Raw genomic sequence first — 72089 nt, 5'->3', positions numbered from 1 at the left:
AAACTGACACTTGGGTTGTAATTTTAAGATTTGTACACCAGCCCCCTGTATCAATATCAGTCCCTTAAAAAATATGGAAATTTCCTTTTAATCCAACGTCCACTGCGGGTATCCCTATATATTCGAGCTTGCTTCCTCCACCCCATATTTCTAAGTTTAGAATCCTTGTTGCTGTAATATGTAGATACTACGGTTCTGGACCGAGAACCCAGCCTTCAGAACAAGCCCCATGATTGAAGAAACCGTATAATTTAAAACTCAAAACTCCTAGTTCGGACCCATTCCAAACTTGACTACCTTCTACCATGAGAACATATAGAGAACTCATATATTCTTGCTCCTATAAACCTCCTTAATTCAAGTTGGAAACCCAAAAGCAAAATCCACTGATGCATTTTTTGAAACCTGGGGAGGCATAAAAATCAATCCATGACCCTCCTAAAAAATCCATAAAATTCACCTAAATGTACAAAATGAAAAGGGAACAACTTGAAAGAATCTCACAAACTCTCTTGCTAGATGATCTCCATTTTATAACAAAAAAATCTAGAAGAACTTTTCTGTCTGCTGATTCTACTATTTATGCTTCATATTAAGCTTTAGGTTACCACAAGAAAACAGCACGAGCTATGCACGGATGTATTTCATGCGAATGATTTGTGCTTTTTTAAAATAAAAAATATGTAAAAGATATGTGCTTTTGTCACAAAGTGTTTATGAGGCTGTTATAGATATGGGTAAGAATCATGACCTTAGATTCATGAGTAATGGCGGGAGCCTCGTGCACCGGGCCACCCTTTTAAGAATCGTGACCTTAGATTCATGAGTTCACTACCCAAATGATTCTTGTTAAGATATGGTCTTAATGATCAACCTTTGGGTGTCACATAGCATAATGTATGATCAGGACCATTAGTTTGGTGGATCCACATAAGGTGATCTACATGATCCCAGTCCCATGCCACCTGGATGCCCCATCTGTAAGATCAATGCCAAGATAGAATCAACGGTTTTAGCTTCTTTTGGCGGGCTCTTGAAGACTCCTTATTGATCAAGATTCTAAGATCGCCCAATTATGTGGGTCCAGTTGCAATGGACTCGACTTGTGGTTGCCCACCAGTGCAAATGATTCGATCATGTAAATGTGACATGCATGGGATCTTGAGCAGGACCTTGAACCAACTTTCTTCGTTTCTGTCTTTCTTTTGCAGTATTTAGGGTTTCCAATTTTCTTCTTACATAGCTTACGTTTTCTGCCATTTAGGCATTTTGTTGCTATGTGTAGAAGATTTGCATATATTTAAACGTCATTATAATATTTATAATATATAACATCATACAATTTCTTTCAGTGTAGTAGTTGTTTGTTATGTAAGGTATTTAGTAGCTGCAATGAAATTTACATTTATAAGGTACATAATGGAGATACTTCATAACTTGGTACACTCCAGTATTGTGGCTTATGATGCTTTTTTATTTGAGATCTGAGCGTCGTTAGAATTTGATGGGTGTGTTGTTTGGTGGCTAAATTATTTGATTGTCTTTCGGCTATGATTTTGGAACTTCCACACAGTATGCCCTTTCTTAACTTGTAATTTCATCAAATGGATGCCATTACAAATCCAAATGCTGCTTTTGTTATTAGTACAAATGCTTTCAGAGATCTTATTGGCAGTTGTCTGTAAAAATAGGAGGCTTTGAAGTGGGTGACGGATCAGCCTGCCTGGAAGCGATCTGAAGGAAGGGACCATATACTTCCAGTTCATCACCCTTGGTCTTTCAAGTCTGTTCGTAGATTCATGAAAAAGGCTATTTGGCTTCTACCTGATATGGACTCCACGGGGAACTGGTTATAATCTAACCTGCTATTTCTTGAGTTGTAACATATGATCCATCTCATTTGAGTGCAAAATTAATGCTAGCAGTTGGAATTGATTATTTTGGGAATATGCAGGTACAAGCCCGGGGAAGTTTGGTTGGAAAAAGACCTTATTCTTCCTTACGTACCAAATGTCAAATTTTGCGATGCCAAATGTTTGTTGGAAAGTCGCTCTCAGAGAGAGACATTGCTGTTCTTTCGTGGGAGGCTTAAGAGAAATGCTGTAAGATAATTGTTGATGTTTTTTTTTTTTTTTGAATGGTTGTAAGATAATTGCCGTTGTTGCTGTTTCTTGATCTGGTTATTATATGTTAGAAGCTGCAACTTTATGAAGAAAAAGTTTTCAAAAGCATTTTCCTGCACCACTCCAACTTAATTATGTGGTGTTTGGACCTTTTGGTAATTGACTTGAAGCCAAGGTTGAGTGTGTTCTGGACCCCAGTGCCTTTTTTTGCATGATACTGTACATAGTATATCAAGAGAATGGGTACCCATAACATGGTTGTATTACTAGATGGAAATTGTCTTTTCTCTCTACAGAATTTCCTTTTGCCGTGCATAGGTGCATGCACAAATACCACCTACATTATGTATGTTGCGGACCTTATAAATTTCAGAGATATTGTTCCAGATAAACCAGAAACTGCTTTATCCATACGTAAGTCGGAAGTGATGAGTCATTTACGGGAACCTATGGCTGGGGATTTGGGAAATAAAAAAGTTACGCCCTGCAGATTCGTCTCCTCAGGTCCCTTAGATGATAGAGATATGGAATGTTAGTGATAGATACTGATTGGAAAGAATGATATGCAGACTCAATAACTCTGTTTAAATTGCTCTATAATGTGATCCTTGCTGGTTGAGTTCTTTCCTCCAGAACCTTCTTGACATCTATGCCACAAAAATCATTCTCGAGAATTTCTTGACTAGGGAAAATCTCTGGATATAATTATTTTTTTATTTTTTTTGGTTTTATATCGAGAAAGGAACAATAGAAATAAAATTATTTAAAAAAAAATATAAAAATATAAAAATTAAAAAAAATATATAAAATATAAATGTAATTAAAATGTCAGGATATTATCTCGTCATTTTATTGTAAAAATGAAAATATCGCTATATTTTTAAAATCTCGGGATTATTTTGGGATTTTGTCGTTTTATCAAAACGTCGCTATAGAAACGCAATATTTTGAAAATATCAGAGATATTTGTGACATATCTTGACATAAAGGTTTCTGTGTTGTTCATTCTGTCCGACAGTTCCTTTGTGGTTCAAGGCTTGTAATTTCTAATATTTTATTTAGTTTCAAGTAATTCTTTTGTTGATTTATGTATATATATTCCATGTGGTAATCTGTTGGGCAGCTCCTCAAATTTTGTAGTGCATCTGCTAATTTTACGGTATTGTGCTGCCAGGGAGGAAAGATCCGTAGTAAACTTGTGTCAGAACTACATGATGCTGAAGGTGTTGTTATAGAAGAGGGATCTGCCGGAGACGCTGGAAAAGAAGCTGCTCAGAATGGCATGCGCAAGTAAAATATGATTACATATTTTTGTCACTTTTCTCTATTAGTTTTTGGTAGATCACTTCATGAATATGGTTGTCATTGTTTCTTTGTACTTCAGATCCATTTTTTGTCTAAGCCCGGCGGGAGACACTCCATCATCTGCTAGATTGTTCGATGCCATTGTCAGTGGATGTATCCCTGTTATAGTTAGTGATGAACTGGAGATTCCTTTTGAAGGAATAATTGATTATCGAAAGGTATGTTCTTAACATTTCACTTAAAGTTTCTCGCCTTGATTCATATCTTAATGGAACAAGAGCATATTTACATCCTGTCTATTTGGGTAGATAGAACGAGAAGCTGGCCTCATGAACCTTTTGTGCCAGTGATGTGCATGGGCATTTTTTTTTCTTTCTTTTTGACGCTGTGAATGAGGCAAGTGATTTCTGATGGTGAATAACTGAAAATGACCCCTGGATGTACACAGTAATCCTCCATGGAAAGTTGGTTCTATCGTTGGCTTTACTCTGACGGTGCTGTTTTGTTATTATACCTAAAGCTTTTAAAATTCCCCCTTTACTGCACCAACTGCATTGCTTCCCAACTTATATGGCCTCTGACACTCATGTTTATTGCCATTGCCTTGCTAAACTTGTTCTGATTTAAATACTCAATTAATGAAATGGCTTCTACTATTTAGGCATCCTAAACCCACCTGCCTACAAGGAATGGACAGAAGAACTAATTGTGCCCTACCTTCAATACGGACGACTTTTTATCTGCAGGATAATGCGTCTGGCCATTTCTTTGCTAGTCCTCACTTCCTTCGCTCCCCATATTAATAAATGAAAAAGAAAGGAACAAGAAGTGTATGATGCTATGAGAAAGAAATAAGATATAGAATTTATAATGGAATCCACTCATGGTATCTAGGAATCCACCTAGAAGAGAAAATACCATTTACCAAAGGAATCCACCTAGAAGGGAAAACAGTCAAAACACCATGAATATACATGGAAAGAGGGGTTGTAAGCTCGCCAAAACATTATAAGCCAAACCAACCTTTTCATGAAACTAACGAAAAGAAAGAGTAACCCAGTGGGACTTGGATTCCTAATTGAAGCTAACAACTAGCAGTCTAGCACCACCTTCTATTCTGTTTGTAGAAAATTAGGATACTATTGTTTACTTACATGAATGGCTAAATCCTCCTAATCACAATAAAAATTAAACCCCCACATGACAAATATACCCCTACAAAATTAAATAACAATTATACCCCTACAAATAAAAGATAAACCTAAGGCATTCCTAGTGGATCCTTCTTCTTTCTCGATTGATTGTATCCCATCCGTAGGCTGTTGAGATTGGACTTTACACTGCAATCTTAAGGGTTAGGAGCTCGTGTCTTTGTTAGAGTTACTTGGATGTCTTGAAGGGAAGTTCCTATCCACCTTTTTAGGTGATCATAGGATTGAAGTACCATATGCAATTCTTTTATTGCTTTATACTGGGAGATACTCCTTTTTTTGGAGTCACTTGTGGAAATCATAATTTCTTTCTGGAGTGCAAAATTTTTGTTGGACAGTGGTGCTACCCAAAGTTAACTCCATCAATCCGTTAAAGATGAAGTGGCGCCAAATGGTTAATCGGTGTGTGATGTGCTAGGATACTGAAGAATCAATTAATCATCTTCTTATACATTGTTCGATGGAGGTAAATGTGGAAGGGGATTCTTGTTTGGGTTGGCATTTATTGGGTCCTTTGAGTGGAGTTGTCATCACTTGGGTGAGAAAGGTCGCATCATTTGGTTTATGGTTCTGCATGTGATGACTTGACGGAATGGAAGGAAGGAATTAGACAACTTTTGAAGATAGGAGAGAGAGATAATTGGTGACGTTTTATGCCACGTTCTAATGTTTATGGATTGAGAGAATTCTCATTGGATAGATGACAAAGTCCCAATCCATGCAGTCATAACTTAGCCTTTTGCATATTGATCTTACATGGAGGCTACTTTTAGATCTTGTAGGATACATTTAGTTGCATAACTTTGAATTGAACCTTCAGTACGGAGTGTGTTCTATAACATAAGCTTGAAAGTGAATAAATTATTTTGACTTGTGTTGCCATTGTCTGAGCCAAGCAGAGGTTTGCCATTCACATCTTTCAAATTTGGAATGACATGTTTTTATTTGATTTTTATCGATTCCTATTTTCAGTCTATTGTGTAATCGTTTGGATGAAAGATGGATAGACAGCAACTTGTGGTGGCTGAGACTTCCATTTCCCTATGCGCAGATAGCTTTATTTGTTTCTTCGAATGATGCTGTACAACCTGGCTGGCTTATAACATACCTCAAGAGTCTCAGTCCCGGACGAATTAGTGAAATGCGTGCCAACCTTGCGAAGGTTTCTGACTCACACTTCTCTTTGCTTTTTCTACTTGGTCCGGCAGACAAAAATGATGGCTTTCAATTCAGTACAAATCATGCATAAATATACCTACAAATGACTCGTCCTTTTTGTATTTTTATGTTACAGTACTCAAGGCATTTTCTATATTCGAGCCCATCCCAACCCTTCGGTCCAGAGGATTTGACTTGGAGAATGGTTTGTGATTCTCTTCTTTATGTTTAGTTGAAAAGACAGGCTTCAATAATGTAGTAGTGGCTAAATTGGTTTGCTATATTTATTTCACATATTTCATTTTTTTGTGCATGGATTCCTTCAAAGCTTTCTTCTACTACAAGAATGCACCTTTTCTGCTTCCAGAATTTCCTATCCTGTCGTATCAAATTAATGCAGACCTGCAGCTTGTATTAAAAACCCACAGTTTCTGTTGCCCAGAGTTTGAGAATTTCATAATTATCGTTATTATAGCATCAAGAATTGCATGTTATTCGCAGGTTCGATCCCAGCTTACCTACCAAAAGAAAAAATGAATTGCATTTTATTAGAAATCAAAATCCACTCTTACATGGCATTTTTTTTTTCAGAAGTGATTTGAGGTGATTTGTTTCCTAGATTTTTTTTCTGTTCCGAGTATTCTTCCTGTTCTGCTGAAGGGGACTGATATCCGCACACATATTTTTTTTTAAATGGCAGTACTCACCTTGTTTTACTGGATGTTGATAGCATTTTGAGTATTGCAACAGTTGTGAAGTGCTAGTTTAAAAGTTTAAAATAGAGTAGTACCATTATCAAAATATGGTAGCGTGGATTTCAGCCACCCTTGAGGCATTATCTGGTGTAATATCTTAAAGCAAGTCCTTCGCGTGACTGTGTCAGTAAACAACTGTTTGCTTGTTGGATGATTTGTTATGTTTGGAGACCACCATCCACAAGGTTATTCGGTCCGCAAGTGATCAGTTTTCAGGTTATGGTCGGACTCTTCTAAACTATCACTTGGGACACCTCTCTGATGATGCTGAAATATAAACTGACTGAAATCATATGTTTTGCTATTCTATAACCCAAGTTACCTTGTGAAGCGCAGATGGGACCTTGATTTTCAATTTTCCATTTTGGATGGAACAGATTGCCGGTAAACTGTCAAACATCAAGCTGCATATCCATAGGTCACAGCGGGTGGTGAATGGATCGAAGAGCTTGTGCACATGTGACTGTAAGCTTACTAACCTCACAAGAGTACCTTGATTGTTCCCTCTTGTTTGTATCTCTGCAAGCACATTCTATTTGCTAATTTTATTGTGATTTAGTAATTGTCAAATATCATTGATTGATTTATCATGCTCTTTGATGGATAGGACTAGCCATTAGTATAAGCAGATCTGCTACTTGGGGCTATTAAGGGTATGTTTAGTGAGAAGATGCTAAAGAAGTAAGGGGCTATTAAACTCCTTCCTAAAAGACATTTATTGGTGTAGTAAGCAAACCTGACTGTTGATTTTGAGTCTCTTTATCTGCTGAACTTATTCACGGGCTAAACCATAGAAATGCCTCCCTTGTGGATGATCAAATTCTTAGATTTTTTGGAGAGATTTTTGCTTCAGTGTGGGTTGTGAAGGCTTGGATTTCCAATGGATAAGATTTTTATGATGTGCAAGCAGATGATGAGTCGTGGATCGTTGATACCTGCTACGGCAAAATAGTCACTGCGATGCAACGTAAAAACCTCTAGTTTACATCTTTCCTTAGGCTCTGTTTCGGTCGATGTGAGATGCAGAGACTTTACATCCATTTTTCTACAAATTTTACGCCCATTTTCCTTGAAAATGGGCGTAAAATTTGTTCTATGCTCATTTTACAATCAAAAGCAGTCTAATGGGCGTTTCAATAATTAAGTAATTTAAAGTGCTCTCAATAGAGAGAAGGCTAGTGATACTGGCGCTACTATGTTCGCTAATGAGAAGAACGCACATTGTTTTATTATAAAAATGTGAGCCTATGTGGGGGCTCTCTCATGCAACAGTCGTCCGTGAAATGCCTTCTGCGATTGTCCCTGGCAAATCCCATGTGATGTAATATTGTGAGTGTCGCATACGCATGGGCTTAGGTGGATGATCATCAAAACTTGATGCATAAAATGCTGAACCTCATCTTATGCACGAGTTTGGATGGAGATGGTGGGCCCCACTTATAGATGTAAAATGCTGAACCTGATCTTATGCATGAGTTTGGATGAAGATGGTGGGCCCCACTTATAGATGTAAAATAGTGAGCCTCACCTTACGGGTGGGTGTAAAATGGAGGGCATGTCTATCAAAAGCCTCACACCATGGTCACTGTTAGTTTAAGATTTTGACAACCGATTGTGAGTGCCAATTCACCGACTATTGGATTCAAAATTACATTTAAATTTGAGTCCAATAATCTGTTTAGCACTCACAATCGGTTCTCATAGTCTTCAACGAACAGGGCCTATGCATGGGTTTAGATCACATGATTGTGTGATCTAGACCACTGGATCTTGATTTGCTAATCTCTCGTCTCACCCATAGACAGGGGAAACTAGCGTGTAGCATTAGAAAGACTTGGGTCGAGAGAGATTTTCCATTCCATTCAAGCAAAAAATCAAGCTTCACCACGGTCAGTCTTTGGTTCTTTGCCCTGCGTGTTGGGTTTTCAAAGTCTAGACAAGACCCAGTTTAATCTAAGTCTCAAGTCAAAAATTCTCCTTGTAAGGAATGCTGAAACAAAAGCCACCTATAGATATATATCCCAACACATTCATCTTCCATAACCAGAATTTGAAATCCCCATATTCTCTGCATAATTCTCCATATAAAAAAAATAGATTCTTCCTTCACAAAAATGGATTATTGTTGTAGAAATCTCCCTCTGATAATATTCATCGTCTTCATTCTAAGTTTCGGGCCTCTCAATGCAACAAGGCCTATAGAAGGAGATCCATGGTTGAACAAGCATGTTCTCGCATTTGGGTCCCTCCAAAGAGGGGTCCCCCAAACACTTTCCGGACCTTCATGTGGCACAAATGTGCCTAAAAACGGATGCCCACCTAGCGAAAGGAACTTTGCTGTCCAAATTCCTACTATGGCGTCCCGTCTTTACCGTACCATCAACCGTTTCGGCACAGCCACCATTGATAACTAAATTAGCGGCCAAGATTAGTGCGAAGATCGAAGAAATCGCCTTCTTTAACATGAACACTATGATTTTCGTTGCATGGGATTGTAAACCCGTGCAATTAAAGTAGTTTATTTTGTTAATTTTTCAAAAGAAGTGAACATTGTTTGCAATAATGTAGATGCTAGTTTCAAAAAATAATATATGTTATTAGCCTTTGTATTTTTATTTCCTTGTGGTTACTTTTGATTGTGTGTTAGATTTATAAGATTAGTTTTGGCCCCGCAAATGGGACCCATGAATTAGACTTTCCTAATTATCCTATCAGTGGACTAAATAACGTAGACTTAAACAAAAGTTGTCAATTGTGAGGGATCCTTTAATTAATAGCAAAGGTTGTCCGATTAGTTTAATTTTTGGGCTATGATCAATTACTAGTCAGGCATATCGAAGAAAACATGCCATCGAGTTGAGTCAATTCGAGTGAGTAACTAGGTGACTCATTAAAATTTTGAGTATATTTTTTCGATTAATATATGCTTATAGAGTGGAACCTAACAAATCCCAACATCATACGTTTATGTTATGGTGAACGGGAGGACTTGCAAGGTGGTTATTGTAGGGATTTGCATTTTAAGTTTGTGGGTATGTGGTTTAGAGTCATGGGTGTTAGTTTTTATTATGTGTCATGTTAGTGGTAAGTGGGTTGATGATGTTGCACCCTGTAATGATGTGGATTCAATGGAGCAACAATGGGTACCGGGGAGATTTGGGTTTGAAAGATTAGTTGACACGGTTTGAAATAAATGAAACCCTATGGAGTTACTGTCTTAATGTAAATGTAATCTTATATCCCTCATTTTATTTCGAACGCTCAGGAACTAAGCCCATTGCACTAGAGATAGCTGGGAGGTGACAAAACCTTTTGCTTTTTATTCGTCAAGAGAATCCTACGAGGGAAATTCTTTGGGTTAATTTCTGGTGGAAGGAACATGTTAGTTCCTGCTCGATACAGTACAAAACTACTCACTACCCTAGGAAAGGACCCTCGAATTTTTTGGGCTGGGCCATGTTGTAGATAGTCTGTAGGATGATCCTAATCCTTCTATTTGTGGCCCCCATATTTGGATGAGGATGATCTTAATCCTTTGATTTCTCGGCTTCATTTTTGGACGGCATGGAAATGGGAAATCCACAAATTGTAGGGTTTCGGATCATTCTCAACTGCCCTTATTTTTGTGACACAGGCTTATCTATGTTGTGTCCAATAATTAACGGTTTAGATCATCCACTAATGTGGGACCCACTTCCATTTCGGGCTGCGTGGGCGTTTCAATAATCCTACTGCAAGTAATTTAAAGTTCTCTCAATAGAGAGAAGGCTAGTGATACTGGCGCTACTATGTTCGCTAATGAGCAGAACTCACATTGTTTTATTATAAAAACTAGTTGCAAACCCGTGCGTTGCACGGGGCGAGAGAAAAAAACTTACATAGAAAATGACTTCCAAGGCTGCCTTAATGTTTCTTTAACAAAGCAGTAAGTTTTTAAAAAGATCACCGCTTCAATGTTAATTTAGATCGAAAACAAACAAAAAAGTGAAAAAAAAAAAGATTGCAATAAGTTACTGAATTACAATTCTTCCATATATGAAAAAGATTAATAAAAAATCCATAAATACAAATATAATACTCATTTACTTAAAACACAAAAAATAAATCCATAGCAAAAGAACCAACGAAATTGAGCAAACCATAGAAGTTTTGAGATTTTATGTTCTTGCGCAACCCAAAACGTATCTTCTTGTGCAATCCAAACCATTTCCTGGATCTGTCAAAACAAAATATAATCAGAAAAGATTTTTGTTAGCAACAACCGATGGCGGATAAAAAACAACTAAGAAATTGTAGCACACCAAATCAAAGAAAGAATTGAACCCTAAGATTAATTTTTGTGTTTTATTCAAAATCAAGAATGTTACAACCATATATTTGTGATGGGAATTACCATAGGATATTGAAACCAGCCAAGCAATGGAAGGGCCATGCCAACTTTACAAAATTCCTCCTAAATTCATGTGTTGTTAAGGTGAAGAAAGAATTTACACCACTCAGGAGACCCAAAACCACCATTACATCAAATGAACACAAAAAGAGACCCAAACAGATTAAATATGTATATCAGAACCCATAAGTAGCTACAAAAAATAGAAAAATAAAATGAAATAAGTAATAAAAAGGTGCAAATAACTCTACAAAGTAGAAATGGAACACGTCACAAACATGGTCCATCTATCCAATTGATCACTCATTAGATGATTAAATAATCGTAATCTTGGAAGTAGAAACAAAATATTGGAAAGAGAGAAAAATTGCAGAACTGTAAAATTGCAATTACTTGAGATAAAGATAAAACGTGAAAGCTGTTCACTTTATTTATATTCGACTGTTTAAATACATGCGTGAAAGCTGTTCACTTTATTTATATTCGACTATTTAAATACATGAAGTTGCTTGTTCGGTTCAAATAACCACAACCTACTCTACATAAAGTAGAACTCTTCCTTAATACTAATCACCTAGAGTCCTAGGATATTCAAACTCTGTCCCAACGTAAGATCTATCCACACACTTCTTTAGATAATAGGAAACTCAAACTATAGTTATCTAACGGTAAACTAAAAACAAAAAGGACTCTTAAACAAAAATGATTGACCAAAGCTTTCCTTTTTTTTCATAAATTTCTAATTTTTTCCAACCTTTAAATTTGGACTGCAAAATGAGATTTGTAAAGTGAGATTTAGAGATAGAGAATTGGAAAGGATTGCAAAGTGAGAGAGAATTTAGGAGCCGGTTAAATTGAGAGAGAGGGTGAGAGAGATTTTAGGAGGCTAGCTTCCACCTATGATCATCAAGTTAATTACTTAAAATCTCTCTTGTAGATAATGGTAATTGCAGAAAATCAGGGAGATTTTTTAGCAAATACAACGTGTGATTGACATCCATAATCACGATTTAGAAAGTCCCGAAGTGATAGGCATTAACATTCATAATCTCCTTTAGGAAATTAAAAATCAAAATCTCCTTAACGCATAGGGCGAGAGAGTTAACGTTTCTAATTACTTCTCTTCTATATACAAAAGTTCGGTGTATATTACCCTTTCTCTTAAAAGGGGCTATATACGCAGAAGTTACGTGTTTAGGAGGGTGCCACGTGGCAGCACCACGTTGTGCGACATTCAGCTTTACTTATATATAATTAGAAATTTGATTAGATGTGAGCCTATGTGGGTGCTCTCTCATGCAACAGTCGAGCCAGTGAAATGCCTTCTGTGATTGTCCCTAGCAAATCCCATGTGGTGTACTATTGTGAGTGTCGCATACGCATGCGATTAAGTGGATCATCAAAACCTGATGTATAAAATGCTGAACCTCGTCTTATGCACGACTTTGGATGGAGATGGGGGCCCACTTATAGATGTAAAATGGTGAACCTCATCTTATTCATGAGTTTGGATGGAGATTGTGAGGGCATGTCTATCAAAAGCCTCACACCATGATCACTGTTAGTTTAAGATTTTGACAACCGATTGTGAGTGCCAAACCGACTGTTGGATTCAAAATTACATTTAAATTTGAGTCCAATAATCGGTTCAGCACTCACAATCGGTTGCCATAGTCTTAAACGAACAGGGCCTATGCATGGGTTTAGATCACATGATTGTGTGATCTAGACCACTGGATCACGACCAGATGCGTAATTGATAGGGATGCAACTCGGGTCGATTTTGGGGATTTGGGTTGAGCTCTTACGGCAAAATTGGGTCCGGACGTTGATTCTAATTCATTTCTTTGGCGAAGCTCAACCCGACCCGACTCAAGTTAGACCCCTACTTGATTTGCTAATCTCTCGACTCACCCATAGACAGGGGAAACTAGCGTGTAGCATTAGCAAGACTTGGGTCGAGAGAGGTTTTCCATTCCATTCAAGCAAAAAATCAAGCTTCACTACGGTCAGTCTTTGGTTCTTTGCCCTGCGTGTTGGGTTTTCAAAGTCTAGACAAGACCCAGTTTAATCTAAGTCAGTTAAAAATTCTCCATGTAAGGAATGCTCAAACAAAAGCCACCTATAAATCTATATCCCAACACATTCATCTTTCATAACCAGAATTTGAAATCCCCAAATTCTCTGCATAATTCTCCATATAAAAAAAATTGATTCTTCCTTCACAAAAATGGATTATTGTTGTAGAAATCTCCCTCTGATAATATTCATCGTCTTCATTCTAAGTTTCGGGCCTCTCAATGCAACAAGGCCTATAGAAGGAGATCCATGGTTGAACAAACATGTTCTAGCATTTGGGTCCCTCCAAAGAGGGGTCCCCGAAACACCTTCCGGACCTTCATGTGGCACAAATGTGCCTAAGAACGGAAGCCCACTTAGCGAAAGGAACTTTGCTGTCCAAATTCCTACTATGGCGTCCCGTCTTTACAGTACCATCAACCGTTTCGGCACAGCCACCATTGATAACTAAATTAGCGGCCAAGATTAGTGCGAAGATCGAAGAAATCGCCTTCTTTAACATGAACACAATGATTTTCGTTGCATGGGATTGTAAACCCGTGCAATTAAAGTAGTTTATTTTGTTAATTTTTCAAAAGAAGTGAACATATATTGTTTGCAATAATGTAGATGCTAGTTTCACAAAATCATCTATGTTATTAGCCTTTGTATTTTTATTTCCTTGCCGTTACTTTTGATTGTGTGTTAGATTTATAAGATTAATTTTGGCCCCGCAAATGGGACCCATGAATTAGACCTTCCTAATTATCCTATCTGTGGACTAAATAACGTAGACTTAAACAAAAGTTGTCAATTGTGAGGGATCCTTTAATTAATAGCAAAGGTTTTTAATTAATAGTAAAGGTTGTCCGATTAGTTTAACTTTTGGGCTATGATCAATTACTAGTCAGGCATATCGAAGAAAACATGCCATCGAGTTGAGTCAACTCGAGTGAGTAACTAGGTGACTCATTAAAATTTTGAGTATATTTTTTCGATTAATATGTGCTTATAGAGTGGAACCTAACAAATCCCCACATCACACGTATATGTTATGGTGTACGGGAGGACTTGCAAGGAGGTTATTATAGGGATTTAAATTTTACGTTTGTGAGTATGTGGTTTAGAGTCGTGAGTGTTAGTTTTTATTATGTGTCATGTTAGTGGTAAGTGGGTTGATGATGTTGCACCCTGTAATGAAGTGGATTCAATGGAGCAACAATGGGTACCGGAGAGATTTGGGTTTGAAAGATTAGTTGACACGGTTTGAGATAAATGAAACCCTATGGAGTTACTGTCTTAATGTAAATGTAATCTTATATCCGTCATTTTATTTCGAATGCTCAGGAACTAAGCCCATTGCACTAGAGATAGCTGGGAGGTGACAAAACCTTTCGCTTTTTATTCGTCAAGAGATTCCTACGAGGGAAATTCTTTGGGTTAATTTCTGGTGGAAGGAACATGTTAGTTCCTGCTCGATACAGTACAAAACTACTCACTACCCTTGGAAAGGACCCTCGAATTTTTTGGGCTGGGCCATGTTGTAGATAGTCTGTAGGATGATCCTAAACCTTCTATTTGTGGCCCCCATATTTGGATGAGGATGATCTTAATCCTTTGATTTCTCGGCTTCATTTTTGGACGGCATGGAAATGGGAAATCCACAAATTGTAGGGTTTCGGATCATTCTCAACTGCCCTTATTTTTGTGACACAGGCTTATCTATGTTGTGTGCAATAATTAACGGTTTAGATCACCCACTAATGTGGGACCCACTTCCATTTCGGGCTGTATGGGCGTTTCAATAATCCTACCGCAAGTAATTTAAAGTTCTCTCAATAGAGAGAAGGCTAGTGATACTGGCACTACTTTGTTCGCTAATGAGAAGAACTCACATTGTTTATTATAAAAACTAGTTGCAAACCCGTGCGTTGCACGGGGCGAGAGAAAAAAACTTACATAGATAATGACTTCCAAGGCTGCCTTAATGTTTCTTTAACAAAGCAGTGAGTTGTTAAAAAGATCACCGCTTCAATGTTAATTTAGATCGAAAACAAACAAAAAAGTGAAAAAATAAAGAGTGCAATAAGTTACTGAATTACAATTCTTCCATATATGAAAAAGAGTAATAAAAAATCCATAAATACAAATATAATACACATTTACTTACAACACAAAAAATAAATTCATAGCAAAAGAACCAACGAAATTGAGCAAACCATAGTAGTTTTGAGATTTTATGTTCTTGCGCAACCCAAAACGTATCTTCTTGTGCAATCCAAACCATTTCCTGGATCTGTCAAAACAAAATATAATCAGAAAAGATTTTTGTTAGCAACAACCGATGGCGGATAAAAAAACAACTAAGAAATTGTAGCACACCAAATCAAAGAAAGAATTGAACCCTAAGATTAATTTTTGTGTTTTATTCAAAATCAAGAATGTTACAACCATATATTTGTGATGGGAATTACCAAAGGGTATTGAAACCACCCAAGCAATGGAAGGGCCATGCCAACTTTACAAAATTCCTCCTAAATTCATGTGTTGTTAAGGTGAAGGAAGAATTTACACCACTCAGGAGACCCAAAACCACCATTACATCAAATGAACATATTTGCAGGATTTAAATCAAATGAACACAAAAAGAGACCCAAACAGATTAAATATGTATATCAGAACCCATAAGTAGCTACAAAAAATAGAAAAATAAAATGTAATGAGTAATAAAAACGTGCAAATAACTCTACAAAGTAGAAATGGAACACGTCACAAACATGGTCCATCTATCCAAATGATCACTCATTTGATGATTAAATAATCGTAATCTTGGAAGTAGAAACAAAATATTGGAAAGATAGAAAAATTGCAGAACTGTAAAATTGCAATTACTTGAGATAAAGATAAAACGTGAAAGCTGTTCACTTTATTTATATTCGACTGTTTAAATACATGCGTGAAAGCTGTTCACTTTATTTATATTCGACTGTTTAAATACATGAAGTTGCTTGTTCGGTTCAAATAACCACAACCTACTCTACATAAAGTACAACTCTTCCTTAATACTAATCAGCTAGAGTCCTAGGATATACAAACTCTGTCCCAACGTAAGATCTATCCACACACTTCTTTAGATAATAGGAAACTCAAACTATAGTTATCTAACGGTAAACTAAAAACAAAAAGGACTCTTAAACAAAAATGATTGACCAAAGCTTTCCTTTTTTTTCATAAATTTCTAATTTTTTCCAACCTTTAAATTTGGACTGCAAAATGAGATTTGTAAAGTGAGATTTAGAGATAGAGAATTGGAAAGGATTGCAAAGTGAGAGAGAATTTAGGAGCCGGTTAAATTGAGAGAGAAGGTGAGAGAGATTTTAGGAGGCTAGCTTCCACATAGGATCATCAAGTTAATTACTTAAAATCTCTCTTGTAGATAATGGTAATTGCAGAAAATCAGGGAGATTTTTAGCAAATTCAACGTGTGATTGACATCCATAATCACGATTTAGAAAGTCCCGAAGTGATAGGCATTAACATTCATAATCTCCTTTAGGAAATTAAAAATCAAAATCTCCTTAACGCATAGGGCGAGAGAGTTAACGTTTCTAATTACTTCTCTTCTATATACAAAAGTTCGGTGTATATTACCCTTTCTCTTAAAAGGGGCTATATACGCAGAAGTTACGTGTTTAGGAGGGTGCCACATGGCAGCACCACGTTGTGCGACATTCAGCTTTACTTATATATAATTAGAAATTAGATTAGATGTGAGCCTATGTGGGGGCTCTCTCATGCAACAGTCGAGCCAGTGAAATGCCTTCTGTGATTGTCCCTAGCAAATCCCATGTGGTGTACTATTGTGAGTGTCGCATACGCATGGGTTTAAGTGGATCATCAAAACCTGATGTATAAAATGCTGAACCTTGTCTTATGCACGACTTTGGATGGAGATGGGGGCCCACTTATAGATGTAAAATGGTGAACCTCATCTTATTCATGAGTTTGGATGGAGATTGTGAGGGCATGTCTATCAAAAGCCTCACACCATGGTCACTGTTTGTTTAAGATTTTGACAACCGATTGTGAGTGCCAAACCGACTGTTGGATTCAAAATTACATTTAAATTTGAGTCCAATAATCGGTTCAGCACTCACAATCGGTTGTCATAGTCTTAAACGAACAGGGCCTATGCATGGGTTTAGATCACATGATTGTGTGATCTAGACCACTGGATCACGACCAGATGCGTAATTGATAGGGATGCAACTCGGGTCGATTTTGGGGATTTGGGTTGAGCTCTTACGGCAAAATTGGGTCAGGACGTTGATTCTAATTCATTTCTTTGGCGAAGCTCAACCCGACCCTACTCAAGTTAGACCCCTACTTGATTTGCTAATCTCTCGACTCACCAATAGACAGGGGAAACTAGCGTGTACCATTAGAAAGACTTGGGTCGAGAAAGGTTTTCCATTCCATTCAAGCAAAAAATCAAGCTTCACCACAGTCAGTCTTTGGTTCTTTGCCCTGCGTGTTGGGTTTTCAAAGTCTAGACAAGACCCAGTTTAATCTAAGTCTCAGTAAAAAATTCTGCTTGTAAGGAATGCTCAAACAAAAGCCACCTATAAATCTATATCCCAACACATTCATCTTTCATAACCAGAATTTGAAATCCCCAAATTCTCCGCATAATTCTCCATATCAAAAAAATTGATCTTCCTTCACAAAAATGGATTATTATTGTAGAAATCTCCCTCTGATAATATTCATCATCTTCATCGTCTTCATTCTAAGTTTCGGGCCTCTCAATGCAACAAGGCCTATAGAAGGAGATCCATGGTTGAACAAACATTTTCTCGCATTTGGGTCCCTCCAAAGAGGGGTCCCCCAAACACTTTCCGGACCTTCATGTGGCACAAATGTGCCTAAAAACGGATGCCCACCTAGCGAAAGGAACTTTGCTGTCCAAATTCCTACTATGGCGTCCCGTCTTTACAGTACCATCAACCGTTTCGGCACAGCCACCATTGATAACTAAATTTGCGGCCAAGATTAGTGCGAAGATCGAAGAAATCGCCTTCTTTAACAGGAACACTATGATTTTCGTTGCATGGGATTGTAAACCCGTGCAATTAAAGTAGTTTATTTTGTTAATTTTTCAAAAGAAGTGAACATATATTGTTTGCAATAATGTAGATGCTAGTTTCACAAAATCATATATGTTATTAGCCTTTGTATTTTTATTTCCTTGTCGTTACTTTTGATTGTGTGTTAGATTTATAAGATTAATTTTGGCCCCGCAAATGGGACCCATGAATTATACCTTCCTAATTATCCTATCAGTGGACTAAATAACGTAGACTTAAACAAAAGTTGTCAATTGTGAGGAATCGTTTAATTAATAGCAAAGGTTGTCCGATTAGTTTAATTTTTGGGCTATGATCAATTACTAGTCAGGCATATCGAAGAAAACATGCCATCGAGTTGAGTCAATTCGAGTGAGTAACTAGGTGACTCATTAAAATTTTGAGTATATTTTTTCGATTAATATATGCTTATAGAGTGGAACCTAACAAATCCCCACATCATACGTATATGTTATGGTGTACGGGAGGACTTGCAAGGTGGTTATTGTAGGGATTTGCATTTTATGTTTGTGGGTATGTGATTTAGAGTCATGGGTGTTGGTTTTTATTACGTGTCATGTTAGTGGTAAGTGGGTTGATGATGTTGCACCCTGTAATGAAGTGGATTCAATGGGGCAACAATGGGTACCGTAGAGATTTGGGTTTGAAAGATTAGTTGACACGGTTTGAGATAAATGAAACCCTATGGAGTTACTGTCTTAATGTAAATGTAATCTTATATCCCTCATTTTATTTCGAACGCTCAGGAACTAAGCCCATTGCACTAGAGATAGCTGGGAGGTGACAAAACCTTTTGCTTTTTATTCGTCAAGAGAATCCTACGAGGGAAATTCTTTGGGTTAATTTCTGGTGGAAGGAACATGTTAGTTCCTGCTCGATACAGTACAAAACTACTCACTACCCTAGGAAAGGACCCTCGAATTTTTTGGGCTGGGCCATGTTGTAGATAGTCTGTAGGATGATCCTAATCCTTCTATTTGTGGCCCCCATATTTGGATGAGGATGATCTTAATCCTTTGATTTCTCGGCTTCATTTTTGGACGGCATGGAAATGGGAAATCCACAAATTGTAGGGTTTCGGATCATTCTCAACTGCCCTTATTTTTGTGACACAGGCTTATCTATGTTGTGTCCAATAATTAACGGTTTAGATCATCCACTAATGTGGGACCCACTTCCATTTCGGGCTGCGTGGGCGTTTCAATAATCCTACTGCAAGTAATTTAAAGTTCTCTCAATAGAGAGAAGGCTAGTGATACTGGCGCTACTATGTTCGCTAATGAGCAGAACTCACATTGTTTTATTATAAAAACTAGTTGCAAACCCGTGCGTTGCACGGGGCGAGAGAAAAAAACTTACATTGATAATGACTTCCAAGGCTGCCTTAATGTTTCTTTAACAAAGCAGTGAGTTGTCAAAAAGATCACCGCTTCAATGTTAATTTAGATCGAAAACATACAAAAAAGTGAAAAAATAAAGAGTGCAATAAGTTACTGAATTACAATTCTTCCATATATGAAAAAGATTAATAAAAAATCCATAAATACAAATATAATACTCATTTACTTACAACACAAAAAATAAATCCATATCAAAAGAACCAATGAAATTGAGCAAACCATAGAAGTTTTGAGATTTTATGTTCTTGCGCAACCCAAAACGTATCTTCTTGTGCAATCCAAACCATTTCCTGGATCTGTCAAAACAAAATATAATCAGAAAAGATTTTTGTTAGCAACAACCGATGGCGGATAAAAAACAACTAAGAAATTGTAGCACACCAAATCAAAGAAAGAATTGAACCCTAAGATTAATTTTTGTGTTTTATTCAAAATGAAGAATGTTACAACCATATATTTGTGATGGGAATTACCATAGGGTATTGAAACCAGCCAAGCAATGGAAGGGCCACGCCAACTTTACAAAATTCCTCCTAAATTCATGTGTTGTTAAGGTGAAGGAAGAATTTACACCACTCTCCCAAAACCACCATTACATCAAATGAACATATATGCAGGATTTAAATCAAATGAACACAAAAAGAGACCAAACAGATTAAATATGTATATCAGAACCCATAAGTAGCTACAAAAAATAGAAAAATAAATTGTAATAAGTAATAAAAAGGTGCAAATAACTCTACAAAGTAGAAATGGAACACGTCACAAACATGGTCCATCTATCCTAATGATCACTCATTAGATGATTAAATAATTGTAATCGTGGAAGTAGAAACAAAATATTGGAAAGAGAGAAAAATTGCAGAACTGTAAAATTGCAATTACTTGAGATAAAGATAAAACGTGAAAGCTGTTCACTTTATTTATATTCGACTGTTTAAATACATGCGTGAAAGCTGTTCACTTTATTTATATTCGACTATTTAAATACATGAAGTTGCTTGTTCGGTTCAAATAACCACAACCTACTCTACATAAAGTAGAACTCTTCCTTAATACTAATCACCTAGAGTCCTAGGATATTCAAACTCTGTCCCAACGTAAGATCTATCCACACACTTCTTTAGATAATAGGAAACTCAAACTATAGTTATCTAACGGTAAACTAAAAACAAAAAGGACTCTTAAACAAAAATGATTGACCAAAGCTTTCCTTTTTTTTCATAAATTTCTAATTTTTTCCAACCTTTAAATTTGGACTGCAAAATGAGATTTGTAAAGTGAGATTTAGAGATAGAGAATTGGAAAGGATTGCAAAGTGAGAGAGAATTTAGGAGCCGGTTAAATTGAGAGAGAGGGTGAGAGAGATTTTAGGAGGCTAGCTTCCACCTATGATCATCAAGTTAATTACTTAAAATCTCTCTTGTAGATAATGGTAATTGCAGAAAATCAGGGAGATTTTTTAGCAAATACAACGTGTGATTGACATCCATAATCACGATTTAGAAAGTCCCGAAGTGATAGACATTAACATTCATAATCCCATTTTTGGAAATTAAAAATTAAAATCACCTTAACGCATAGGGCGAGGGAGTTAACGTTTCTAATTACTTCTCTTCTATATACAAAAGTTCGGTGTATATTACCCTTTCTCTTAAAAGGGGCTATACGCAGAAGTTACGTGTTTAGGAGGGTGCCACGTGGTAGCACCACGTTGTGCGACATTCAGCTTTACTTATATATAATTAGAAATTAGATTAGATGTAAGCCAATGTGGGGGCTCTCTCATGCAACAGTCGAGCCAGTGAAATGCCTTCTGTGATTGTCCCTAGCAAATCCCATGTGGTGTACTATTGTGAGTGTCGCATACGCATGGGTTTAGGTGGATCATCAAAACCTGATGTATAAAATGCTGAACCTCGTCTTATGCACGAGTTTGGATGGAGATGGGGGCCCCACTTATAGATGTAAAATGCTGAACCTCATCTTATGCATGAGTTTGGATGGAGATTGTGAGGGCATGTCTATCAAAAGCCTCACACCATGGTCACTGTTAGTTTAAGATTTTGACAACCGATTGTGAGTGCCAAACCGACTATTGGATTCAAAATTACATTTAAATTTGAGTCCACTAATCGGTTCAGCACTCACAATCGGTTGTCATAGTCTTAAACGAACAGGGCCTATGCATGGGTTTAGATCACATGATTGTGTGATCTAGACCACTGGATCACGACCAGATGCGTAATTGATAGGGATGCAACTCGGGTCGATTTTGGGGATTTGGGTTGAGCTCTTACGGCAAAATTGGGTCAGGACGTTGATTCTAATTCCTTTCTTTGGCGAAGCTCAACCCGACCCGACTCAAGTTAGACCCCTACTTGATTTGCTAATCTCTCGACTCACCCATAGACAGGGGAAACTAGCGTGTAGCATTAGAAAGACTTGGGTCGAGAGAGGTTTTCCATTCCATTCAAGCAAAAAATCAAGCTTCACCACGGTCAGTCTTTGGTTCTTTGCCCTGCGTGTTGGGTTTTCAAAGTCTAGACAAGACCCAGTTTAATCTAAGTCTCAGTAAAAAATTCTGCTTGTAAGGAATGCTCAAACAAAAGCCACCTATAAATCTATATCCCAACACATTCATCTTTCATAACCAGAATTTGAAATCCCCAAATTCTCTGCATAATTCTCCATATCAAAAAAATTGATTCTTCCTTCACAAAAATGGATTATTATTGTAGAAATCTCCCTCTGATAATATTCATCATCTTCATCGTCTTCATTCTAAGTTTCGGGCCTCTCAATGCAACAAGGCCTATAGAAGGAGATCCATGGTTGAACAAACATGTTCTCGCATTTGGGTCCCTCCAAAGAGGGGTCCCCCAAACACTTTCCGGACCTTCATGTGGCACAAATGTGCCTAAAAACGGATGCCCACCTAGCGAAAGGAACTTTGCTGTCCAAATTCCTACTACGGCGTCCCGTCTTTACAGTACCATCAACCGTTTCGGCACAGCCACCATTGATAACTAAATTTGCGGCCAAGATTAGTGCGAAGATCGAAGAAATCGCCTTCTTTAACATGAACACTATGATTTTCGTTGCATGGGATTGTAAACCCGTGCAATTAAAGTAGTTTATTTTGTTAATTTTTCAAAAGAAGTGAACATATATTGTTTGCAATAATGTAGATGCTAGTTTCACAAAATCATATATGTTATTAGCCTTTGTATTTTTATTTCCTTGTGGTTACTTTTGATTGTGTGTTAGATTTATAAGATAAATTTTGGCCCCGCAAATGGGACCCATGAATTAGACCTTCCTAATTATCCTATCAGTGGACTAAATAACGTAGACTTAAACAAAAGTTGTCAATTGTGAGGGATCCTTTAATTAATAGCAAAGGTTTTTAATTAATAGTAAAGGTTGTCTGATTAGTTTAATTTTTGGGCTATGATCAATTACTAGTCAGGCATATATCGAAGAAAACATGCCATCGAGCTGAGTCAATTCGAGTGAGTAACTAGGTGACTCATTAAAATTTTGAGTATATTTTTTCGATTAATATATGCTTATAGAGTGGAACCTAACAAATCCCCACATCATACGTATATGTTATGGTGTACGGGAGGACTTGCAAGTTGGTTAATGTAGGGATTTGCATTTTATGTTTGTGGGTATTTGGTTTAGAGTCATGGGTGTTAGTTTTTATTATGTGTCATGTTAGTGGTAAGTGGGTTGATGATGTTGCACCCTGTAATGAAGTGGATTCAATGGAGCAACAATGGGTACCGGAGAGATTTGGGTTTGAAAGATTAGTTGACACGGTTTGAGATAAATGAAACCCTATGGAGTTACTGTCTTAATGTAAATGTAATCTTATTTCCCTCATTTTATTTCGAACGCTCAGGAACTAAGCCCATTGCACTAGAGATAGCTGGGAGGTGACAAAACCTTTCGCTTTTTATTCGTCAAGAGAATCCTACGAGGGAAATTCTTTGGGTTAATTTCTGGTGGAAGGAACATGTTAGTTCCTGCTCGATACAGTACAAAACTACTCACTACCCTCGGAAAGGACCCTCGAATTTTTCGGGCTGGGCCCTGTTGTAGATAGTCTGTAGGATGATCGTAATTGCAGAAAATCAGGGAGATTTTTTAGCAAATTCAACGTGTGATTGACATCCATAATCACGATTTAGAAAGTCCCGAAGTGATAGACATTAACATTCATAATCCCGTTTTAGGAAATTAAAAATTAAAATCTCCTTAACGCGCATAGGGCGAGAGAGTTAACGTTTCTAATTACTTCTCTTCTATATACAAAAGTTCGGTGTATATTACCCTTTCTCTTAAAAGGGGCTATACGCAGAAGTTATGGGTTTAGGAGGGTGCCACGTGGCAGCACCACGTTGTGCGACATTCAGCTTTACTTATATATAATTAGAAATTAGATTAGATGTGAGCCTATGTGGGGGCTCTCTCATGCAACAGTCGAGCCAGTGAAATGCCTTCTGTGATTGTCCCTAGCAAATCCCATGTGGTGTACTATTGTGAGTGTCGCATACGCATGGGTTTAGGTGGATCATCAAAATCTTTTTTTGTTTATGAGTAAGCAGGGGTTAGGCAGGACCCCAACCAGCCATTAAGAAAGAGAAAAGGTTACAACTAAAGGGGCTGAAACGCCAACCAAAAGGGAACAAGCTCCCAACAACAGAAAATCCAAAAAACAGACTTACAAAGCATGGAGGAATTACAATCTGCAGTACTCATTTCCTGGCCTATCAGAATCCAGGAGGTGAAGGAGAGCCGGGGGAGACAGAAAAGGAGGGATGTCTGTCCCTTTGCAAGGGCATTTCCGTTTGGAGAGAAAATCTACAACACTGTTTCCTTCTCGCCAAATGTGAGTAATCCTCCAGTTTTGGAAATGGGATAAGAGCTGGTGAATTACCTGAATACGATTGAAGCATCTCCAAGGAATTTTAGATTTTCCATTGATTACATCGGCTGCAATTTTAGAATCTACTTCCATCCAAATACTAACAAGACCCAAAGATGAGGCCATCTGCAATCCCACAAGAACAGCACGGATTTCCAGGGCAAGAATCTCCTCCCGCTCCACATTAACAGAGAACATAGAAACAAGGAATCCATTGTTATCCCGAATTGCTCCGCCAATACCTCCTCCTTCAGCATCAAAAGAAGCATTAGAGTTGATTTTAAAAGTCCCTTAACCGGCTTTAGCCAGGAACAAAACTGGGGAGGACGGAATTTGGGGCTTAAGGTACAGCCAAAGTTAGAGGCTATGGCCCTATTGCTTGGATTGTCCTCCTCCTCAATCTTCATACCCAGGACCTTTGATCTTACCAGGATTAGAATTTCAGACAGCAGCGCAGAGTTGGGGAGGGAACATTTGTGGAAAACACGATTATTCCGTTCAATCCAGATGATGTAGATGGCTGCTTCGAAAGCAATGTAAGCCAATTTTGATGATTGACCTGCACCTTTGAAATTGTTGGCAAGCCACAACTCTTCCTGTAGTAAGTCTGGGTATGGATTGCGCCTGTGCCCAAGCTTCCCAAGAATAATATTCCAGATCCATTTCGAATAGTTACATTGAAAGAAGAGATGGTTAACAGATTCCAGATCAGAATTACATAAAATACAGCTCCTGTTTACAGAGGGGTTCAGGAATGGGAGGTTATTAGTGGTGCTTAGGCCATTTTTGAGAGCTTTCCAAGAAACAAGAGCATGCCTTGGAATATGACAGCTGAACCAAATTCTTGAGGCCCAGCCAGGTTTAACAAATTTCTGTCTTGTGACTTCCCACCCACTTTTGGCGGTGAAAAGGCCATTACTGTTTGGTTTCCAAATAGGGAGGTTTCTAGCTGTATCATTGAAAAGGACTTCGGAAAGAAGGGTTTTTTCTCGGGTGAGAGATCCGATGTCCAGAATTGGATTCCAGGGTCCATCAAGATGAATTTGGCCTAGGGAAGTCAAGGATGAAAGGGAGGAGACAGTATTATGCCTGGGAATGAGGGATGATAAAACCCCCCGCGGATGCCATGGCTGGTTCCAAAAGTCGATGTCGGCTTCATTTCCCACCAAGTAGCAGATATGGGGCTTAGCCAAATCTCTGCTCCTAAAGATACTCCTAATCCCCCAGGATGGCTTAGAAGGTTGGTTAATGGTCCAGAAATTATTTTTTTTGATGTATTTCAGAGAGAACCATCTGTTCCAGAGGCTGCTCGTGCCAGAAATGATAGACCATACCTGCTTGATTCTGAGAGATACATTGATGTCCCTGATGAGCCTAAGGCCAGTACCTCCCTCCCTTAAAGGTTTGCACAATTCATTCCACGAAACTGAATGGTGGGCTTTTTTGCCTTCAGAGCCTCCCCAGATGTAAGATCTGAAAACTTTCTCTATCGTGTCCATGGCACCCTTGGGGATATCAAAAGCAGATGACCAATAGATCATGAAACTGTTTAGCACCGTCTTAACTAATTCAATTCTGCTAGCTTGGCTAAGGCATTTGCTAGACCAACTGGCAATGCGCTTACGGACTTTGGTGATCAAAGGAGCACAATCAGAAACAGTGAGTCTCGAAGTATACAACGGGAGACCAAGGTACCTAATGGGGAGGACTCCTTCATTAAACCCCAGGATTCCAAGGATCGCCTGCTTATCCTTGAGCACAGAACCACGAAAAAAGATTTCAGATTTTGAGGGATTGGCCTCTAGCCCAGTGACACTCTTGAAATGCTTAAGACAGGAAGAGAGAACAGATGCATTTTCGGTAGATCCCTTGGCAAATATCATAAGATCATCTGCGAATAGCAGATGAGAAATAGATAAAGGACCTTGAACGAAGGGAGTAGAAAGAGCATTAGAAGAAATGGCATTTTCCAGAAGCACCGAAAGCATTTCCATAGAGATAGAAAAGAGGAGGGGGGAGAGAGGGTCTCCTTGGCGAAGACCATTAGAGGAAGAGAAGAAACCTTGGGGAGAGCCATTCAGAAGGATAGAAAAAGAAGGATTCCTAATGCATTCCTCAATCCAGCCTAGCCAAATAGAATCAAACCCTTGTTTACCCATAAAAGATAACAGAGCTTGACGATTAATGTTGTCAAAAGCTTTCGCTAGATCAATTTTCAGGCACATGATAGGGGAGGGGGAGGGGAGATGAAAGTTGTGAAGAAGATCATGGGTGAGAAGGATATTATCTTGAATTTGACGACCTCTAATAAAAGCAGATTGGGATGGGCTAATAAGGTTGGATATAACAGTCCTAAGACGGTTAGCCAGGATTTTGGTTATAGTTTTGTACAGGAAGTTGCAAAGAGAGATAGGGCGGTACTGGGAAGGGGAGGAGGCATCAGGACCTTTCGGAATGAGGGAAATGAAAGTGGCATTTACGGATTTTAGGAGCTTACCAGATTTGAAAAAATTTTGGATAGCAGCAATGAACTCATCTCCAAGAAGGTACCAGAAGGCATGAAAAAAGGAGGCATTAAATCCGTTAGGACCCGGAGCTTTGTCACCATTAGCTTTCCAAACAGCTTCTTTGATCTCATCCGAGGAGATAGGCTTAGATAATGAGGCAGCATCCCCATCATTCAGCTTTTTGAGAGGGTCGGGAGTTGCTTCACTCTGAATCTTTCCATTGTTAAGAATCTTGTGGAAGTGGCTGATCAGGATGGAGGAGATATCATGAGGATCTGTAGCTTGAGTGCCATCTTCTCTCTTCAGAGCAAGGATATTATTTTTATTTTGCCTAACTTTCAAATGGGAATAGAAGAATTTTGAGTTTGAGTCTCCCAATTGAAGCCATTGGGCTCTAGATTTCTGCTTAAGCAATGATTCTTCAAGGGAAGAGCATCTGATAAGATCCTCTCTAAGAATTGCTTCCTTTTCAAGGAGATGATTGCTGGTTGGATCTTTCTCGATTTTTTCTTGAACCTGTAACAACGACTTTCTGATGAGAGGCACTTTGATGTCAATTCTACCGAATACCTCTCTGTTCCAAGTTTTGATATGATTTTTGACCATTTTCAGTTTTTGGACAAAGGAATACATGGGGTTCCCTTTTACTCTAAGATTCCAAGCTCTTTCCACAATAGGGTAAAGGGACTGGTCATCCAGCCACATATCCATGAACTTGAAGGGTCTAGGCCCAAGAGATTGGTGGTTAGTGCAGGACACAATGAAAGGGCTGTGATCAGAAATTCCAGGAGCTATGAATTCAGTAAAGGAATTCGGGAAGGAGTGAAGCCATTCTTCGTTGACGAGGGATCTGTCAAGCTTAGCCATTTTCAGGTTTCCCAGCTTTCCTTTGTTGTTCCAAGTAAGATTCAGACCCACAGAACGAAGGTCAGTTAGAGCACTGTTGGTAAGACATGAATTAAACTCTTCCATTTGAGCTATATTTGGGGGGTACCCATACCTTTCCTCCTGGCTACGAACAGCATTAAAGTCTCCAAGCACTAACCATGGAGCCTGATTTGATGAGGCAATATTTTCCAGCTTGGACCATAGATCTCTCCTAGAAATATAATAATTATGGGCATAAACTGAAGTCAAAATGAAGGCCATACCAGTCTGGATGACTTACACATCACAGTGAATGTGCTGGCTAGATTCATCAACAATCTTCAGGTTAATCCTGGCTTTGTCCCAGAGAATCCAAATTCTTCCTTTAAGAACGCAAGAGTAGTTACCATGGCCTTCCCAACCTTCACAACAGTCATTAACATAGTCTTTCATCTTGTTACACGAAGCCTTGGTTTCCAGTAAACAGCAGATTGAGGTGTTAGAGCTATTTAGAAAACTTCTGATTTCTCTACGTTTTGTACGGGAGCAGAGACCCCGAGTGTTCCAAACTGAGATTAGCTTCATTGAGAATCCAGAGCGGGTGGATTCGCGGCTCCACAGGAGGCAGAAAGGGAGGGAGGGGTGCCATTCAGAAGGGGACTAGCAGTGTCAGGGTCGAATGATGTTGAAGTGAGGAGTTCTGGAGAAAGGGGAGATGGCAAGAGCAGAACAGAAGAATCAGGCACTGCTTAGTCTGAGAATCTACACAATGATCAAGGATAATGCTGAAGGGATCAAGGTTAGTGGGATCGAGGCTGGGTTCAGGAGGGGTAATGGAGGTGGGTTCCGAACAGGGAATTGGGATGATGGAAGATGATCTGGTCTCAACAGGGCTTTCTAGATCCAAGGATTCTAAAATGCTGAATTCATTGTGAGTACTGACTTTTAGCGGAGTGCAAGAAGCCTGGGTACCTGGATTCGAAAGAGGGAAGGTGTTCTGATTTTTGCTTCTATTATTTTGGGCAACAGGAGGGGTATTGACTAAGGCTTTTGATGCTTTCTTTATCCATTCCTGTTTAGGCTTAGGATTTGGCAGAGGAGTGGTGCGACAATGATCAACAGAGTGGCTAAAATCTCGGCAAGTGGGGCAGGCTTTGGGCTTCCAATCATACTCCACAGGTTGGAATATAGTGCCTTAGGGGGTTTCAATTTCAATGGAGTCAAGAAGGTCATCCTTAGGGGTGACTTCAACACACACTCGGGCAAAGTTCAGATGAGTGCCTTCAGCAGTGATGGTATCCATGAAGAGGGGATGACCGATAGTGCTAGCTAACTTACCAAGGCCACTGGGAGTCCAAAACTTAAGGTGGAGTTCTGGGAACCTAATCCAAACAGGGATGGAAGAAAGCTTTCTTCTCTCCAGGGAACACTCTGGGGACCATTTTTGAATAATAAGAGGCCTCCCACCGTAGGTTGTGATTGGCGCTTCCAGGACCTTAATAGAATCTTCTTCAAGAGAGAATTTGAATAGGATGAAGTTTTTTGGAAGAGGAGAGAGAAGAAAGTCTCCCTTTAGCTTCCATTTTCTCTGGAGGTGCTGTTTAAGAGTGGAGAAGAAAGGCCTTCTACCAAGAAAGAAACCCAGGAGGCAATGTTTCCATTTTTCCTTAGCCTCTAAATAATCCTCTTCTTCAAATTTTGCTTTTTTCTTGCCCTTTTCCGAGACGATTGGAGTGAAGAAGGGAATATTGGTTTCTACCAGAGGAGGGGAAGGGGTAGAGAGCAATTTTGCCCAGGAGGTAGGCTTGGGGTCAGGGAGCAAAGGGGGCCTAGGATCTGCTAGCATTTCGGTGGAGCTATCTTCCAAAGAGAGAGAAGAGGGAGGCAGGAAATTAGAGGAATTCAAAATCTGAGCGGGGGGGGGGATTTAGAGTCTCGCAGGTCCCTATCAGAAAAAGGTAGGCCAGGGATTTTGAGGAACACATTTTGCATGTGAGATTCAGATTCAAATTTTCCTGCCTTGGCAAGTTTTGAATATTTTGGTGGGCTAGCTGTTTGGGGGGAAACTTGCATCGGGATCTGGGGGGAATTAAGATCGACGGATGAGGGAAAGTCATGGGATTTCAGAGGCCAGTCAAGGACAAACAGATAGGACAGAGGGTGGTTGGGGTGCATGGAAGCAACCGCTGGGTCGTTGCCTATTATGGCAATGGGAACTTGCTTTGATTTCAACTTACCATTTGTGGAAATCGTCTTCAACCCCTGGCCAGAATCCATGGAGAAAAGGGGCTTGGGCTGAAGAATTCACCAAGGGTATGGTTCTGGGGGGCTCCCAAATTGGAGTTATCAGATGGGTGGGCAAGAGCAGGCTTAGGAGTCTCCTTTTTGTCTCTAGTGGAGGGGGGAACTGGGCAAGGATCTGGAAGGCTTTGTGAAGATTTTATGGAGTCTAGTTCCTTTCCTCCAGTGAGTGCTAGGGTCGTAGTCAAGATGAAGGGGTGAGATTCCAGAGGACTTTCCGAGTTCTTCCAAAGATGAGGAGCTGAAGGAATTTTTGCTTGAAGGAGAGACACGAGGTTCCGGAAGGTTGAGGTGCCCAGAAGGCCAATATTCCTCCTCGCAGGCTTTAGCTTTCTGAAGCTTATCCAAGAAACTTGGATTTGGGTTAGGTAGCGATTTCCATCCCTCATTTTTCAGGAAAGTGCTTGGGCCAGCATGACCAAACTTAGCAAGAAGATTTCTGTTCTCTAGATCACGAGATAGCAGAGAGGAAGGCGAGGTTATCCCTAGATTCCCACTGCCGGAAAAACCAAATAACGGAACAGATTTGGGGGGAGGAGAAACCAGACTCCCTTCAGAACAAGAAGCAGGACGAAGGTCGATGGATTTAAGCTTTCCCGGATCAGGGGGAATGGACTCCATGGCAGGAGGAGCTTGAAGAAGCAAGGATTCCGCCGGCGAAGGCCGGAGGAAGAAGAAGAAGAGTAGAAGCTTCTCTCAAGAATCAGAGCTTCTCACAAGCTTTTAATGGATCATCAAAACCTGATATATAAAATGCTGAACCTCGTCTTATGCACGAGTTTGGATGGAGATGGGGGCCCCACTTATAGATGTAAAATGCTGAACCTCATCTTATGCATGAGTTTGGATGGAGATGGTGAGGGCATGTCTATCAAAAGCCTCACACCATGGTCACTGTTAGTTTAAGATTTGACAACCGATTGTGAGTGCCAAACCCACTATTGGATTCAAAATTACATTTAAATTTGAGTCTGATAATCGGTTTAGCACTCACAATCGGTTGTCATAGTCTTAAACAAACAGGGCCTATGCATGGGTTTAGATCACGTGATTGTGTGATCTAGACCACGGGATCACGACCAGATGCGTAATTGATAGGGATGCAACTCGGATCGATTTTGGGGATTTGGGTTGAGCTCTTACGGCAAAATTGGGTCAGGACGTTGATTCTAATTCATTTCTTTGGCGAAGCTCAACCCGACCCGGCTCAAGTTAGACCCTACTTGATTTGCTAATCTCTCGACTCACCCATAGACAGGGGAGACTAGCGTGTAGCATTAGAAAGACTTGGGTCGAGAGAGGTTTTCCATTCCATTCAAGCAAAAAATCAAGCTTCACCACGGTCAGTCTTTGGTTCTTTGCCCTGCGTTTTGGGTTTTCAAAGTCTAGACAAGACCCCAGTTTAATCTAAGTCTCAGTCAAAAATTCTCCGTGTAAGGAATGCTGAAACAAAAGCCACCTATAAATATATATCCCAACACATTCATCTTTCATAACCAGAATTTGAAATCCCCATATTCTCTGCACAATTCTCCATATAAAAAAAATTGATTCTTCCTTCACAAAAATGGATTATTGTTGTAGAAATCTCCTTCTGATAATATTCATCATCTTCATCGTCTTCATTCTAAGTTTCGGGCCTCTCAATGCAACAAGGCCTATAGAAGGAGATCCATGGTTGAACAAACATGTTCTAGCATTTGGGTCCCTCCAAAGAGGGGTCCCCGAAACACCTTCCGGACCGTCATGTGGCACAAATGTGCCTAAGAACGGATGCCCACTTAGCGAAAGGAACTTTGCTGTCCAAATTCCTACTATGGCGTCCCGTCTTTACACTACCATCAACCGTTTCGGCACAGCCACCATTGATAACTAAATTAGCGGCCAAGATTAGTGCGAAGATCGAAGAAATCGCCTTCTTTAACATGAACACTATGATTTTCGTTGCATGGGATTGTAAACCCGTGCAATTAAAGTAGTTTATTTTGTTAATCTTTCAAAAGAAGTGAACATTGTTTGCAATAATGTAGATGCTAGTTTCACAAAGTCATATATGTTATTATCCTTTGTATTTTTATTTCCTTGTGGTTACTTTTTATTGTGTGTTAGATTTATAAGATTAATTTGGCCCACAAAATCCATTCGAGTGAGTAACTAGGTAACTCATTAAAAATTTGAGTATGTTTTCTCGATTAATATATGTTTATAGAGTGGAACCTAACAAATCCCCGCATGCCCCATGGCATGGGAGCCGTAGTTCTACTATTTTCTTGTAGAAAAGGCCAAAAATCGAAGGGAAAGATAGCTATTGTGTAAAAAGGCTACTTGTTTGGTTCCACTCTTGGTCCCCAAACCGGTTTACCATATCATTATTCTTATTTTGAGTGCTGTTATGGAGACCGAGAGTGGAGCCTAACAAATCCGCACATGCCACATGGCATGGGAGGGTAGTGTTACCATTTTCATAGAGAAAAAGCCAAAAATTAAGGGAAAACACATTTACATATTCTCGTTAGTTCACATGAGCCTGAGATTTTATATGTGCCCGCGGGAAGTAAATGCTTTCTTCTTTGACCCAGAAGAAAGTGTATTGGTAAGTCTATAAAGGAGAAATTCGTTTATAACACAATATGAAAATACAGTGTGCCATCGCGGATTTTAGAATCCAGGTTTTTAGTTTGAAAACAGTGTAAAAGAGGGCTCATGATCTGGCTGCTGTATGCTGTCCTAGCAGTGTTTCTTGGATTTTAAATAAGAAAACTAAGTTTTAGAAATCTCATGCTGGGGAGAGGTTTCTAAAACCTGGTTTTCTTACTTAAAATTCAAGAAACGCGGCCAGGACAGCATGCAGCAGCTTGATCATGAACCATCTTTTACACTGTTTTCAGACTAAAAACCTGGATTCAAAAATCCGATTATCCAAACGGCCACTTAGTATTTGCCAAACACTTGGAACTTATTAGCATATAATCAAATTAGATACTTCATAATTGGACGCTAATTCAGATATTCTAACAATGTTTATTTTCTCCTAGAGTCTAATTCAACACATCTTAGATTTCACCCAAGAGCTAGTAACAAGTATGAAAAATCAATATTCCCTTTGATTGCAATTAAGTTCATCAACAAGACTAGGCCTATTGGAAGAAAAACAGGAAATATAAAAATTCATGCAATTGAAACAGGGCCTAAGACTAATCCAAGCCGATTAGAAGCAAGTTGATCATTTTATCCCAAAATTTTTAGGGCCCAATCTAATAACGAGCTGAAGTTTAAAGGGCTCCTTGTATACCTCTAAAATTATTTGCACATAATATTATATGCAAATGGTTTTGAATTTAAGCATGATTAATTGCAAACAGTGGTTATATTCATTTTAATGGCTTCCAAAGCCTTATTGTCACATTATGCAAATAATTGTTAGAGGTATCTAAAGAGGCCCTATATCATTTCTAAAACAATTATAATCATTATTTTTAGAGGTATAAACAATATTTAAAGGTATTTATTTAACTTCAAAATCATTTGTATATAAAATTATATGCTAATGATTTTTATAGGCATCCAAAGAGGCCCTACATGGTCTATACCATCTTGAGCACAAGCTAACTATTAACCTTTCCTGCTTGGCAACCATTTCCTGAATTTTTTTTCCTTCTAAAAACACTTTTTCCAACCTTTGTTAATGACTTAAAGTAAAAAAAATTTAACAATAACTTTTCCAGCAAAAAGATTTAGAAATTTTTACCTAAAATAGTTTTTAACTGAAAAAATGGGTTAATAAATCGAGAAAATTTTCATGGTTGCCAAACATGCACAATGTATTGGAAAAAAAAAACAACACCCAAAGGGGAAATCCCACTTTGCTGTGAAAACGATACGAAGGATGTGCCATAATCAAACCAAATATAGATAAAGATGATTTCCAAAATAAAATCCCAAGTCCTTAAAATTAAAATAAAAACTATGGTGTACATAAAACTGAACATGGGAAACCTGAGATAGTCCATGTACAGTCATAACTGCTAACTACAAAATCTCAAGTCATTAAATTAACAAAGCCATGGTGTAAATAAAAACTGAACATGGGAAACCTGAGATAGTCAATGTACAGTCATAACTGCTAACTACTTGCATATCCGGAGAGGGTATATCTACCCATTTTGATACCTGTAAAAGCTAAATTGAGACGAAGACGCATTCCGCTCCAAGATATCTTCGCCTGCCATTTGACACATTTACAGAAGAAAAAACTGAAAAAAGAGATAAGGGGTGTCAGTAAGAACACCATTATTTGCATATAATCTTATACACAAGTAGTTTTGAAATTAAATATGATTATTTGCAAATAATGGTTAAAATAGTCTTAGAAATGATACAAGTTAATGGCCTCCAAATGTCCCATTTGCAGATAAGATTAAATTAAAATTATCATCAGCCTGATAGAATTTGAAAATGAAACAATATGGATGTGGATAAGGCCCTGAAAATGGACTGGCATGTGCTGGAAACACCCATCATCGCTAATGAAAAGCAATAAATAAACCCAGAGAAAGGAAAGAAGGTTTTTTGAAAGTGCACTTGAAGCAACCACAGAGGGGATCCTTATTTGGGGACATCCAAACAGGTTTTCTCCATAACACTTGAAAGTTCACCAATTTGAAAATGTCCTCATCCACTCAAAAGCATGCGGATAAAGGGGGGGATGGGAAGATCTAGTTTTATTTCAAAGTTTCAAAATAATAGTAGAGGTAATGGGTACAAGATTAGAAGTAGAGTTTTATCTTTTGTGTCTTGGTGTTAGGTTATCAAGACAAAAAGATAAAACTCCTATAACAATAAAACTCTATTTAACTATTCCAAAAAATAAAAATAAAAAATAGAACTCCATTTAATAAGAAAAAACTGCCAGCTCTCGGATAAAGAGCAAGTTAGAACTCCCAGTGGCTAAACAAGTCAGAGACCTGCAGTAGCCAGTCATGATGGGTCGAACCCTAGCTGAATAAGTGAGTGAAAAGAAGAATAACCTAGAGTTTTCTATTTCTAAGTCTTCCAATGATGTGACTGGCCTTGGTAGGTCTCTCTCCTGCGTCACATATTCATCTCCTTATATGCCATCTTCTTGGAATATTGGTACTGATATCATAGATCACATTCCCATTAAAAAAAAGATATAATAGATCACATTGGGTGTTGATTATACTACAATGTTAGCATTTGCTCCTTCCCTCTTCTTCTTCTTAGGTCTGGGGTCAAACTATTCCATGGATCACTTCTACAGTATTTGGAGTAGAAACTGCAATAGTTTCTCATTTCTTGTACCTACTCCGCTAAGACAAGGATTGGTCGTGGTTGTCAAGCCAGTGGGCTATACCTACTCATTTAAGACAAGGATTCAGCAGAGCTTACTCTTTGGCATTTCATATTAGGACATTCCTGTAGCTTGCTTTAGGCAGCCAGAAGCACGCAAATAAGAAAAGGAGAAAAAAAAAACCTAGTCTGGTTCGTCTCCTTCAAAACCCAAGCTCTACGACTTCACAAAACTAAATATTCCGTGTAGCTTACTTGATGCAGCCAGTAGCAAGCAAATAAGAGGAAGAAAACCTAGTTGGTTCGTCTACTTCAAAACCTAAACTCCACGACTTTCAAAACTAAATATAAACTCCCAAAGCTGATCCCTCTTAACCCCCTTTTACAATAATTAGTGAAATCCCAATAAAACCCCACTCATTAGACACTAACTTAAGATAAAAACACCAATATGACCCCCAAACATCATCAACTGACAATAAACTAATAAAAAGGATGCAGAAAACTCCTGATCCACAGCTGCAACATTACATCCATCTACTATGTCCCCACTATCTCAAGAATTTTCAGTGTAAATTTCAATTTAATAGGATATCGTCATCATGTTGTTCCTTCAAACTGCATTTCTTTTGGCTCACTTACTGGTGGAGTGAGTCCTGTACCAATTACCTCTATTTCTACTCACTTATTGGCAATTATTTTTGAGTGACACTGTTATATTATGATTTGTGGACACAGATACGAGTGTCGCATGTCGACACTAACATGGAGTGTCGGACACGGCAAACCTCCAAAATTTAGAAACGAGGACACGGCTAACATAGAAAGTATATATAATCATAATTTGTCGATATGGATTCGTGTGTCGAGTTTCCACACGGATATGAGTTGCCTGACATGGCAACATCTAAAAATCTAGAAATGGTGACACATACATGCACAAAATTATTGATTATTATACAAATACCTTTCTAACACTCCTAGCAACACATTTAAAAGTGTCCAAAGGAGTGTCGACACGTGTGGACATGTGTGTTGTGTCCGACACGGCAGGACACGTGTGTCAGCAATAAATTGAAAGTGTCGGCTAAATCATAGCTGTCACAAGAAATAATAGAATGAGACAGCCAAAATACCAGCACCTGATCTAATCGTGGGGATTAGGTCAAGTCCAAACAATTAGTTGGGTTGGGAAAGCTTCGAAAACAGTCCAATATCACTTAGTAAATCAAACTGGAAATCAATGGAAGTTCAATATTTGAATAAAAGAGAGAAATTGACAATTTAACAAGAGCTTAAAATAAATTTTGATAGAAGAAGAGGCATAGATCACCAAAGGCATCACACCAATGATTTTCCTAGGGCATCACACCATAGGGATGTCATTGCAATCACACCAAGATAAGAGGATATCACATCCAAGGGTTGCAAATAGCAAGCATAATTTTATTCAATTCATTGTATTTGATTAAGCGCATTAAGGTAGATTGTCACCATACACACCAATGTTATGCTCGTGGTTGGATCTCCTTCCATACGTTAATTCTTCAAATCAACAGGTGGATATATCTTTACAAAGGCTACGACTCATGCACATTATAACTTTTTAGTTCGCAAATTGATGTTATCCAATCTTGAGCATCAATTTGAGAGAGAGAGAGAGAGAGGGGTTAAAATATAGTTGATCTAGTATTAAGTTATTTGTCAATATCTCTTAAATTAGGATGTTTCCTTAGCCTTTGTTTCTTCATGCATGGAGTCCCTATTGTTTCTCCCTCTCTTAAAAGATCTTGACCCCATCGACTGAGGGTTAGAAATCTTCTTCATCACAACCCTGGGTTCTCGGAACAAATGTCATAGAAAGTACTTCACATTGATCTGCTGGTGTCAGGGTTTTTAAATGTCCACCGAAATCAACATGAAACGACAGAAATGTTTACGTTTGCATCCCCGCTGAAACGCATACTGAAACTGAAATACCTCCAATCCCTTAAGAACCATTCCCCCTTAAGGTGATGTGGCTCCTACAATCCAAAATAGCATACGACAAGAGGAATCAATAGATATTTGCTGGTGCTAACTTGGATCTCGGGTGACGGAACAAGGTGGCCAGAAGCAATGCATACCTAAACAAAAACTGTAAGTGTATACACCACTAGTATGTGTTACATAATTATATTTATATAAATTGCATGTGAGATGTGGCGCATGTATTATGTATACATATTTATATGAATTACATGTGAAAGGTTAGAAGGATTTTGGCCATACGTATTCCTTGTGATTCGGACGACTTGTATGAACTTAGAAACTATATAAAACATACGTTTGGATAGATGAACCTCGAGTAAACCATATGTCACTTGACTGACGTTGAAATAGCCCTTCCAAATGAGGTTGACCATTGGTTGTACCAAAAGATAAAATACATCTTGCCAATCATTCTCTCATACAATAGCATCTTGATCTACTCCAGCCCTAATAGAACAAATTCGTCTACGACACCTCCCTCTTTCAAGTAACCTAGTTGTTCTTCTGAACTGTCTAATTGCTTGCTTCACCATCTTCATCAAGAGCATATCTCATTGTACTTTTGTCAATCCCTCCATGTATACCCTACTTCCACACAAAGACATTCCAACTGTAGCTCTGATACCAAATTGATATACATGATCTATGAGAGGGATTTCATGATTTAGCCAACACTGTGATTTACTTCTCGGCACCTGTAAACGTACTGGTAGAAGTATCAGGCTTAATGTGGCCTTCTTTAGGGTTTTTGTATCTTTTTTTATTTGAATGGTAGCGATTTCTTTCAAGAGAAAAAGCAGAAGACCGAGATGGTCAACCGCAAGATACAAAGAGGAAAGAATAAGAAAAAGGAGGAAACAATGACAATAGACAAGCAAGAGCAGAGATCAAGGGGGAAGGCAATCAAATATCTCCAACCTGTCTCCCTACACCTTCCCAAGCCAGATTATCTGCCTCCCTATTAGCCGATTTTCGGATGTGCTTAAATATAATTGATGATCCTTCTATTCTATCTTGTATCTTGTCAGTGTGAAATATTGTTTACATGTTTTTGTATCATGACAAGCGCGGAATACTATTTTATAATTGAATATTTAGTTTACCTCATCTTTTATTATTAATTATTATTTTAATAACTTTTAATTAATATTTATGGTTACTCTCCCCTCCCTAAACCTAAAACCCTAAATAAACTTTTCCTCTAATATTATGTTAATTTTATCCCATATTCGCATCTTTTTACAGCAGCATATTGAATACTGAAGAGCACTAAACTATATTAGAATCATGAACGGACTGTTATTTGATTATCCCATGCTTGTTTTAGAGTTATGGTTGCTTAATCCTAAGATTTATAAGGTTTTTGAATGAATACAACATTTCTCTTGTTGCAAATTGTGATTAGTAATCAGTATTTTTATATGCATGTGCATATACAGGTGTGTTGCAGTTTTTTTTTAAGGAGTTGGGGGGTCTGATACCTCACATAAGTGTCGAAACTCGACATGCAAATCCGTGTCCACAGATAATAGGATTTCATAAAACTGATCTTGAAAGAAATAGGCGATTTGGAGGTTGTGAACCACAAAAAATCCAAGTTCCAATTGTAGAGGATTAGAGATTCAACTAACACAGGTTTAATGATAACTTTTTGGGGAGATTGGAAGCTACCAGGAGTTTACCAAGTAGATCGACAATCTGGATCAGTTTAAAAATTCCACGGACAACACTTCTAACACGCACATGAAATAATATAAAGAGACATAAGAAAATCCAGCACTTGATCTACTCATAGGGATTATATCAAGTCCAAACATTTCATTAGGTTAGGAAAGTTTTGAAAACAGTCCAAGATCACTTAGGAAATAAAATTGGAAATCAATAAAAGTTCAAGATTGGAATCAAAGAGAGAAGATGAATTAAAATTTTAAAAAGAGAGCTTAAATACCTTTTGATGGAAGAAGACTAGGGATAGATCACAAAGGGAATCACACTGATGGTCTTCCTAGGACATCACATTGTAGGGCTGTCAACACATCACACCAAGACAAGAGGATATCACATCCAAGGGTCGGAAATAACAAGCCTAATTTTACTCAATTCATCATATTCGATTTGGCCAAAGGCCTACACAATATAGAGCAAGGCTCTCGACTTACGTAGGTAGGCTCCAAATAAGTTTGGAAACTCAAAATCCTATGCAAAATACAGTTTCTAAAAACCTCACCAAATAATATCGTTAAAAATAGCCTCTCTGAATATTCCCAACTCTAAGACTCTCCAACAAAGACAATACGAAATTAGAAACTACATCTGAAACTAACTCTAAACAATAACTTTTCCCAACATAACTCTAAAAGACTCTTAACTAATATAGAAATTAGAGCAAATTATTCGATCCATTACAAAAAAAAACCCAAAGAAAGGGTCCTTTGTCTGCTTTAACTGTTTGAAAATGGTCAAACAAGTAAAAAATGACAAAATTGCCCCTCCCACTTTTGCATTTTCATTTCTTCACTTCAAGAAAGGGCAGGGGGATTCCCACATACGCCCCACTTGAGTACGTGTTTAAAAAACAATCACCCTAGTCTTCAATTCTTAATGCATGTGGTCCACATCACATATACTTAGCTATGGCTATTAAAATGTGATTTTGGTAATGTTAGTATCCTAGTATTTTTGCAAAAATTTCCCTCCGTTTTTTTCTCTTAAACTCTTTACACCTTATGTAAGTTCTTTAAGTCAATAGATAGACACTATGCCATCTTTCACTAATGTCTTTGAAAGTTTCAAGGACTACAGAAAAATGTTGATAGCCGGATTAATAGGCTGATTCGGTAAGAGAGGTTAAGTTCTTTTAGAGAGACTGGATTAAATTGCCGAACCCAACAGACAAACTTGGCTAGTGAATACAAATTAAGGTAAGTCTGGTATTAAATCTCAGCTGCTTGGTGTAAATTAGGTTATTCTAAATAGGATGCATAGGGCTGAGTTTGTTGGTGGCTTAATTTTCACACGTGTAAGGACATTCTTCTGATAATTTAGGTCATTCATACTTGGAACACATCAACTCACCTCGTGTAGAAAGACTTATGTCTGTATTTCTCTCAAATGTCTGAACATCAAACTAGTGATTCAAAATGCATATGCGGGCTAAAATGTGGCCAAAGGAAATCCTAGTCGACTCTGGGCGGCAAGGTCAAGTACTCGATTGACGCGGACAAGTACTCAGTTGATGCTATCATAAATTCAGAGAGTAAAAAAGGAGAATCAATTGATTCGGTTGGTCAAAACGCAGAATAGTACAAGAACTTGGGCAAGGTAAAAGGGAGTTGACTTGGGTGAGATAACAATTGACGCAAGAAATTTTGAAACAGTGCATAAAACCAAGTAGACTAGAGTCATGTAACCCAAAACTTGTTCGGTTTGCTTTGTGCTTTACTTGTATTTGAGACGGTGCCCTATGTCGACATAATTAGGCCTCGGAATCAATTTATCAAAATTAAAGCAGCAGCTGAAATGAAATTTGATAGAAGATGGAATAAATTTAATACCTGAAAATGACACTGAATTTTTTTCTAGGATTTAATCAGATCAACCGACCCCTCTACTTAGCATTACCTTTTCAATCATGGTAGAAAAAATTTATAACACCTTCATTCTTGTCTTGGAACAATTTCTAATTTAAACAAGCACAAGCTTTTAAAGCAACTAACAGAAAATTGCAGATAAAAGAGAGCAACTCCATCACATGGATGCGAAAATATTAAGAGGACAAGAAACTTCTAAGATATCTCAGTGACCAGTTAAGTTAATTAATATTTCAATCAGTGTGAGATTCTAACCTTGTCACAAGGTTATGTGGAGCTTCTCACTTAGCCTAACCAAAATAACCTCTGCATTTAGACGATCCACACAAACACTTCTGCCTCCTACGGTTTCTGTTGACACTGTGAACCTCTTCTTCCCCAGATTGATCCCCACGTGGACCATAATCATATGTCAACTCTGTCATTGGGGGAATGTGTTTGAGTGCGTAGAACATAATATGAGGGTAGCATTCATCATCATGATCATATAAAACTGGCTGCCAAAAGACATTAGGGGAGCAACTATGGTTCATAAAGCGGGAAACATTCCCCATATTCTTTGCACTAATAATGATGGGAAACTGTTTAGATGTCTCACGCAGGTTGGCTCCACTCTCTTCTCCCAATAATTCATGAGGATAATCCCATTCAAAAGAGTTATCACTGGTGTGCATGTCCTTAAAGATATACTCATCGTCTTCATCCTCATCTTCCCCCTTGATTTCATCAATGACTTCACCTGTATATTCACAAATGAAAGAACCTGCTCGGATGGGATCCCAGGAGCGCAAACCCCATCCTCTGTCCCTTGTCCTGAAAACTTCAAGCCGGACTTTCACACCCAATTGAGATACTCGGTTTCGGCAATTAAGAGAGCATAGACATGATGAATTACACTCATATATTAGAGGTTTACGACTCACAAGAAGCCCGGTGATAAGATATGGGGGATCACCTCCGTTTTTCATAGTGCAACAGCAGTTGGTATCACCCGGGACACATGCACCATGGCATTTGCAGCCTAATGAAGGTTTCATAAAGCTGATAGCTTTCACATACTTAACTGTAGTGACATATGAGAAATGCGCCGGTCCTTTCTCGTCATCAATGTCATTAACAAGGCAAACAGGTAAATTCTCAATCCCAGAAGATATGTCTGGAAGAATAACGCTGCCTCTAGTTGACGGGTTTTGCTTCCATTGCTGGGACAATCTCCAAATTGCGATTCCATCAGGCTGCCCTGGAACTCTGAGCAATTTATATTTAAAAACACTGAAACCTGACTTATCTTTCTCTATCCATGACTCATGAATTTTATAGAGACCGTCGTAGACATACATCTTATTATTAGGATTCGTTGCATCCTTAATACCTCGAATGACCCTTATCTCATTAACTCGACGCAAGCTCCTATCTAAAGCGAGATTACCCCTTTCCAGCTTCTGATCATGTATTTGCTTGCCTTGTTTTGAAGTACCACCCTGGCCACTGTAAATTAAAATGTCTGTATTATCCACATCATCATCATACACTCCAGAAGAAACAATACTTACAGCGATGGGGTCCTCTTCCTCATCAAACTTTACATTCATGTAATCTATGCCACCCATACTCGGCGCATGCAATCCAACCAAACACAACTCAAATCTAAAATAGAAAAGATCTCCAATCTCGACCCCTGGAACGGCTCCTACCCTTTTCTGCATATTTGTCCGATGCCCAGCATTCATCAAGGTTGTCCCTGCCTTTAAGTCGGGGCGTGGGCGTTTTGTCGACCCAGAAGTTGCTCCTACTAGGTCTTCTAGCTGCAAAAGTCTACGTCTGATCGCATCGAACATCATGAGAGTTCGCTCAACAGACTCCCTATCACCATGGTGATTGAGGGGCAAGGATAATGCAGTCTCATCATTGTTTGTCACTCTTTTATACTCCTTGACCTTCTGACTCTTTCCTTCACTACCATCCATATCGCTACTACACGCTGTGTAGCTACTCATACGAAGAGGTCGCTTCCTATTCCGACCACTCTTGCTTTTTTCCAATTCAGGCTCAGCAGAACCACCCTTCTCCATGCCTTCTCGATTAAGGATTACTGGCTCCATGGTTACATGATCCGTTCGGTATGTAGAATACCCTGAAGGTCCTACATTGCCATTAGCAGACCCGACATATGGCGGAGGTGTATGAAACGAAGGAGGCCTAGTTTGTATCGGCTTCACATAACTGGCGGCCTCTCCGACATTGACAGGACTACTTGTGGGCTGAGGGTTGGTTTGATGGGGCGGTCTCCGACAATCGGAAGGTATGGAATTGGGAAAAACTGGTGGGAAACCAGGAGCAGGAGTACTAGTCATTGGAGAGACACAAACATAAGGAGAAGCATTTGGATAAGATGTGGTGAACCCATAAGGAGAAGGGAACATAGGAGCTAAACAACGCAGAGGCTTTACATCGAGAACATGCGAATCACTGATTGAAGGATTAGAACTTGAACCACCTTCCATTTCAAACACTTGAAAAATGAAGCTATCAAAAGTTACTAAATATTTACTAAATCCCAACTCTATCCAAACAAGATCTCTGTAAACACACCTGAAAAATCAACAAAGCAATTAATTTAGCAATGAACATCAAACTTATAGATCAAATGAAGTTAACAGCACAAGGAGAAAAACCCTAACACAAAAACCCTAAAAACCAAATGAAACCACGAATGGGGCTTAGATTCTACAGTAAAAAAAGCTTGGAATCGTAAGTAACCTAAAAAAAAGGAGGAAAGTAGCAAGAACAAATTCGAGATCACAAAAGGAATTACAAAGTTCAGATTTTTATGAAAAAAAGTAGCTGAAAAAAGTGTTTATACAAGGATTTAAAAGGAGTAATCAGGTTTCAGAGCACAAAGAGATCGAGCTCAGAAAATATTAGGGGTGGGGGGGAATACCTTGAGATTGTGAAGTTTTGAGGGTTTGAAATGAGTCGATTCTCAGAAAAAATTCACCAAATTTGACATTTCTTTTTTGCTTTTTGGTTCTCGCTCATAGTCTCTTGAGATATTCTCTTCTTTTTACCATTACTTTCTTCTTTTAGGCGTTTTGAGTTCCGGACCAGTTTGTCCAGTTTGGACTCGAGGCCATTTATGCCCTTCCAACGTTCCACAAATACCCTCTTGATTGCAAGGAAGACCTTTCTGATGGAAAATGTTTTCCTAATAATTTTTTTTTTCTTTCCAAAACTTTTCTAGAAAATTCTTGGAATTCAAGCAGGTAACTCAGATATTTGAGAACAACCCAGTTGATCTTTTTCCATCTTTTCCTTGTTCCACCTCTTGAACTACGTTAGTGACCTCAAGGTCTTTTCGAAACATCATATTATGGAAACCTATATCGATCGAAGGGCTAGGATCATCCTATCGAAATGATTTTTTCAGCACAACCTATTTACATTATGGCCCATCACATGGACAGTTTAGATCATCTTATAGTGTGGTCCGTACTGTAGTTTCTGAAAAATAAGGGATTATAAGAGCTTACACCGTATAAAATCTTAGGTTTTTATACATTAATTACTTGACTTAGCTATGGGTGTATCTAAGGCTGTTTGTTTAACATTATGACTATTGATAGTTAGTGCCAAACCGATTATTGGACTCAAATTGGACTCAAATTTAAAACTTAAATTTGAGTCCAATAATCGGTTTGGCACTAACTATCGGTTGTCATAATCTTAAACGAACAAGGCCTAAGTCTTTCTTACGGGGATTCGACTGAGTCTAAAATATTGATTGTGGTAGGTTAGGTTTTTGGGGTTTAGGAAAGTTTTTCATTTTAATAATTTTGAAAATCTAACAGTGATAAAAAGACTGATTTTGAGGTATGTGATTTAGTCGAGGGCATTTTAAGCTATCAAGTTTACCGTGAAGTTTATTTCCCCCCCGTAGGGAAGGTTGGTTTGGTCATTTCATTCGGGGTTTAAATTAATATGATCATTCTCCGCTTCACGAGGGTAAATGGGTCATTTTCAATTGAGATTTAGGAGATTGAAGTACTTCATTAATTCACAAGGGCAATATAAGTAATTCTCCATGTAGTCAACATTAAACTCACGCGACCGTCTCAGTAAAAGCCTAAAGTAACGCTAAGAATGTGACCAGACACAGTACATTTCACCCGATCCATGTAGCTGACACGTTTCTGATTTTTATTAGAGGGTTATTTACTGTTACGTGTAGAGTTGCATTATTGACATAAAAAAAGTCACTTGTTGAGAAAAAATGAATAAATGCTGATTTATAAAAAATCAAAATTTTAGGACCAAAATGCCTCTCAGTACATTTATTCTACTTTCCTTCTTCTTTTTACGGTTTTACTTTTACCCTGTTTTTAACCTAGTTGAAGTGCTTCTTCTCCAGCGAAACCTACTATTTTCTCCGGCAATACGTAAGAAGATAAGCTTGAAATCTCATTCTCCCTCTCTCTCTATATTTCTATTTTTTTTTTCAAAATTCCATCAAACATCATCTCCTTCTCTCTCTCTATCTCTCTCATTTTTTAAAGTATTCAAAGGTTTTTTTTGCTTGAAATGCACAAAATTGGACCCATAAGCCTTCTGCCTCGTCAAATCTTTCTCAAAAAGGGTTTCAAGATCTCCCCCTCTTCTTCTCAACGCAAAAACAGGTACTCGAAGCTAAAACAGGATATTCAAAGCCAAAATTTACTTGGTCGAAGTGAAAAATGTATTTCCTATAACATTCGCCGTTGTGTTTTTCACTTCGACTAAATTTTTTTTGGGCTTCGACTAACATGTTTTTGGCTGCGACTAAAACTTTTGAATTCCAGTAACATCTGGAACGTTTTTCGTCTTTAACTAATATATATTAGCTTCGAGAAATATTTGTTGGCTTTGACTATCACGTTTTGGGCTTCGTTAAACTTCTTTTTTCGCTTTGACTAACACGTTTTGGCTCCAACTAAATTTTTTTTTATCTTTGACTTCTTTTTTTAGCTTCAACTAACTTTTTTTTTTTGCTTCAAGTAACTTTTTCTGGCTTTGAGTAATTTGTTTTTTGGCTTAAGTAAAAAAAATTTTTGCTTTGACTATCATTTTTTTTTGCTTCGACTATTATTTTTTGGATTCGACTATCATTTTTGGCTTCGAGTAACTTTTTTTTGGCTTCAACTAGCATTTTTTGGGCTTCGACTATCACTTTGTAGGTTTGAGCTATCGATTTTGGATTCGAGTTACATTTTTTTAGCTTCAAGTAACCTATTTTTTGGCTATGAATAACCCGTGCAAGTACCATTTTGGCTTCCACTACCCTTTTGCCTAGTGAAAGCTCTTTGGGCAACTGATTTTGGCTACAGCCACTAGAAAAGAGGAAATACTTACAAAGATAATGAGATTTTAGATATTTGGAGGAGGAAAAAGAAAATAAGAAAGGGGCGTTTCTAGAGAACTCCTTCTAACCTCTCAAGACAAATGAGTATATGCCGGAGAAATGAAGATGTTTCACCGGAGAAGAAGGCTTCTATCGCCGAAAAATGGGCCGTTTCGTACAAAAAGGGTAGGAGTAAAACCTAAAAATGAAACTGTAAAACTTGAAAGTAAAAATAAAAAAGTGTAAAAACAAAGAAGAGAAAGATAAAGTAAGGTTAAGGGTATTTTCGTCCTTAAAAAGCTATTTTTTTAATAAAACAACATTTCTTAGAATTTTTCAAAAGTCAACATTTTCTAAATAACCCTTTGTTAGACAACTTTTTAGTTTTCACACTTGGTGAAATTCTCCGGCAGTGCTAAAGAATAACTGCATATATTTGCATGCAAACAGCAACGGCCATCTTTAGCGCCACGTCATCTCATAATTTAAAACGGCGACCCGCTTGTATACGCGTCATCTGATTGGGACCCACTAAGCTCTGACACGAGATTATCGTATCCGACACAGATTTATTTAGGGAGATGATATTTTCACCCCTCTGTAATACCCATTCGCCCCCCTTATAATGTGAACGTGTAATACCCATTCGCCCCCCTTATAACGTGAACGGGCAACTTTAAGGCTTTTGGACGTCAAATCAAGGGGGGTGAATGCATTCTACAGTAAGGTGAGAATATTTTAACGTCAAATCACATTAAAAAATTCAATTGATTTGATTAGGTGGCAGATTAGGCAACTAGAGTTAGATCATAATTAACATCTTGCTTTATAAAGCACTCACGACAAAATTATCCAAGTTTAGTGAAAATATCTAATCTTGTCATGGTATCAGAGCAAGTCGATCCGACTCGGTGCTGAATACAACACAAGCACTTCCACTCTCCAAGGTCAAGGTGGCAAACAGGCCGTGCCGGCCCCGCACGGTACGGCACGACAAGCGGCCCGGCATGGTAAAATCAGTGTAAAAGTGAGTATTTAGGGCTATTTTCCCGGGCCGCGGGCCATGGGCCGTGCCGGCACGGCCCGTGGACAAAACGTGCCATGCCTGGCCCGCGGGCCACAACGGGCCGAGAAGTTTCGTGCCAACACGGCCCGTTTGCCACCTTGACTCCGGGGGACAGCCTAAGTTAAATCAGTCGGTCCGCCCGGCTACCATGGACTCTGCCGCACAATCTCTTCTCATTTAAAGAGACTGCTGGTATTTGCATTCTTTTGCTTCATTGCTTTCCATCCAACCTTTTATTAAGGCAAATGATAAATGCGCCCCTTTTCTTTCATCACTTGGGACACCCAGTTGCATTGTACGTGGCAATCAGGTCACTTCATTCCTTCAAATGTGAAAGTATATAAGCACCTTTGCAGTCATGATACACTGTAGCTGCGCATTAATCATATCGCTTTATTAATCCTCCTCTCGTTTGATATCAACACCCATTCTTCTTGTTTTGTCCTATACAAAATGGTTAGATTGCAGATTTGATAATATACAAAATGGTTAGATTGCAGATTTGATAATGGCACCCCATACAATCCCATTTCTCAGCTTTTTGCCTTGCATTTTTAATAGTACCTCTTTTTTCTTGCAAGTTTGATATACACGCCATTAAAAAAGAAAAAAAAAAAGTTTTACTGTTATCCTAATATTTAGATTTTTGCACTGTAGCTGAAAATTGTCATTAACAGTCCCAAGCCATTCATTGTCACTTTCCTCTATTTCTTTCCTGCTCTTTAATTTTCAAATATACATTTCTTATTTCAGTTGAGGTACCTTTTTTAAGGTGTCCCTGAAATAATTTCTTTACTCTACTCTACACCATTCCTCACTATTCAAGTTTTTTCTTTCTTCATTTCTCTAACAAGCCCTAAACCCCATCTTTGTTTCTCTCCTGGATTTCATAATTAGAAAGACTTCATTTTTATTACCATTTTCTAAAAATATTCTCTTTTCTATTACAAAAGATAGCGGAATGATAGATGCAAGGGCGCCTTTGCATAAAGAGCCGGAAAAGGGCTCTTGATTGGATCCATGTCATTAAGTGCAATTGAATTTACTTTCACAACCATTTTTAAAACGTCACCAAAAATGATGTGGATCCAATCAAGAGCCCTTTTTCAGCTCTTTACGCAAGGGCACCCTTGCATCCATCATTCCTGTACAAGATAATGGAATAGATTTAAAGAAAGTATCAACATAAAAGAAACAAAGTTCCTACCACCCATAAGAATAAAGAAAAACAATGTGTGTGTGTGTGTTTTTTTTGGGCATCCTCAACACTCACTAACAAATATTCACATTGTAATTCTTGAAATTTCTCGACCTAAGATCCTTGCCTGCAGTAAACAACACAGCCAAAAAATTACCTGATGATGAACTTGTGCTACAAAGAACTCATGCTAGGACAAAATAGAAATAAATAAACCATATTAATATGAAGAAAATGGTTGAGAAAACACTGTTAAACAATTTTGCACATTAAAAAAAAATCAACACATAATGATTGATAGATTCAAGTTTTATAAGGAAAATGAAAGTAATTTGGTCTTTTCATATTGCAGAATCTGCCGAAGAAGTAGACTAAGGGTCTCTTTGGTTGCTTCTAAAAATTTAAGAAAACCCTTCATGCAAGCATTGTGAAGCAACATGGGTTAGCCACCTATCTTACTCTAATCCCAAACACACATTGCAAAACCACGACTGACTGTACAATACTGAAATATGAGAAAACACATGTATATACCATATTCAGATGAATTTTTCATTGCATAACTGTAACATTCCTCATTTCCTCATGATACAGTCCAACATGTTTATTATTGTAAGTACTGCAATGTTAGCACATAAATAATAGAATTCATAGTGATCGTTTACACCCAACACAAGCACTTCTGTCATTCTTTGTGATTCAGATAAGCTTCAAAGTGCCAGAAACCTTACCTGATCACTGTTTATAAGTTCATCCCATTGTTTCCCATCAACAAGCTTCCTTACGTCAGTGCCCAACATACTAAGACTACTTCAAATCCCCAAACCAAAAAATGTGGCTTACTCACATTCAAAGAAAGACAACCAAACATTTTACTCCGTAGGAAAGAGCACACATAAGAAAAAATACCAAATGTACTTGTGAGTATTTTCCACATCAACAAAAACGACCTCCCGACCAAAACCCTTTTAGGTTAGAAACTTTTTTCATATGTTATAAATTTTGCATATTTGAATCATCTAAATGTTTCTCGTTATTCTTGAATTGTTGAGTAAATCCGCCCGGGCAAATACTATCCGATCATGCAACGGAAAAAGTAAAATAAGAAAACAAGCTACAAGACCGAGATTTACTTGGTTCGGACAAGATGCCTACATCCACGCGTGAGAACACGATCTTCCACTAAACAGAAAATAATATACAAGGATTACAATGGATTAACCCAGACCCACAAACCCATAATGGATTAACCCAAACCCACAAACCCGCAACCCTTTCCTTGCCCTCTTACCCAAGAGAGTAAGCCGAGAAAACCCAAGAGAAAAGCCCCTTCTCTCTTTCTCTCTCTTCCCATCTCTCCTTTTCTCCTTACCCAACACCCTTGCTTGCTGCCTCGCCTAGGTAGCTGCCACACCCCTTCACGAAGCTGCTCTCCCAAGAGAAAATCCCTCTCTTTTGTAGCCTCCACACACAAGAGAAAACGCAAGAGCTTTTTATACTTAGGTTTTCCCAAAAACCCAAAAAGATACTTTCTATTTCTGCCTCCCACACACAGTAGGAAATAAGGCAACTTTCCCAACAATCTCCACCTTGGCTTATTTCCCAGCCACCTGAAGATTTTCCGTTGATGTTGCCACCGGTCTGCTCTCACTACAAACCACCATTGGCCTTTTGAAGTACCAGCTACACACCATCTAATCATCCTGGATTTGACTCCTTCTGACTCGATCAATATGACCAATGCACGTGTGTAGTTGCCAATCCGTTGACTCACCTAGTCAACTATGGAGAGGGATCTCGACTCATCCTCCCCATCGCAGGTACCATCATCTTCTCATCATTGTTTGCAACCTGAAAACCTGTCTCTGCACCAACTACGAAAAGGACCCTATCTCTGCACCAATTCACTAAAAACCTGTCTCTGCACCAATTACCTGGAAACCTGTCTCTGCACCTATCTCTGCACCAGTACCTGGAAACCTGTCTCTGCACCAATTACGCACATCGTACTTCGTCAAGAGTTGATTGATGACAAGCTTGGAATCCCCATATACTTTGAGTTGAGGGAGCTTCATCTCTAGGCCCATCTCCTTGGCGATGAAGAGGGCTTGGTATTCGGCAACATTGCTTGAGCACTTATGAGTGAGGATTAACGAGAAAGGCATAATATCCTTTTTTGGAGTGACAAAGACAACCTCGGCACCTGCACTGTCTCTTCGAGCAGCCCTGTCAAAGAAAACTTTTCATGATGGCAGTCTGGCAGAAGGTCTACAACAAAGACTTCTTCATCCGAGAGATCCTCATGTAACTCCCAATCGGCTGGAATCGGGTGATCACCTAAGAAATCTGCCAGTGCTTGTCTTTTGACGGCCTTTTGTGGGACGTAAATGATGTCGAACTCCGAGAAACGTAACGCCCATTTAGCTAGTCTCCCAGACAATACTGGTCTTGATATGTACTTCAACGGATCGGCTCTCGACCTAAGGTGGACTGTGTGAGCGGAGCTTCTTTGTTGTGAAGATAAGACCAAGACACATCTTCTCAATCGGAGAGTAGTTCAACTCGGCTCCCACCATAGTCCAACTAAGGTAGTAAAGGGCATTCTCCTTCTCCTCATCATTGGTTTGAGCAAGAAGGGCACACAGAGATCTATCTTGTGCTACAATATAGAAAATCAGTGACTTCCAAACATCCATAAGAAAAAAGAAATATTTTATCCCCTACATCCAAACATCCTAGGGTGAATGCACGTAGGATGGAAAGTTTGAAATATTTTTTCCACTCTCCCTCCGTCGCTCCAAGATATGGAGAGCACCAAAGACGACGCTTGGAATTAGAATGTATGGGATATTAAAATATTTGATTGATTTGATTAGGTGGCAGATTAAGCAAGTAGGTCAGATTAGGCAACTAGATTTACATCGTGATTAACATCTTGCCATGTTTATCTCTTTGGTGCTTTATAAAAGCACTCACTGTGTTTGATCAAATTATCCAAGTTTAGTGAAAATTGCATGGTATCAGAGCAAGTCGATCCGACTCGGCGCTGAATACAACAGAAGCACTTCCACTCTCCGGCAGATGGCCGGATAATTAAATCGGTCGGTCCGCCAGGCTACCATAGACTCTGCCATACCATCTCTTCTCTTTTAAAGAGACTGCTGGTATTTGCACTCTTTTGCTTTATTGCTTTCGATCCCACCTTTTATTAAAGACAGTAAATCCTCCTCTCATTTGATATCAACACCCAATCTTCTTGTTTTATCCAATACAAAATAGTTAGATTGCAGATTTAATAATGGCACCCCATACATTCCCATTTCTCAGCTTTTGCATTGCATTTTTAAAAGTGCCACTTTTTTCTTGCAAGTGCATTCTTCCATTGTCCTTTGCAAAAGAACCCCAAATTTGATATGCACACCATTAAAAAAAAAGGTTTTAGTGTTATCCTAATATTTAGATTTTTGCAGTGTAGTTGAAAATTGTCATTAACAGTCCCAAGCCATTCCCAAGCCATTAATTGTCACTTTCCTCTCTATTTCTTCTCTTTAATTTTTCTTCTTAATTTTCAAATATCCATTTCTTATTTCAGTTGAGGTACCTTTCTTAAGGCGTGTGCCTGAAATAATTTCTTTACTCTCATCAGTTGAGGTGCCTCTACACCATCCCTCACTATTCGAGTAAGTTTTTTCTTTCTTCATTTCTCTAACAAGTCCTAAACCCCATCCTCCTCTTCTGGATTTCATAATTAGCAAGACTTCATTTTTACTAGCATTTTCTAAAAAAAATCTCTATTCTATTACAAAAGATAGCGGAATGATAGATGCAAGGGCGCCCTTGCATAAAGAGCCGAAAAAGGGCCCTTGATTGGATCCATGTCATTAAGTGCAACTGAATTTACTTTGGAAACCATTTTTAAAAGGTCACCAAAAATGACGTGGATCCAATCAAGAGCTTTTCTGTCTCTTTATGCAAGGGCACCCTTGCATCCATCATTCCTCTACAAGATAATAGAATAGATTTAAAGAAAAGTATCAGCATAAAAGAAACAATGTTCCTACCACCCATAAGAAAAAAGAAAAACAGTGTGTGTGTGTGTGTGTGCGCGCGCGTGTATTTTGCTTTTTTGGCATCCTCAAACACTTGCTAACAAATATTCACATTGTAATTCTTGAAATTTCTCGACCTAAGATCCTTGCCTGCAGTACACAACAGCCAAAAAATTACCTGATGATGAACTTGTGCTACAAAGAACTCATGCTAGGACAAAATAGAAATAAATACACCATATTAATATGAAGAAAATGGATGAGGAAAACACCGTCAAACAATTTTGCACATTAAAAAAATCAACACATAATGATTGACAGATTCAAGTTTTATAAGGAAAATGAAAGTAATTTGGTCTTTTCATATTGCAGAATCTGCCAAAGAAGAGGTAGACTAAGGGTCTCTTTGGTTGCTTCTAAAAATTTAAGAAATCCCTTCATGCAAGCATTGTGAAGCAACATGGGTTAGCCACCTATTTTACTGTAATCCCAAACACACATTGCAAAACACATTGCAAAACCACGACTGACTGTACAATACTGAAATATGAGAAAACACATGTATATACTATATTCAGATGAATTTGTGCTACAAAGAACTCATGCTAGGACAAAATAGAAATAAATACACCATATTAATATGAAGAAAATGGATGAGGAAATCACCGTCAAACAATTTTGCACATTAAAAAAATCAACACATAATGATTGACAGATTCAAGTTTTATAAGGAAAATGAAAGTAATTTGGTCTTTTCATATTGCAGAATCTGCCGAAGAAGAGGTAGACTAAGGGTCTCTTTGGTTGCTTCTAAAAATTTAAGAAATCCCTTCATGCAAGCATTGTGAAGCAACATGGGTTAGCCACCTATTTTCCTCTAATCCCAAACACACATTGCAAAACCACGACTGACTGTACAATACTGAAATATGAGAAAACACATGTATATACTATATTCAGATGAATTTTCCATTACATAACTGAAACATTCCTCATCTCCTCATGATACAGTCCAACATGTTTATTATTGTAAGTACTGCAATGTTAGCACATAAATAATAGAATTCATAGTGATCGTTTACACCCAACACAAGCACTTCTGTCATTCTTTGTGATTCAGATAGCTTACAAAATGCCAGAAACCTTACCTGATCACTGTTTATAAGTTCATCCCATTGTTTCCCATCAACAAGCTTCCTTACGTCAGTGCCCAACATACTAAGACTAATTCAAATCCCCAAACCAAAAAATCTGGCTTATTCACATTCAAAGAAAGACAACCAAACATTTTACTCCGTAGGAAAGGGCACACGTAAGAAAAACTACCAAATGTACTTGTGGGTATTTTCCACATCAACAAAAACGTGGGTATTTTCCACATCAACAAAAAACAACCTCCCGACCAAAACCCTTTTAGGTTAGAAACTTTTTCCATATGTTATAAATTTTCGCATATTTGAATCATCTAAATGTTTCTCGTTAGTCTTGAATTGTTGAGTAAATCCGCCGGGGCAAATACTATCCGATCATGCACATATAAACGGAAAAAGTAAAATAAGAAAACAAGCCACAAGACCGAGATTTATATGGTTCGGAAAAGATGCCTACATCCACGGGTGAGAACACGATCTTCCACTAACAGAAAATAATATACAAGGATTACAATGGATTAACCCAAACCCACAAACCCGCAACCCTTTCCTTGCCCTCTCACCCAAAATCGTACAAGAGAGTAAGCTGAGAAAACCCAAGAGAAAAACTCCTTCACTCTTTCTCTCTATTCCCATATCTCCTTTTTCTCCTTACCCAACACCCTTGCTGCCCCGTCGAGGTAGGTGCTCTCCCAAGAGAAAATCCCTCTCTTTTGTAGCTGCCCACTCTCTTGTGTAGCCTACACACACAAGAGAAAAAGCAAAAGCTTTTATACTTAGGTTTTACCAAAAACCCAAAAGGATACTTTCTATTTTTGCCTCCCACATAGTAAGAAATAAGGCAACTTTCCCAACAATCTCCACCTTGGCTTATTTCCCAGCCACTTGAAGATTTTCCGTTGATGTTGCCACCGATCTGCTCTCACTACAAACCACCATTGGCCTTTTGAAGTACCAGCTACACACCATCTAATCATCCTGGATTTGACTCCTTCTGACTCGATCAATATGGCCAATGCACGTGTAGTTGCCAACCCGTTGACTCACCTAGTCAACCATGGAGAGGGATCTCGATTCATCCCCCCATTGTAGGTACCATCATCTTCTCATCATTGTTTGCAACCTGGAAACCTGTCTCTGCACCAACTACGAAAGGGACCCTACTCGTGCACGCGCTACCACTTTGTTTCCAACTAGCCATCGAGACCTTAGGAACACTAGTCACTGTGTCCCTGACCAGACGATATAATCCGTCACACTTTTCTCCTTTCATCAGAACCATCTAACCGCGTGTGATTTTCATGGCTCCACCTACATCTAAATACCTGCAACCCAACCCCTTTAGAGCAAGCGACACTAGATTATTTCATATCTTTGGGACATACGCTACACCACCCAAAGTGAATCATTCCATCGAACATCTTGATCTTCACCGTTCTGATTCCCTTGACGTCATACGTAGACCTGCCACCTAAGGACATTACACCTGCCCTTGTCTTCTGGAACGTATCAAAATATTCCCTCATTGAGCATATATGAATAGAGCACCCTGAATCTAGAATCCACCCATCACGAGAAGAAGTGTGATTACCTATGAAGACTTGATTGCAGGGAAAAGGCTAAAACTATCTATATCTAGGCCCTTTGAGTCACTTTCTCTGATTCTTCATGAGTTGTATTGGTCGACTGGTTATGGGGAGACGGGACATGGGGCTGCTTGCTCAACTGCCTTTGGAGGAAGTCATGTCGCTCGCTAAGGCTCTTGACTTGTGTAATGGATCTGTCGGTTGAGGACTGGTGGGGAAGGCGGGAGGACTCCCTCACCCAAGTGGATCCTAACTTGGACAATCTCGCTTGTGGAGCACTGGTGGATGGCTGCTGCACAGGACACGAGGGGGGGGGGGGGGGGGGGGGGGTGGCTAAGCCAGACATAGGGTTGAGGATACCCTGAAAATTGTTTTGCACACAATTTGGAATTGATAGATCATGGACATTATGAATGAAGACCTGTGCCCTTACGAGGTTGGCAAGCATAAAAGGAAATGGGCAGAAATTAAAAAGGGCTTGGTTCGGATTCCCAAAATCACCATGCCATGCATGGTACGAATGGACACAATGATAAGAGATCTAAAGTAAACATGATGACAGCTGAACTCCGGAAAGCAAGAACATATTCTTCCGGTTTGGCTTTTTCATGGAAGCAAACAGGAATACCTTTACGTTTTGACTCACTAATCCAGGAGGGGGTCTGAGCTTTTTCGTTATGCGTGACCTAAGACACCAAGAAAAGCGAAGGCTTCCTATTCAACCTATTCAACATTCTTTTTATATGCATGCGGGTATGCAGGTAGGCCTGGGCTGCCTTAGAGTGGTCTAATCCAATATACCTCCCAAGTGGTCCTTTTTCAAAGGGAACGTGGATGAGGGTTCCATTTTATTCCACCCAACAAGGTGCTCAGCTAAGAGTTGGGACTTCCCTTGCGCAGTGTCAAGATCTATCCCTTCATTGGTCTGTCTTACATGGCACATCCCAGGGGTAGATAGGGACCAAACACAAATGCAAAATACAAGCATCAAGTGCGCGTGTGTGATTTGATGAGGCGCGTGTTTTTGTGTACGCAAGAATTGATCTGATTCGTGGCGTGATCCAAGAGGTGTCCCCTTGCCATTTTGAGGATAGCAAGCATGGCAGCCATTATTTCAGAAACGTTTTCGGGGACCATCTGTCATGGAGAAGTGTACAGGTCCTCGAACAAGGACTCGTCCGGGGCCTCGTGCGTGGTTTTCGGGCTAGACAATTCTTGAAAGTCTTTTGTTTTTTTACCGGTTGGGGTTGTTTGCATCAGACCCATGCGAACAAGATCATGCTCTGTTATGAGTGTGCACACATGGTTCATGGCGAAGCAGTCCCTGCAAGAAGGAATTTGGCTCCAAGGCTTATGGGGATTGTTGATCATAGGGACATGTACATGTGGTCATACGAGTAGACGAGTTCCTTCAGTTAATAATCCTCATATTCAGCTCATATATGGTCCCGTTTTTGTATTTTTCTCGTTTGCTTTCAAGTTGGAAGGATCCCCAGAAGAGTAGTCAGTTTTGGTCCCTGCTCTGACCTGCCACACGGACTGCCCTGCGCGGGTGGCGATCCGCGGACCCCTTGGATTCTTGTTTGTTTCATTATAACAGTTGGATCTGGCATTCGCTTTAGTCATGACCGGATCCCTTAGGAAAATGGGCAGAGTCACCCCCTAGGAGAGGGCCTAAGACCCGCAATGAGTCTGTATCGGCACTGTCCCACATTCCTATAATTAGGCCCACATTCCGGTTAAGGAATTGGAAGAGTTTAGGCATCAATTCCACCCAAGTTGCATTTGTCTCTATTGGAAACGGGGAAAATGCGAGTATGAGATTTCATGAAGTTATGGGGCTTATGATTTTGGCGTGAAGGGAATGGGGATGGAACATTAGAGGACCGTCTCTCTGGAAAGTGCTACAAAAAGCATAAAAGGAGGTAGGGAGGTGTTTTTTCATACTACCATTACAATGCATGCATGAAAATAATGAAAAGACAAACTTACGATAATCGAAAAAGCAGGATCAAGGGGCTCGGGCTAACGGTAAGCCAGTCTCCTGGACCCTAGCAATCTTCCAACTCAAATCTAACAAGGAGGGGGGGGGGGGGGGGGGGGGGGGGGGAGGGGGGTTCCTATTCATGATTGTTCCATGGTCGGAGGATGCCGCGAGGTTTAGGGTGGTTTGAACCCTAAGCCATGTGGCTTTCTACTAATTATCCTTGGTTAAACCTAACATGACACTACACAATCAAAACTAAATATGGAGTAAAAGGATAACCTGAACTGCGAGCAAGATCTTTGGCTCATATCCGGGGGGCATCGCTCAACTTCTTTGCGTCTCCGCCTTGTTTTTAGCTTTTTGTCTTTTCAGGGAGCTGAATAATGTATTTTAGGGTTTCTACTCTTTACCCGAGGACTTCTGGCCAAATTTTATGTTCGAAGTTCTTTTTTTAGTGCATTGGGCCTTGGGCCTTTTATAGACCGTAAAGTGTTTTTGCGAACGCAAGTGTAACCCTGATTTCTGGGGTTTGCGATAATTGTGATTTCAAGTGGCTTAGAGCCTGGATTTGGCGGGAACTGAGGGATTTCTTGTATTTTGAGGTATTCAAAGGCAAGTGATATTCAAATGGGTTTATGGGTAATGAATTCCATTGGTTTTCATGCCCGCAAAGACCTTTGGTCCGCACGTTCAGAAGTTGCTCATCATCAGAGTCATCATCGCGACAAACAAATGGTCAGTCTGAGATAGGCAAAATGGGGTGTTGTCTACAATATAATACCAACACTAAGTTCAGAAAATCATGTCAATGGTTAGCAAGAATGTAGCCAGTTACAAGATTCGAAGCTGTTTGAAAAACAAATTACACACGTTTTTGTTGGAGGGGATTCAGTTCAATGGAAGTATAGTGAAGACCGTAACTGCTTTGTTGTTTTTTTCAAAGAGCGGCCATTTTGGGACATTGAAAGAAGCTAAACAGACGAACAATATTTGCATATCCACTTGGGAGTCTTCAACAGCCTCGATCGTGATATGTTGCACATTTACCTTCTTATCCCATTTCAAGGCTCGAACGGGAATTGGTGTGCTATTACTGATACTGGCCTTGGAGGAGTGTATTCTTTCGCCTGCTCTCACAAGATCTAGTTGTGTCTTGGTAAGGCAGTAAAGCTCTTGATCCGATGGGAGATCTCCAAGCTGTTTTGGCTCTACCTTTCCATATCCAGCTACCTGGAATAACTTCTCTAACTTGGGATCAATCCACGCCTCCTTGTCTTTCCGATTAGCAGTTGACTTGGTGATTGGCATCTTCAACGTAGAAGCCTCGACTGCTTGTAGGGAGGTTGGTGCAAGTTTAAGAAGAGGCTGTTGGATAACCTTCGTCTAGGAGAGTTGGGTGACTGGGAGGTTAAATTCATGCTGAAGTGTGTTGACATCCACTTTGGAGAGGACCAGACCAACTTTAGGTGTCAAGATGAATCAAGCTTGCCCTTCCTTAAGTTGGGATTCTGGGACGTAACGGAAGACAAGACTAGGGAATGCCACGGATGCCGCAATTGAAGTCGGAGTTAATGGAGGTTCAAGGTCCTTCTTTGTTGGCTGAGAAAGGGAAGTTGACTGTGTTGCTCGTCTTGCTTCCACCTTTGGCTGATCCTTTGGTTCGTTGGTCTTGGGTACAGAGGCTGACAACGCTTTGACAACCGTCTCATTCTCCAAGTAGAACTTGGCATCAACATTTTGGACCTCCGCCTTGGGGAATGGCTGCTCCTCTGCAACAACTCTTTTTTGAATCCCGTCTTGGCTATACATGAAGCATTGGTGCCATGAAGATGGTACTACTCCGGCTTCGTGCAACCATGGTCGGCCAGGTAGGAGGTGATAAGACATCTTGGCCCTGATCACATGGAACAGCGCTGTCGAGGATAGCTCATCAATTGTGAACTTGAGGCGAATCATGCCAAGCGCTCGTTGTGATCCGTTGTTAAAGCCTTGAATCACCAATTTGCTTCGAGTCAGGTCGTTGATAGAGAGACCAATTCCTTCTAATGTCTCCAAAGGCATGATGTTAGCGGTCGAGCCATAGTGAACAAGAATGCGTCGGACACTATGCTCTCCCACGTATTCAGTGACATGGAGAGGTCTGCTTGAGATAATGATGAGGGAGGATGAGTGTGATGAGAGGGACACATGAGAGTATTTGGGGGGAGATAGACACGTGTGAGATTAGGAGATAGAGAAGTAAGAGACAAGGGTTTGAGAGTGGAGAGAGAGAGAGAGAGAGAGAATCCACTCCTTTCCTTTTTTTCACTTTCTTTTGAATAATGATATAATAACCAAGTTGGGAACGACAAGGGAACCGGATAAATAGCTTCTTCACATGTTACATGTTGACCACAACCACCTCTTGATTTTTTGCTTTTTTCAAAATGACAAAACTACCCTCTTGTGCCATGGGGCATATAAGGATTTGTCTGGCTCCACTCTTGGTTGGGCAACCGGGCTTCATAGTGGCACCCCCTTATCTTGATAATGACACCAAATTTTTGGCTTCATCTCAAATCCCAACTAAGAAGGTATATCATGATTCCTACAAGAGAGAGACGTGTTGAGAAAGGTTGCGTGCGAGGGAGACGGTGAGTGGGATGGATAGACATAAGAGACACAAATGTGTGTATGTGATTGGGAGAGTCATAAGAGAGATCTTGACTTGCACGTAAGCTCTCAATAGATAAGAGAGGTCTTTTCGTTCTGTCTTTTTTTTTTTCACAACTAAACTCTCATTCAAAGGTGAGAATGATTTCTTTCTTTCTCTTTTTTTTTTTCAACGATATTGGATTAAAATGTTGTTCAATATTGCTTCAATTATGGATCAGGATGTGCAAGAAAGCTCTGCATCTATCGGCAAGTCAAGCGTTGTTGGCGGCGAAGTAAAATGGTCACCGCCTTCGGCATGGCTTTCCCTTCCGCAACACCTAATGAGACAAAAACTCTTCTCCAACACAGTAATCTCGTCCGTTGTGCAAGAGGAACGGTTGGCTAAGTAAAGCCGCACACTAGCCTTCATTTCAAAACGACTTTATCTCTGATTTGCAGGAATCACTAAACACATGGGTCGTCTCGTCTGCTCCTTGGTCCCTTTTTCCCTTCATGTGGGCATGCAATTTGAACTTTGAAGATTAAAAACAACAAGCAGCCCTCTCAAAGTGCACATAACTTTGCTTTCATCTTGAAATCTGTTGTAAATAGATTTTGGGTGGGAGCTTAAAGACCCTTCACCATGGGACTAAATGCCATGCCGAGAATGTATTAGCTTCCAAAAAGCTTCATATGTCACTTTGATGGTCATGTATGCTGACCAGAGTGTCATTTGGGACGTAATCATTTGCCATTTTTAGAACATCAATAGATTTTCTTTTTCGTTTTTTCTTTCTTTTTTTGTAAAATTAGCTCAGTGATCACTCAGGATGCTTTGAAAGTCTTCAACTGCCGTGACATTGCAAGCAAAAACGTCTAATCTAAATTTTGCCACTTTCTATACACATGAGGGTCTTTTCAGAAAATAGGAACAAGCGGTTATATTAGAATATTTGGCTTTGGTGTTTTCAGCCTCTCCACTGTTTGCCAAAATGACCACTTCTTTGGGAGACAAATCATCTCGATGAATGCTAGTAATGACCACAAAATCCCGACCCATGATGCAATTGCGGTGTATTTAAATCAGATGGAGGAGTGAGTGATGTCTTCACATTATAGGATCCATATCCTCAGGTACGTATCCCCCAGGGATCATGATGGTGGTGGCGGCTGCGGTGTTAGAGGATGGGCAAGGACGAGATTGTGCGAATGGATTGTTGTCGAATGTGGTGGTGGGGGCATGTGGTGTTAGGAGAGCGCCCTGCCACCATCAACGTCACCAACAACACTTCAGACTGGATGCAGAAAATTGAACTTGTCACCAAGTTGAAGGAGGTCCTCAGAATGGAGCTTGACGGGGTTGAATGTCAGGGAGATGGAGGACGCCATCAACGGAGCACCCTTTTTTTTTTACGTCTAGAGCAAAGTGGGCTTACTGGCGGGAGACATTTATGCCACCATTGGGCAGCGAGGTCAACATCGACAATGGATTTCTTCATGTCCCATTCGAGGTCGACGGAGTATGCGTACATGTAGTACTCGAAGTTTTTACCTTGGAGTTTTGCAAAGCTCTCCACCGCACATCATAACCATGGCAGAACCTTGAAAGGGGGTTAGATTAGAGTTTTCTGGACAAAATTCACTTAGCAATGTAATCCTCACGACCCCTCTCTTTCTTTCCTTTTTCTTTTTCCCTTTTTTTGAATAAACATCGTTAACAAATGCAAAACATTTTTTTGTTTGGCCGTTCACAGTTTATACTCATGTAGACCCGGGAGTAGTACATTGAATAAAATATTTTATTTTTGTGTTGTTCGTAGTTTAGGCTCGTGCGACATGGAGCGTCTTGCTTCTAGGGATAGTATCTTTTGAGGTACTTTCCTTTGATGAGTCCGAGGAGAAGCCCTTCGAGAGTGATGAGGAGGTAGGCTCCGCTGCTGTATACTTCCTTCACTACGTGTGGTCCATCCCACTTTGGGACGAACTTATTACCTGAGTGTCGAGAAAATATGATTGGTTGTCTTACTGCGAGGACCAACTCTCCTTCTTGAAAAGTTCTTGGTCGGACTCCCTTGTTGAAGGCTAGGGACAAGCGTGCTTGGTAGCAATCAATCCTTTGTTGTGTTTGCAACCTCTTCTCGTCCAATAACTCAAGTTCAGTGAGTCGTAACTTAACGCTGTCCTCTTCGGTGAGACCCTCTTGGATGGCAATCCGTAGAGATATGGAAGAACCGCTTCAACCTCATACACCAAAGAGTAGGACGTGAGCCCTGTGGCATTCCAACATGAGGTGCGACATGCCCACAGTGCTTCGTCAATCGGCTCATGCCAGTCCCTCTTTGACTTAGAAACAACCTTCTCAAGCAACTTGCAGAGGGTCTTGTTGAACGCCTCCGCCAGGCCGTTGGCAGGTGCATTGTACATGGTGGAGTACCTTGTCTTGAACCCGAATTTAAGACAGAGCTGGTATATCAAGTTGTTCTTCAAAGCTTTCCCATTATCAGTGGTGATTAAGCGAGGGACACCATATCGGAAGATGATGTGATTCTTGATGAACTGGACAACAGTCTCCTTCTTTACATCCTTAAGAGGGACGGCTTCCCTAGGATTGGTGCGGCTAAAACAGGAGGCCTGAAGAGGTACTCCTTTATGCTGTGGAAGGCATTCTCACATATTTCATGCCACTCGAATGGCACACCTTTCTTAATTAGCCTGGTAAAGGGGTGGCACCGTCCTGCGAGGTTGGAGATAAACCTCCAAATGTATGCAAGCCGACCTTGGAGGCTCTTCAAGTCATGGATAGATCGAGGCTCTAACATATTTTGAATGGCAACGATCTTTGCCTGATCTATTTCGATGCCCCGATTACGGACGACAAATCCATGGAACTTTCCTGAGGTGACTCCGAAAGCACACTTCAATGGGTTCATCTTTAACTGGTACCTTCTTAGTCTATCGAAGACAAAACGAAGGTCCCTCAAGTGGTTCGCTCTCGTTTTAGTTTTTACCACGAGGTCATCAACGTAGCACTCAACTGTTTTGTGATGAATGTCGTGGAAGATCCTCTGCATGGCATGCTGATATGTGGCACTGGCTTTTTAAGTCAAAAGGGCATGGCCTTGTAACAGTAGATCCCTTTTGGAGTGCGAAAAGCGGTGAGCTCTTCATCCTTAGGTGCCATCCGGATTTGGTTGTAACCAGAGAAGCCATCCATGAAGGAGAGAGCCTCATACCATGTAGTCGCGTCCACCATAAGCTCCGTAATCGGCAAAGGAAAGTCATCTTTGGGACATGCCTGATTCAAGTCACGGTAGTCAATGCAAACCCGGATTTGTCCATTCTTCTTGACTGGGACTGTTTGCAATCCACATGGGATATTTCACTTCTCGAATGAAGCCAGCTTCTTTAAGCTTATTGACTTCAGCCTCGATCTGTGGTACTAGCTCTGGATGATAACGGCGTTGAGCTTGCTTGATTGGGCGTACACCATGTTTGACAGCCAAGTGGTGCACTGCGATCATTGGATTGAGTCCGGGCATCTCCTTGTAACTCCAAGCAAAAACATCTCTGTACTCGAGTAGAAGCTTCATGTATTCGACTGCTTCTTCTGATGTTAGTAAGGCACTAACGAAGATAGGTTTTGGGTCTTCTTCGGTACCGAGATTGACTTGTTTGAGCTCGTCCATGGTGGCTTGCCCCCTTCTTCAAAGGTGGGCGGAGCATCTTGAAGCCCTTCCGAGTCTTCGTCGTCAGAGGCCTCCTTGACTGTGTTATAATGGACTTCAGCAACGTCTCCCATCCTCAGATGCCTCAACATCCATGACCACAATGCTTGAAAGTTGGTTTGTGTGGACGATGGTGTGATTTCTTGCTATCAAAACGCCGTCTGTGAAAACCTACAAGATAGCTTGGTGATTCATCCTTGAAGGGACGATGCTCTGTGGATCATTCTTGGCTTTTCGGGCGATGGATTGGGTCGTCTGTCGGCGTCGCCTTCTTTGTCTTCTGCAAGTTTGATCTTTCATTGCCATTGTGGAGGCATAGACGATCGCATACCCGGGTACAGGAGGACGGAGCAGAGTGGGTTGCTGTGGTGATGTTCTGTTGACCCAAATGATTAAACACCGAAGTATGATGTGGTTGTTCTCCACTACGATCGAAGACAAAAGTACGAGTTTGGGTGGAGCTATCCACTTAGGAGTCTTCAACAGCCTTGATCGTGATATGTTGCACATTTACCTTCTTATCCCGTTTCAAGGCTCGAACAGGAATTGATGTGCTATTACTCATACCAACCTTAGAGGGGTGTATTCTTTCGCCGGCTCTCACAAGATCTAGTTGTGTCTTGGTAAGGCAGTAAAGCTCTTGATCCGATGGGAGATCTCCAAGCTCTTTTGGCTCTCCCTTTCCATATCCAGCAGCCTTGAATAACTTCTCTAACTTGGGATCAATCCACACCCATGTTGTCTTTCCGATTAGCAGTTGACTTGTTGATTGGCATTTTTGATGTAGAAGCATCGACTGCTTGTAGGGAGGCTGGTGCAAGTTTGAGAAGAGGCTGTTGGATAACCTTCGTCTCGGTGAGTTGGGTGAGTAGGAGGTTAAATTCTTGCCGAAGTGTGGTGACATCCACTTTGGAGAGGACCCGATCAACTTTAGGTGTCAAGATGAATCAAGCTTGCCCTTCCCTACGTGGGGATTGTGGGACATAACGAAAGACAAGACTAGGTGATGCCACAGATGCCGCAATTGAAGTCGGAGTTAATAGAGGTTCAAGGTCCTTCTTTGTTGGCTGAGAAAAGGAAGCAGACTGTGTTGCCCGTTTTGCTTCCATCTTTGGTTGATCCTTTGGTATGTTGATCTTGGGTATAGAGGCTGGCAACGCTTCGACAACCGTCTCATTCTCCAAGTAGAACTTGGCATCAGCATAGTGGACCTCCGCCTTGGTGAATGGTTGCTCCTCTGCAACAACTCTTTTTAGAATCCCGTCTTGCTATACTTGAAGCATTAGTGACATGAAGATGGTACTACTCTGTCTTTGTGCAACCATGGTCGGCCAAGTAGGAGGTGATAAGACGTCTTGGCCTTGATCACATGAAACAACGCTGTCGAGGATAGCTCGTCAATTGTGAACTTGAGGAGAATCATGCCAAGCGCTTATTACGATCCATTGTTAAAGCCTTGAATCACCAATTTGCTTCGAGTCAGGTCGTTGATAGAGAGACCATTCCTTCTAATGTCTCCAAAGGCATGATGTTAACGGCCGAGCCACAGTCAACAAGAATGTGTCGGACACTATGCTCTCCGATGTATCCAGTGGCATAGAGAGGTCTGTTGTGAGGACGAGAGCCTAATTGGAGATGCTCGTTAGTGAAGGTGATGGTGGCCCAGCAAAAAGTACATGCCTTAGACTCCACGTTCATGGGTGCCCTTCCTTCGTACTGCTCCGGGTTAGCTAAAGCAAGGCGAGTCTCCTTAGACAGTTGCAAGGCGGTGGAAAGATTGAGGTGGGATGAAACTTCATCAACATGTTTGGCCATCTCATTGGCTTCAAGAAGTGACTCTTCTCTTTCAGGACTTTGAGTAGTATCACTTGAGGATTGTCAGTCGGAGAAGCGTCTTGGGTCGCATTCTCATCAGAAACAGCATAGCAAGTAACAACGTTAACCGCTACACATCCTTCTTGAAGAAATTCCTTAGGCATGAACTCCAACAGAGTAATTGGCATACGAGGAGGCTACTGGAAGATCTCTTCTAGGTCGACAGGTGGCACTCGAGGCACCCCATTCTTCCTTGTTGTCCTTCTCTTCCTCGGCCTCGTGTTGGGTCGTGTCCTCCTTTGAGTCCACTTTGGGTGTCGATGAAGCATGACAGGTTGTCGAGGAGGCAGACGTCTTCAACGAGTGACGACCGTCCACCCTTCATCATCCACAGCATGTGATGTTGTGGTAGTGGAGTGATGCCCCCAGTTGAGGCGAGTTGTTCACTTGAGGAATTGGGAAGATCTTGTCCCTTGTGAAATAGTCTTGGCGCCGAAGTTGATGGCGTCCCTATACTTCGATGGGATAGTTCCAAATCCGGAGGTGGCACCAGAAGATGGTCGGATCAAAAGACCCAAAGACAACCGCTGTCATGTTGGTGGTGGCTAAATCATCTAAGCAGAGATCGATCTTCCCATCGCGAGTCAGCTCCATTATCTTTTCCTTCATGATGAAGCACTTCTCGATGGGGTGGCTGACTACTCGATGGTAGCGACAATACTTGGGATCATTGACCCGTCCTGCTTCCTCGGGTCGCTTCGATGGTGGTAGTTCTATCAATTTGTGTTGAAGGAGTTGGTATTGCTTCTGCTCCAATTCCTTAAGGCTCATCTTGGCCTTCCCTTGTCTTGAGTCAGAGCGAGTTCGACTTTCACTTTCTTCTTGCCAATCTGTACTCATAACCTCCTTCGTTTTTGAGGTTTTTACTTCTTTCTTTGTCTCTTTCTTTTCTTTGTCTTTGCGAAGATCCACAGGACGGAGATCTCCATGAATGGTGATGCTGAGCTCCATGTCATGAGCCCGGGTGACCAACTCTTCAAAAGATTGGGGCTTCATCCCCTAAAGGATGTAAAGAAGACCCAAGCGCATACCTTGTATGCACATGTCAATCGCTGATTGTTCTGCGAGACGATCCTTGCTATTGAGGGCTAGGTTTCTCCATCGTTCGATGTACTCAACGACGCGCTCGTCCTTCCTCTGTCGAGTGGCGGCAAGCTCCACCATGCTTATGGTCCTGTGAGTGCTGTAGAAGCGGTAGAGGAACTCACGCTCGAGCTGGTCTCAACTGTCAATGGAACCAGTCTCGAGGTCTGTGTACCGGTCGAACGCGTTGCCACAAAGAGAGCGGAAGAACTCCTTCACCATGTAATTACCGAACGTGCCGACATTGTTGCACGTCTCCATGAAGTGGGCAACGTGTTGCTTCGGGTTACCCCTCCCTTCGAACTGTTGGAACTTGGGAGGCTGGTACCAAGTAGGCATGCGCAACTCTTCAATGCGCTGTGAGTAAGGTTTAGTGTAAACCAATGACGATTGAGGAGCTCCTCCATGCTGGGCACGGATGGTGTCTGTTATCATGTTCTGAAGTTGTTGAACCGAGGCCACAGAGGCCTGGGAAACATTCAGTGTGGGAATGTTCATGGCAGGGTGGTGTGCACTCTCCTGCTGTTGACGTTGCCTGGCACTAGAGGTCTCCACTTGCGGGGTGAATCTAGGCGGGTGGGATGGATCTACGCTCGATCCTTGGTGATGGCTTGACTCGAGCCTATTCATGAGTCCGGCGATTTGAAGATCTTTCTCCTCAACTGCCTTGTTGAGTCGTTCAAGTTGTGTTGAGTCGTTCAAGTTGCTCGGCCATGCGGATGACCTACTCCTCAATGGTGGTGGCGTCAACCATCATCGCGTGTCGGATGGAGATGGGAGAGCTTCCTCAAGATGGGGAGAACGAGGATGTAGATCCGGTCTTCGACCCGGTACTTGACCTCGAACTTATAAAAGACCCAGAGAGATTGGACTTTGTCCTTAGACTAGAGACAACTTTTGCCACCGGTCTCCCTTTGACGTAGTCGACTGGCTCCATGAGTTGAGAGAGTCCCGGGGTCGTCTTCGCACACGTTATGGGGCCGACCGGAGTGTTGGACCGTTGGTGGAGGAAGACGGGCTGAGCGCGTTAATCTTCCTGCCCCCGGCGATAGTAACTGGTGTAGAAGCGTCTCCGTTCTTTCCTGCCATTTCAGTGTTGTTGAGAGTAGCTGAAAGTTAGTTTGATCGAAAGATGAAAGGAGAAAGAGGTCCCACCGGGTGTGCCAGAAATTTGTCCAAAACAAATTTCGCGTAATTCACTAACACAAAATTCAGGAAAAATTACAAAGGAAATTGTAATTAATAGAAAATGTGGTACAACTTTCTACAATCCTCTGATTAACGATCAAATTGTGAAGACAACAATCGATGTGTTGAAGACAAGAGCTTTTGTAGCGTGATTCACGTCTATGTTTGAAGATGTGCGAACTTCACTCCGGGATTCACGCTTTATCAGTTGTGAAGATGTTTTGATTTCCTCCGGTGAAGGGCTTTTTGTGGTGGCTTGTTCTTCGTGGGAGCGAATTTTTCAAGTACTTGATTGCTTCGTTGAAGGAGAACATTTCTTGATTGTCTTGTTGAGGGAGAGCTTTCCTTGTGTTGAAGTAGCTTTCTCTCTGGATCCTTCTTTTTCTTCTTACTTTTCCCTTTTTTGCTCTCTTTGCTTGCTTTCCTTTTTTGCCATCCGTTGAAAAAGAGAGGAAAAATCATTATATACTACTCCCAAATGCAATAACTACCCACAACCACTTGCAAAGTGGTGTAAGTGGTTGTGGGACCCACGACCTCTTTGTTTTGGTTTTGTTGGTGGTGAGTTGTACTTGAAATGGTGGCCCTAAGGATTGCCACTTAGTGGGCCTCCCCTTTGGGCTCAAGTGAGACCACCTAAATTTATACCCCTTTTTAGGGTGTAGGGCCCACTTAAGAAAATTGGGGCAATTTTGTTATTTGACATGGACAACAATTTTTTTTTATGCCCACAAGGGCATTTTGGGACATTGAAATAAGCTCAACAGCGGAACAATATTTGCAATTTCAAACATACAATACACAGTCGAATGAGCAAGATTTGTAAGAGTAATTCTCTCAAAAGTTTTATGTGGCCTTCCTTCACCTTCATAGCTCGCATTGAAATGAGATTCTCTGTAGCTGGGTCGGATCCGATCAGTCCCATAACTCGACCACAGGTGGTTTGCAAATCTTGCTAAGTTTGCTAGAAGTTCCTCGGTGGATTCTGTTGAGTGGGGAGATGTGTAGGCCACAAACGAGCTGAAGCAGGAATTAGGAAATAATAGAAGATGAAGAGAAGGTAAAAAAGAAAAGAAATGCAAAACAGCAACTGAAATGTCCTTGAATAGGAGATTTGTGCAGCTCTAGTAAGGACACTTAGAGTTTCTTTGACAATGGCAAAAGACAGCAAGCAGCAAATGCAGCTACCATGACATTTAACAAGATGCAAGAGATTGCAGGATAGAAAAAAGCAAGAAGGCAAGGAGGGGATCGCAATGATCTCAAAGTTGATTACAACAAACAAGGGGTTGCAGGGGTCTTTGTCGAGGGTAATATTAGTAGATTGATCAGGTATGCTAGCTAGATGGAATGGCTGTGAATGCAGTGAATTAGTGGTCAACAAGCTACAAAAGATCACTGAAACATAATCATCACTTGTAGAAGGAAATGGGGAGGGAGACTATTAACAAAGAGGAATATGATATAACAGCCAAGTGGCAATAAAAGTGATTATTTAAAATTGTGTGATAGAAATTTCTCTGATAATTCAGTATATATGGGGGGGGGGGGGGGGGGGGGGGGGGGGGATGCAGATAGAACATGAATCAACAAGCTACAAGACTTGAAATCAAATAAAGTAAACGGATGTCGAAGTGTCTGATTTTGTTTGCAAATAAGTTCCAACAAACAGCAAAAAAAACAGATAGAAAATGAATCAACAAGCAGATAGAACATGAATCAACAAGCTACAAGACTTGAAATCAAATAAAGTAAACTGATGACGAAGTGTCTGATTTTGTTTGCAAATAAGGTCCAACAAACAGCAAAAAAACACAAACTGGAGACACTGTTTGAGTAGTTTTGAGGACGATGACAATAACAGAGCACCTATCAGTTGTCTCGTCCTGCACCACGAGCAAGCCCAAATGTCTTCGCAAATTTATTGAGCTCAATAACACACTTTTCTAAAATCACATATTGTATTGATATGGCACATAGATTTTCGCAATTTTCAAAAATTGCGATTACATAAAAGTTTGCACCCAAAAACAGACTAAAAGAAGCCTGATCTTCTTCAAGAACACAGAAAACCTCAAAAACGATTCCATACTAGACAAGTTTCCCTCCTCACATTTCAAGCTTAGTTTCTTTCATTGCTACTAGTTTAAATCAAAGGAAATACTCAGGAGTGGTCATAAAGCCACTGGTTCGTGTCAGTGCATACTGCCGAAGGCAGCAGGTAGTTTTTTGTACCCGGCAGCAGCTGTCCTGAAGCCCATATGCACCAAAGATTAAATCTGAGTGGGGGCCATATTTTTCTTATGGACACAATGTTTTGACACATGTATTAGTAAGTCCTATCTTTCCTGATTTTTACTCTCCTTTCTCCCAAAGAATTGATTATATATTGATGATAGATAAATCTGCTTTTCAATGGAACTACCATAAGCAGTTCTTTACAAGTTTTCTTGAGTTACATTACCCGACAATTTTGGTTTGGATCTTATAGATCCCATGTTTTTCATTCCAACCACTAATTTTAATAAAAAAAAAGAGAATTATTCAATGAAACACAATTGTAAATGTGAGCCCTGTCACGATCGATCTCGACCATCCCCATTGTGGATCCCACCCTGACCTTCACACGGCCTGAAAATTGATCCAATCGGATTACCCTTACATTATGATCAAGAAACTGCATATGAACAAAAAAGGTATGCATGCACCCCAGTACCCAATTCAACAGCAAAAGAAAATTGGTCAATATTATGGTTAGGATCATCGAATCAGAGCAACTCAATTATATAAAAACGCATAATCATAAAACAACAAAAATATAATAAAATTTCAAGAATTAAGATCTAGCTGGTGCCCAAAAACAGATATAAAATATCATCAATTATTAAAATCTTCCATATCAATCACACCCAGAAAAAGAAAAAAGAAAAGAAAAACCATAGGCAGTTAATCTACGTTTCCACGCATGTATGGGTAGGCTTTACATTAGATCACTCCTCATTCCTCAATACCAAAACTGGCAATTAACAGCTCCAACTCAATTACCTAAAAACTCATAATCATAAAAAAACAACAAAACATATAAGAAAACTTCAAGACTTAGATCAATCCAGTGCCCAAAAACAGATATAAAATAATAAAATATCATTAATTATTAAAACCCTACATAACAATCACACACACAACAAGAAAAATCGTATCCAGTTAATCTACGTTTTCAATTTAAGACAGAGAAAGGGAGAGAGATTAAAAAACCCTAACCTGGTGGTGGATTAATCAGGCAACAGCAACAGCGTGTTGCTTGGAAGGATCGAGGGTTTTTTTGGAATTCTGATCCGAGTGCTGGATGAAATCTTCCTGATTATAGATAACTGTGATGTAAAGGGAGCAGCTAGGGCATCGACCGATCTCTTCTCCTAATCTGAGCTCGGCCTTGGTGATTTGAAATAGATCTCCACAGGGACAAGGGTACGTGAAGGCATCAAGATCTTTATTCCATTCCATGTCTTCGATCTCTACTTCGTCATACGACATCGATTCTCCCTTGTCTCTTTGTCTCACGCACAAATTCGCTCCTCGAGAATGGGATTTAGGGTTAGGGTTAGGGCTAGGGTTTGGAAGGAATTTATGATTGGTCTTCAGCGAGGAAGAAATCCGTTAAAAAAAAACGTGTGTTTGAATTGTCAGTCCGCCCTCGACTGGCGATCTGATTTATGAGTTCACGCTCCCCTGTAAAAATGATTTGACGTGAAAAGTGGGCAACTTTAACGCTTTTTGAGGTCAGTCAAATCACGTTATCAGGGAGCCCGTTTTTATACGGGGTAAGCCGTCCCTTATTTTTCAAAAAGAACTGTACGGGCCACATCATGGGATGATCCAAACCGCCCATAAGATGTAGTAACACAGCTAGCCAAAAATTACTTCCATATGATAATCCTAGCCCTCCGATCTATAAAGGATTCCATAATAAGTAGCTCCTCTCTAGATCAGAGGGCTGGGATCATCCTACAGAAATGATTTTTGGGTAACAACCTATTTACTTTGTGTTCCATCTTATGGACGGTTTGGATTATCCCATGATATG

At 39.9% G+C, this 72089-nt stretch overlaps 3 protein-coding genes across 10 annotated transcripts in view; 1 reads left to right on the top strand and 2 right to left on the bottom strand.

Annotated features, from left to right (window-relative positions):
- LOC143882032 (Exostosin family protein) overlaps positions 1 to 7364 on the top strand; it is a 9415-nt gene extending 2051 nt beyond the window's left edge. The window contains exons 3-10 of one of the 4 annotated variants that reach the window (XR_013252076.1): positions 1692 to 1849; positions 1955 to 2102; positions 3298 to 3413; positions 3508 to 3646; positions 5691 to 5801; positions 5934 to 6002; positions 6889 to 7017; positions 7160 to 7364. Coding sequence is in view for 3 of the 4 variants with exons in the window: in XM_077385416.1 (XP_077241531.1) it covers positions 1692 to 1849; positions 1955 to 2102; positions 3298 to 3413; positions 3508 to 3646; positions 5691 to 5801; positions 5934 to 6002; positions 6930 to 7049 (861 nt within the window). In the remaining variant the exon portion in view is untranslated. Of the gene's footprint in view, positions 1 to 1691; positions 1850 to 1954; positions 2103 to 3297; positions 3414 to 3507; positions 3647 to 5690; positions 5802 to 5933; positions 6003 to 6888 lie in introns of all 4 variants that reach the window. The other 3 variants (XM_077385417.1, XM_077385416.1, XM_077385418.1) reach the window with 3 other exon arrangements.
- A 26716-nt stretch (positions 7365 to 34080) lies between these two features.
- LOC143882031 (histone-lysine N-methyltransferase, H3 lysine-9 specific SUVH1-like) lies at positions 34081 to 44200 on the bottom strand. Of its 3 annotated transcripts, none has more exons than XM_077385412.1 (3): positions 44031 to 44200; positions 41345 to 43681; positions 34081 to 34411 (listed from the first exon to the last, which is right to left on the bottom strand). In XM_077385412.1, the coding sequence occupies exon 2, from the start codon at positions 43591 to 43593 to the stop codon at positions 41380 to 41382; it is 2214 nt and encodes a 737-aa protein (XP_077241527.1). In that variant the 5' UTR covers positions 43594 to 43681; positions 44031 to 44200; the 3' UTR covers positions 34081 to 34411; positions 41345 to 41379. The 3 variants fall into 3 exon arrangements, with proteins under 3 accessions (XP_077241527.1, XP_077241528.1, XP_077241530.1); XM_077385413.1 differs by having other exon boundaries at positions 34081 to 34380; XM_077385415.1 differs by lacking the exon at positions 34081 to 34411 and adding an exon at positions 39445 to 39525.
- Positions 44201 to 48696: 4496 nt separating this feature from the next.
- LOC143882029 (diphthamide biosynthesis protein 3-like) lies at positions 48697 to 71781 on the bottom strand. Of its 3 annotated transcripts, none has more exons than XM_077385409.1 (2): positions 71267 to 71778; positions 48697 to 48854 (listed from the first exon to the last, which is right to left on the bottom strand). In XM_077385409.1, the coding sequence occupies exon 1, from the start codon at positions 71537 to 71539 to the stop codon at positions 71282 to 71284; it is 258 nt and encodes an 85-aa protein (XP_077241524.1). In that variant the 5' UTR covers positions 71540 to 71778; the 3' UTR covers positions 48697 to 48854; positions 71267 to 71281. The 3 variants fall into 3 exon arrangements, with proteins under 3 accessions (XP_077241524.1, XP_077241525.1, XP_077241526.1); XM_077385410.1 differs by lacking the exon at positions 48697 to 48854 and adding an exon at positions 48890 to 52926 and having other exon boundaries at positions 71267 to 71780; XM_077385411.1 differs by lacking the exon at positions 48697 to 48854 and adding an exon at positions 70370 to 71050 and having other exon boundaries at positions 71267 to 71781.
- Between the last annotated feature and the right edge of the window lie 308 nt (positions 71782 to 72089).

Source organism: Tasmannia lanceolata, unplaced genomic scaffold (genome assembly GCF_043159265.1).
Source record: "Tasmannia lanceolata isolate RefF3 unplaced genomic scaffold, GAP_Taslan_0.1 ptg000007l, whole genome shotgun sequence".
NCBI lineage: Eukaryota > Viridiplantae > Streptophyta > Magnoliopsida > Canellales > Winteraceae > Tasmannia > Tasmannia lanceolata.
Note: the sequence above shows the minus strand (reverse complement) of the source record. Positions and strands in the feature narration are given on the sequence as shown.

Bases quoted from the DNA above. Each gene is read 5' to 3' on its own strand.
- LOC143882031 (XM_077385412.1), bottom strand. From the start codon at position 43,593: ATGGAAGGTGGTTCAAGTTCTAATCCTTCAATCAGTGATTCGCATGTT.
- LOC143882029 (XM_077385411.1), bottom strand. From the start codon at position 71,539: ATGTCGTATGACGAAGTAGAGATCGAAGACATGGAATGGAATAAAGAT.